General features: G+C 42.4%; 6 protein-coding genes across 6 annotated transcripts; all 6 read right to left on the bottom strand.

Moving 5' to 3' along the window:
- Positions 1-17,610: 17,610 nt before the first annotated feature.
- Positions 17,611-19,531, bottom strand: LOC306921834 (E3 ubiquitin-protein ligase TRIM39-like; the record flags this gene model as incomplete). Its single annotated transcript, XM_079499135.1, has 1 exon — positions 17,611-19,531. The coding sequence occupies one exon, from the start codon at positions 19,529-19,531 to the stop codon at positions 18,140-18,142; it is 1,392 nt and encodes a 463-aa protein (XP_079355261.1). The 3' UTR covers positions 17,611-18,139.
- A 4,113-nt stretch (positions 19,532-23,644) lies between these two features.
- Positions 23,645-26,662, bottom strand: LOC306921836 (nuclear factor 7, ovary-like). Its single transcript, XM_079499137.1, has one exon. It carries the CDS (start codon positions 26,220-26,222, stop codon positions 24,846-24,848), a length of 1,377 nt encoding a protein of 458 aa, XP_079355263.1. The 5' UTR covers positions 26,223-26,662; the 3' UTR covers positions 23,645-24,845.
- A 2,731-nt stretch (positions 26,663-29,393) lies between these two features.
- On the bottom strand, positions 29,394-38,590 carry LOC306922180 (E3 ubiquitin-protein ligase TRIM39-like). The gene is made up of 3 exons (XM_079499576.1): positions 36,774-38,590; positions 33,547-33,562; positions 29,394-32,230 (listed from the first exon to the last, which is right to left on the bottom strand). The coding sequence occupies exons 1-3, from the start codon at positions 38,145-38,147 to the stop codon at positions 30,846-30,848; spliced, it is 2,775 nt and encodes a 924-aa protein (XP_079355702.1). The 5' UTR covers positions 38,148-38,590; the 3' UTR covers positions 29,394-30,845.
- Positions 38,591-41,863: 3,273 nt separating this feature from the next.
- On the bottom strand, positions 41,864-50,468 carry LOC306922179 (uncharacterized protein). Its single transcript, XM_079499575.1, has 3 exons — positions 48,698-50,468; positions 43,806-43,846; positions 41,864-43,554 (listed from the first exon to the last, which is right to left on the bottom strand). The coding sequence occupies exons 1-3, from the start codon at positions 50,066-50,068 to the stop codon at positions 42,159-42,161; spliced, it is 2,808 nt and encodes a 935-aa protein (XP_079355701.1). The 5' UTR covers positions 50,069-50,468; the 3' UTR covers positions 41,864-42,158.
- Positions 50,469-53,780: 3,312 nt separating this feature from the next.
- LOC306921835 (E3 ubiquitin-protein ligase TRIM39-like) lies at positions 53,781-57,396 on the bottom strand. Its single transcript, XM_079499136.1, has one exon. The coding sequence runs from the start codon at positions 56,966-56,968 to the stop codon at positions 55,589-55,591; it is 1,380 nt and encodes a 459-aa protein (XP_079355262.1). The 5' UTR covers positions 56,969-57,396; the 3' UTR covers positions 53,781-55,588.
- Positions 57,397-60,474: 3,078 nt separating this feature from the next.
- LOC306922465 (nuclear factor 7, ovary-like) lies at positions 60,475-62,508 on the bottom strand. Its single transcript, XM_079500100.1, has one exon. It carries the CDS (start codon positions 62,250-62,252, stop codon positions 60,882-60,884), a length of 1,371 nt encoding a protein of 456 aa, XP_079356226.1. The 5' UTR covers positions 62,253-62,508; the 3' UTR covers positions 60,475-60,881.
- Between the last annotated feature and the right edge of the window lie 9,581 nt (positions 62,509-72,089).

Genomic DNA, 72,089 nt, shown 5'->3' with positions numbered 1-72,089 from the left:
ACGCTGCGACGCGTTGTGACACGCTGCGATGCGTTGTGACACGCTGCGATGCGTTGTGACACGCTGCGATGCGTTGTGACACGCTGCGATGCGTTGTGACGCGCTGCGATGCGTTGTGACACGCTGCGATGCATTGTGACACGCTGCGATGCGTTGTGACACGCTGCGATGCGTTGTGACACGCTGTGATGCGTTGTGACACGCTGTGATGCGTTGTGACACGCTGCGATGCGTTGTGACACGCTGCGATGCGTTGTGACACGCTGCGATGCGTTGTGACACACTGCGACGCGTTGTGACACGCTGCGATGCGTTGTGACACGCTGCGATGCGTTGTGACACGCTGCGATGCGTTGTGACACGCTGCGACGCGTTGTGACACGCTGCGATGCGTTGTGACGCGCTGCGATGCGTTGTGAGCTTGAAGATCGGCAATTTTCAGCATGCAACCGCCGGCCTGTCTCACAGCCATTCCCCGCCCCCTTTCCACGCCCCCTTTCCAGACCTAGTGGTGTTGACGTGACGTCACTCCATAGACATTACATGTTAAAATACCTACATTCAGAAGCCATAAACAACGCTTTTTCTGAAGGTAACTTTATTCCATTTGGTTTAGCGGTCTTAACATCTTGTTTTCTTCATAATAATATTGGTCTTTTACATTTTAACATTTGGAAACAGCCTTAAATGGTGCAGAGAAAGCAGGTAGGGATGTAGCTCTGGTCCATGAGTAAGGCTATTGTAAAATGACTTATACTGGATTTCTTGTCCACTATGTCCCTTCCTATAACATTTTAGTCTAGTTTTTATTTGTTGACGAAATTCTCAGTATATTTAGTCTTAGTTTTAGTCATCGTAGCTTCGTTTTTATTGAGTTTCCATTTAGTTTTCGTCAGTTGGAAAAAGGTAGCCGACGAACATTTTGTCGACGAAGTCAACACTGCTTTGCCACCACGCACTATACTTGCGCTGACCCATCCCAATGCTATTGCAATCAATCCCACTGTAATTACAAAACAGGGCCTATCTGTCCGACACTTTAATCTCACTCATCTAAGTGGATGACGTGATAATGGGCTTTATCAGTGGAAATGACTGTTGAGATCTGAGCAACAGAAAGGATATACAAGGGCATTTAGGGTCAGAACTGCAGCTTATCAGATGGAAAAGTGCTTGCTGGAGGGAAGGGCAGCGTTGTTGCTGAATGGTAAATGAGTACAGCTCCCTGTGTATCTGGGATAGTACAGCTCCCTGTGTATCTGGGATAGGGAAACTTCTTTGCCACGCACATAACTACAATAACTTCTAATCACTTCTTTACATGCAGATATATAAGGACACCATTGGTTTACTTCCAAAACACTGTCTTTTGTCCATCAGTCGACTCGGAGGCTTCATCAGGATTTTGGCCTGCAGGACTAGACTGAGCTGTGGACGTTGACCAGGACTAGACTGAGCTGTGGACATTGACCAGGACTAGACTGAGCTGTGGACATTGACCAGGACTAGACTGAGCTGTGGACATTGACCAGGACTAGACTGAGCTGTGGACATTGACCAGGACTAGACTGAGCTGTGGACATTGACCAGGACTAGACTGAGCTGTGGACATTGCTCTCTGCCCTTAATTATGTCTCTATGTATGTAACTATATTTTCTTTTTTTTTGTCCTGTGTTATGTCAAATGTGTGAATATGTGTTGCATACAAGGCCGCTGGGTCGCAAGACAAATTCAGTGCAAACTGACAATGAAGTACTATATCGTATCATATCATTGGTTTACTTCCAACAGTTATATTCGAAAGCCCAGTGTATTCATTTTATAGGAATGCATTACATTTATTTTCAACATTTTATGATTCACAATGTAGACCGGTGGCTTTCAACCACTCAGTGGTCCTTGAGGGAGTTCCAGGTGGTCCCCAGCTAAATGATGGAGAGTTGGTAACAAATTGGACCCTTATACTGTAGGTCTTTCACTCTTGAGAGTGTAAAATGTTGTACGTTCGCAAAAGTTAGATTATCGTTAAAGGGTAAGACCACTTTTGTAGAGGTTTGGGTTGTGTAGTTACCTTGCCATGATGTAACTCCAAATGTGGACAAGAAATCAAAAATAATTTCTCCAGTGATTAGAAATTGATAATTCAAAATATGCTCCTCATTGACTTACATTGTACGCTGAAACAGCTCTCAAAGTCACTCTTTTAGTATGTAAACAAACACAAACAAAGTTGTTTCAGACAATATAGAGCAACACCAAAACTCATGTGGTTTTATTTCTTCATAAAAATGGTAACTTCCTGTTGATTTTACTATATGAAGATCTGGATCCGGATCCATGGATCCAGTCCGGGTTTTCTTCTGAATAAAAATGGACAAATCAACAGGAAGTTAACATTTTTATGAAGAAATAAAACCACATGAGTTTTGGTGTTGCTCTATATTGTCTGAAACAACTTTGTTTGTGTTTGTTTACGTACTAAAAGAGTGACTTTGAGAGCTGTTTCAGCGTACAATGTAAGTCAATGAGGAGCATATTTTGAATTATCAATTTCTAATCACTGGAGAAATTATTTTTGATTTCTTGTCCACATTTGGAGTTACATCATGGCAAGGTAACTACACAACCCAAACCTCTACAAAAGTGGTCTTACCCTTTAAACATCTAGTACATTTCTTAATTTACAAGAAGTCTACACAATTAGTGTATACAAATATATATATACAAATGATATTTTGATCAACGTGTATTGCCTGTTGTCTCTCCTATGGTACCGTATCAACGTTTATTGCCTGTTGTCTCTCCTATGGTACCGTATCAACGTTTATTGCCTGTTGTCTCTCCTATGGTACCGTATCAACGTTTATTGCCTGTTGTCTCTCCTATGGTACCGTATCAATGCGGAATGGAATTGTAGACTCCGGTTCGGTCTCTATCCTTTTATTACCCTATGGGTAAAACGGGGGGAAATCCTGCCATGAATTACAGCAAATTAATTAATTAATCCTATTTATTTTGTGTGTGATGATTTTTGTCATTTTAAATGTTTGCGTATGTGCTTCTGCATGTGTGGGTGATCGCCTGTCCCCCACATATCTCATTGATATAGTATTTAATTTAAAACAAATGTGATTTGATTATCCCATTATTAAAAAAAACAAGCTATAAGAAAATAATTGATAGTTGCAACTGTAGCCCATTTTAAACTGTCAAGATTTAATGTTTGAGACACATTTCACATGGCACTCTTTTTCTGTCTCTTTTTTTATTAGCTCTAATTACTGTGTGTCGGCTTATAATTACAGAAGACCTAATCATTTAGGTAAATAACTATAGCACGGCAGAAAGACCAGGCTGTGATGAAGAGCAATAACCCTTTAAACCGAAGCATTTACAAGCTTTGTTTTAAATGAGTTTGATACTGTGTTATTTGAGGTCGGGGTTATTGGTAGATTGCCACGGCAACGTTTTTACAATCCATGCGGGATAATTGCAAGGCAAAGTGTTATTGGATCACCTTGGGAGTTTCGAGCACTAAATTCCAATTAGTTTATAAATGCGCAGTTGTTAACAAAGGGCTATATGAGGCCCCGTGGCCATGTTGGCGATGTTTACATAGTCCAGGAAAACTTTTCATGAACTTTTTTTTTTTTAACAAAAAAGACTATCACTATCCTGAAATTCAAGTGGCAGTCTTTCATCCTCTTGACTCCCTGACTGCCGACTCTCAAGAGCAGGGGTTCTCAACGTTTTTGGCCGGGGACCCCCTAAAATGCTTTGGCAACGTCTCTGATTTGGGCGGGAACCCCTTTTGGTGTTTTAAGCATTGTTATAATTTAGCTATTTAAAAATAGCAGATCTACAAGCTCGTAGCGCGCCACCGTAGGTCTGCTATTTTTGAAAAATCGTGAAAAAGATTTTTTTTTTTTTTAATAATTTGGGGACCCCCTAAAATAATTTGGCGACCCCCCGAGGGGTCGCGACCCACGGGTTGAGAACCCCTGCTCAAGAGAATAAGATTGGGTTGTTTGTCTTTCATCTGGCCCACCTATCCATCGCACATAGTGTCTCTTGGTCCATAGTGTCTCTTCACATAGTGTCTCCATAGTGTCTCACATAGTGTCTCTTGGTCCATAGTGTCTCTTGGTCCATAGTGTCTCTTGGTCCATAGTGTCTCTTGGTCCATAGTGTCTCTTGGTCCATAGTGTCTCTTGGTCCATAGTGTCTCTTGGTCCATAGTGTCTCTTGGTCCATAGTGTCTCTTGGTCCATAGTGTCTCTTGGTCCATAGTGTCTCTTGGTCCATAGTGTCTCACATAGTGTCTCTTGGTCCATAGTGTCTCTTGGTCCATAGTGTCTCTTGGTCCATAGTGTCTCTTGGTCCATAGTGTCTCACATAGTGTCTCTTGGTCCATAGTGTCTCTTGGTCCATAGTGTCTCACATAGTGTCTCTTGGTCCATAGTGTCTCTTGGTCCATAGTGTCTCTTGGTCCATAGTGTCTCTTGGTCCATAGTGTCTCACATAGTGTCTCTTGGTCCATAGTGTCTCTTGGTCCATAGTGTCTCTTGGTCCATAGTGTCTCTTGGTCCATAGTGTCTCTTGGTCCATAGTGTCTCCATAGTGTCTCCATAGTGTCTCACATAGTGTCTCTTGTCTCACATAGTGTCTCTTGGTCCATAGTGTCTCTTGGTCCATAGTGTCTCTTGGTCCATAGTGTCTCTTGGTCCATAGTGTCTCTTGGTCCATAGTGTCTCTTGGTCCATAGTGTCTCTTGGTCCATAGTGTCTCTTGGTCCATAGTGTCTCTTGGTCCATAGTGTCCATAGTGTCTCTTGGTCCATAGTGTCTCTTGGTCCATAGTGTCTCTTGGTCCATAGTGTCTCTTGGTCCATAGTGTCTCCATAGTGTCTCTTGGTCCATAGTGTCTCTTGGTCCATAGTGTCTCTTGGTCCATAGTGTCTCTTGGTCCATAGTGTCTCTTGGTCCATAGTGTCTCTTGGTCCATAGTGTCTCTTGGTCCATAGTGTCTCCATAGTGTCTCCATAGTGTCTCACATAGTGTCTCTTGGTCCATAGTGTCTCTTGGTCCATAGTGTCTCTTGGTCCATAGTGTCTCTTGGTCCATAGTGTCTCTTGGTCCATAGTGTCTCTTGGTCCATAGTGTCTCTTGGACCCCCTAAAATAATTTGGCGACCCCCCGAGGGGTCGCGACCCACGGGTTGAGAACCCCTGCTCAAGAGAATAAGATAGGGTTGTTTGTCTTTCATCTGGCCCACCTATCCATCGCACATAGTGTCTCTTGGTCCATAGTGTCTCTTCACATAGTGTCTCCATAGTGTCTCACATAGTGTCTCTTGGTCCATAGTGTCTCACATAGTGTCTCTTGGTCCATAGTGTCTCTTGGTCCATAGTGTCTCTTGGTCCATAGTGTCTCTTGGTCCATAGTGTCTCTTGGTCCATAGTGTCTCTTGGTCCATAGTGTCTCTTGGTCCATAGTGTCTCTTGGTCCATAGTGTCTCCATAGTGTCTCCATAGTGTCTCACATAGTGTCTCTTGGTCCATAGTGTCTCTTGGTCCATAGTGTCTCTTGGTCCATAGTGTCTCTTGGTCCATAGTGTCTCTTGGTCCATAGTGTCTCTTGGTCCATAGTGTCTCTTGGTCCATAGTGTCTCCATAGTGTCTCCATAGTGTCTCACATAGTGTCTCTTGGTCCATAGTGTCTCTTGGTCCATAGTGTCTCTTGGTCCATAGTGTCTCTTGGTCCATAGTGTCTCTTGGTCCATAGTGTCTCTTGGTCCATAGTGTCTCACATAGTGTCTCTTGGTCCATAGTGTCTCTTGGTCCATAGTGTCTCTTGGTCCATAGTGTCTCACATAGTGTCTCCATAGTGTCTCCATAGTGTCTCACATAGTGTCTCTTGGTCCATAGTGTCTCACATAGTGTCTCCATAGTGTCTCCATAGTGTCTCACATAGTGTCTCTTGGTCCATAGTGTCTCTTGGTCCATAGTGTCTCACATAGTGTCTCTTGGTCCATAGTGTCTCTTGGTCCATAGTGTCTCTTGGTCCATAGTGTCTCTTGGTCCATAGTGTCTCTTGGTCCATAGTGTCTCACATAGTGTCTCTTGGTCCATAGTGTCTCTTGGTCCATAGTGTCTCTTGGTCCATAGTGTCTCACATAGTGTCTCCATAGTGTCTCCATAGTGTCTCACATAGTGTCTCTTGGTCCATAGTGTCTCACATAGTGTCTCCATAGTGTCTCCATAGTGTCTCACATAGTGTCTCTTGGTCCATAGTGTCTCTTGGTCCATAGTGTCTCACATAGTGTCTCTTGGTCCATAGTGTCTCTTGGTCCATAGTGTCTCTTGGTCCATAGTGTCTCTTGGTCCATAGTGTCTCTTGGTCCATAGTGTCTCTTGGTCCATAGTGTCTCTTGGTCCATAGTGTCTCTTGGTCCATAGTGTCTCTTGGTCCATAGTGTCTCTTGGTCCATAGTGTCTCCATAGTGTCTCCATAGTGTCTCACATAGTGTCTCTTGGTCCATAGTGTCTCTTGGTCCATAGTGTCTCTTGGTCCATAGTGTCTCTTGGTCCATAGTGTCTCTTGGTCCATAGTGTCTCTTGGTCCATAGTGTCTCTTGGTCCATAGTGTCTCCATAGTGTCTCCATAGTGTCTCACATAGTGTCTCTTGGTCCATAGTGTCTCTTGGTCCATAGTGTCTCTTGGTCCATAGTGTCTCTTGGTCCATAGTGTCTCTTGGTCCATAGTGTCTCTTGGTCCATAGTGTCTCACATAGTGTCTCTTGGTCCATAGTGTCTCTTGGTCCATAGTGTCTCTTGGTCCATAGTGTCTCACATAGTGTCTCCATAGTGTCTCCATAGTGTCTCACATAGTGTCTCTTGGTCCATAGTGTCTCACATAGTGTCTCCATAGTGTCTCCATAGTGTCTCACATAGTGTCTCTTGGTCCATAGTGTCTCTTGGTCCATAGTGTCTCACATAGTGTCTCTTGGTCCATAGTGTCTCTTGGTCCATAGTGTCTCTTGGTCCATAGTGTCTCTTGGTCCATAGTGTCTCTTGGTCCATAGTGTCTCACATAGTGTCTCTTGGTCCATAGTGTCTCTTGGTCCATAGTGTCTCTTGGTCCATAGTGTCTCACATAGTGTCTCCATAGTGTCTCCATAGTGTCTCACATAGTGTCTCTTGGTCCATAGTGTCTCACATAGTGTCTCCATAGTGTCTCCATAGTGTCTCACATAGTGTCTCTTGGTCCATAGTGTCTCTTGGTCCATAGTGTCTCACATAGTGTCTCTTGGTCCATAGTGTCTCTTGGTCCATAGTGTCTCTTGGTCCATAGTGTCTCTTGGTCCATAGTGTCTCTTGGTCCATAGTGTCTCTTGGTCCATAGTGTCTCTTGGTCCATAGTGTCTCCATAGTGTCTCCATAGTGTCTCCATAGTGTCTCTTGGTCCATAGTGTCTCTTGGTCCATAGTGTCTCTTGGTCCATAGTGTCTCTTGGTCCATAGTGTCTCCATAGTGTCTCCATAGTGTCTCACATAGTGTCTCTTGGTCCATAGTGTCTCTTGGTCCATAGTGTCTCTTGGTCCATAGTGTCTCTTGGTCCATAGTGTCTCTTGGTCCATAGTGTCTCTTGGTCCATAGTGTCTCTTGGTCCATAGTGTCTCCATAGTGTCTCCATAGTGTCTCACATAGTGTCTCTTGGTCCATAGTGTCTCTTGGTCCATAGTGTCTCTTGGTCCATAGTGTCTCTTGGTCCATAGTGTCTCTTGGTCCATAGTGTCTCTTGGTCCATAGTGTCTCTTGGTCCATAGTGTCTCACATAGTGTCTCTTGGTCCATAGTGTCTCTTGGTCCATAGTGTCTCTTGGTCCATAGTGTCTCACATAGTGTCTCCATAGTGTCTCCATAGTGTCTCACATAGTGTCTCTTGGTCCATAGTGTCTCACATAGTGTCTCCATAGTGTCTCCATAGTGTCTCACATAGTGTCTCTTGGTCCATAGTGTCTCTTGGTCCATAGTGTCTCACATAGTGTCTCTTGGTCCATAGTGTCTCTTGGTCCATAGTGTCTCTTGGTCCATAGTGTCTCTTGGTCCATAGTGTCTCTTGGTCCATAGTGTCTCACATAGTGTCTCTTGGTCCATAGTGTCTCTTGGTCCATAGTGTCTCTTGGTCCATAGTGTCTCACATAGTGTCTCCATAGTGTCTCCATAGTGTCTCACATAGTGTCTCTTGGTCCATAGTGTCTCACATAGTGTCTCCATAGTGTCTCCATAGTGTCTCACATAGTGTCTCTTGGTCCATAGTGTCTCTTGGTCCATAGTGTCTCACATAGTGTCTCTTGGTCCATAGTGTCTCTTGGTCCATAGTGTCTCTTGGTCCATAGTGTCTCTTGGTCCATAGTGTCTCTTGGTCCATAGTGTCTCTTGGTCCATAGTGTCTCTTGGTCCATAGTGTCTCTTGGTCCATAGTGTCTCCATAGTGTCTCCATAGTGTCTCCATAGTGTCTCTTGGTCCATAGTGTCTCTTGGTCCATAGTGTCTCCATAGTGTCTCCATAGTGTCTCCATAGTGTCTCTTGGTCCATAGTGTCTCTTGGTCCATAGTGTCTCTTGGTCCATAGTGTCTCTTGGTCCATAGTGTCTCTTGGTCCATAGTGTCTCTTGGTCCATAGTGTCTCCATAGTGTCTCCATAGTGTCTCCATAGTGTCTCTTGGTCCATAGTGTCTCTTGGTCCATAGTGTCTCTTGGTCCATAGTGTCTCTTGGTCCATAGTGTCTCTTGGTCCATAGTGTCTCCATAGTGTCTCCATAGTGTCTCCATAGTGTCTCTTGGTCCATAGTGTCTCTTGGTCCATAGTGTCTCTTGGTCCATAGTGTCTCTTGGTCCATAGTGTCTCTTGGTCCATAGTGTCTCCATAGTGTCTCCATAGTGTCTCCATAGTGTCTCTTGGTCCATAGTGTCTCTTGGTCCATAGTGTCTCCATAGTGTCTCTTGGTCCATAGTGTCTCTTGGTCCATAGTGTCTCCATAGTGTCTCCATAGTGTCTCCATAGTGTCTCTTGGTCCATAGTGTCTCTTGGTCCATAGTGTCTCCATAGTGTCTCCATAGTGTCTCCATAGTGTCTCTTGGTCCATAGTGTCTCTTGGTCCATAGTGTCTCCATAGTGTCTCCATAGTGTCTCCATAGTGTCTCTTGGTCCATAGTGTCTCTTGGTCCATAGTGTCTCTTGGTCCATAGTGTCTCTTGGTCCATAGTGTCTCTTGGTCCATAGTGTCTCTTGGTCCATAGTGTCTCCATAGTGTCTCACATAGTGTCTCTTGGTCCATAGTGTCTCTTGGTCCATAGTGTCTCTTGGTCCATAGTGTCTCTTGGTCCATAGTGTCTCTTGGTCCATAGTGTCTCTTGGTCCATAGTGTCTCTTGGTCCATAGTGTCTCTTGGTCCATAGTGTCTCCATAGTGTCTCCATAGTGTCTCCATAGTGTCTCACATAGTGTCTCTTGGTCCATAGTGTCTCTTGGTCCATAGTGTCTCTTGGTCCATAGTGTCTCTTGGTCCATAGTGTCTCTTGGTCCATAGTGTCTCTTGGTCCATAGTGTCTCTTGGTCCATAGTGTCTCCATAGTGTCTCCATAGTGTCTCCATAGTGTCTCACATAGTGTCTCTTGGTCCATAGTGTCTCTTGGTCCATAGTGTCTCTTGGTCCATAGTGTCTCTTGGTCCATAGTGTCTCTTGGTCCATAGTGTCTCTTGGTCCATAGTGTCTCTTGGTCCATAGTGTCTCTTGGTCCATAGTGTCTCTTGGTCCATAGTGTCTCTTGGTCCATAGTGTCTCTTGGTCCATAGTGTCTCTTGGTCCATAGTGTCTCTTGGTCCATAGTGTCTCCATAGTGTCTCCATAGTGTCTCACATAGTGTCTCTTGGTCCATAGTGTCTCTTGGTCCATAGTGTCTCTTGGTCCATAGTGTCTCTTGGTCCATAGTGTCTCTTGGTCCATAGTGTCTCTTGGTCCATAGTGTCTCCATAGTGTCTCACATAGTGTCTCTTGGTCCATAGTGTCTCTTGGTCCATAGTGTCTCTTGGTCCATAGTGTCTCCATAGTGTCTCTTGGTCCATAGTGTCTCTTGGTCCATAGTGTCTCCATAGTGTCTCCATAGTGTCTCCATAGTGTCTCCATAGTGTCTCCATAGTGTCTCTTGGTCCATAGTGTCTCACATAGTGTCTCTTGGTCCATAGTGTCTCTTGGTCCATAGTGTCTCTTGGTCCATAGTGTCTCCATAGTGTCTCCATAGTGTCTCTTGGTCCATAGTGTCTCTTGGTCCATAGTGTCTCCATAGTGTCTCTTGGTCCATAGTGTCTCCATAGTGTCTCTTGGTCCATAGTGTCTCCATAGTGTCTCCATAGTGTCTCTTGGTCCATAGTGTCTCTTGGTCCACATAGTGTCTCTTGGTCCATAGTGTCTCCATAGTGTCTCCATAGTGTCTCTTGGTCCATAGTGTCTCTTAGCTCTGGTCCATAGTGTCTCCATAGTGTCTCCATAGTGTCTCTTGGTCCATAGTGTCTCTTGGTCCACATAGTGTCTCTTGGTCCATAGTGTCTCCATAGTGTCTCCATAGTGTCTCTTGGTCCATAGTGTCTCTTGGTCCACATAGTGTCTCTTGGTCCATAGTGTCTCCATAGTGTCTCCATAGTGTCTCTTGGTCCATAGTGTCTCTTAGCTCTGGTCCATAGCCATAATGCTAATTCTACCCTGCATTAAGGCTATGGAACCGATGGATGCCGGAAAGGGATTGTTTTTCCACCGGTAAATAAATACTTGTAGTTACTCCACTGGGCCCTCTACCGATATAAATACTTGTAGTTACTCCACTGGGCCCTCTACCGATATAAATACTTGTAGTTACTCCACTGGGCCCTCTACCGATATAAATACTTGTAGTTACTCCACTGGGCCCTCTACCGATATAAATACTTGTAGTTACTCCACTGGGCCCTCTACCGATATAAATACTTGTAGTTACTCCACTGGGCCCTCTACCTTTTAGTTACTCCACTGGGCCCTCTACCGATATAAATACTTGTAGTTACTCCACTGGGCCCTCTACCGATATAAATACTTGTAGTTACTCCACTGGGCCCTCTACCGATATAAATACTTGTAGTTACTCCACTGGGCCCTCTACCGATATAAATACTTGTAGTTACTCCACTGGGCCCTCTACCGATATAAATACTTGTAGTTACTCCACTGGGCCCTCTACCGATATAAATACTTGTAGTTACTCCACTGGGCCCTCTACCGATATCGCCAAGAGAAAACCCTCATAGGACAGATTTATTTTCCGTCCGGTGAAAAGAATCCCTTTCTGGCCAAAAAGTACATATTATAACGTGTGGTGGGGGGCTCAGAGTGCGTCCACTAAGGAAAGTAGGCTTTCTAATGTACCTTCGACAGGCAGCCTCTGTAGACATTTTTAAAGCACAGCTCAAGACCCACTTCTACACCCTTGCTTTTAATTGATTTGTTTTTTTCATTTCTTTTGTTATTCATGTCCTCACTGTATTGCATTACTGCTCTTGTTTTTTAATGTTTATGCCTTGCTTTTCCTTTCTTTTCTTTTTTTTTCTCTCTTCATTGCTCTGTAAAGCACTTTGAGCTGCATTTCATGTCATGAAAGGTGCTATACAAATAAAGTTTTATTATTATTATTATTATTATTATTATTATTATTATTATTATTATTATTAATATAATAATAATAATAATTATTATTATTATTATTAATGACACAACCCGTCTTTGTATTGGTGAGTAGGTAAAACGTTCTTTATATTCCCGCTACAGAAGAGAGGCTGGTCTGCATTTCATGTGAGAGCTAGACCCCATATCGGTCCCATAGCCTTAATGATGAGAGCTAGACCCCATATCGGTCCCATAGCCTTAATGATGAGAGCTAGACCCCATATCGGTCCCATAGCCTTAATGATGAGAGCTAGACCCCATATCGGTCCCATAGCCTTAATGATGAGAGCTAGACCCCATATCAGTCCCATAGCCTTAATGTGAGAGCTAGACCCCATATCAGTCCCATAGCCTTAATGATGAGAGCTAGACCCCATATCGGTCCCATAGCCTTAATGATGAGAGCTAGACCCCATATCAGTCCCATAGCCTTAATATGAGAGCTAGACCCCATATCGGTCCCATAGCCTTAATGATGAGAGCTAGACCCCATATCAGTCCCATAGCCTTAATGATGAGAGCTAGACCCCATATCAGTCCCATAGCCTTAATGATGAGAGCTAGACCCCATATCAGTCCCATAGCCTTAATGATGAGAGCTAGACCCCATATCAGTCCCATAGCCTTAATGTGAGAGCTAGACCCCATATCGGTCCCATAGCCTTAATGATGAGAGCTAGACCCCATATCAGTCCCATAGCCTTAATGTGAGAGCTAGACCCCATATCAGTCCCATAGCCTTAATGTGAGAGCTAGACCCCATATCGGTCCCATAGCCTTAATGATGAGAGCTAGACCCCATATCAGTCCCATAGCCTTAATGTGAGAGCTAGACCCCATATCGGTCCCATAGCCCTAATGTGAGAGCTAGACCCCATATCAGTCCCATAGCCTTAATGATGAGAGCTAGACCCCATATCAGTCCCATAGCCTTAATGTGAGAGCTAGACCCCATATCGGTCCCATAGCCCTAATGTGAGAGCTAGACCCCATATCAGTCCCATAGCCTTAATGTGAGAGCTAGACCCCATATCAGTCCCATAGCCTTAATGTGAGAGCTAGACCCCATATCGGTCCCATAGACTTAATGTGAGAGCTAGACCCCATATCGGTCCCATAGCCTTAAAGTGAGAGCTAGACCCCATATCGGTCCCATAGCCTTAATGTGAGAGCTAGACCCCATATCGGTCCCATAGCCTTAAAGTGAGAGCTAGACCCCATATCGGTCCCATAGCCTTAATGTGAGAGCTAGACCCCATATCGGTCCCATAGCCTTAAAGAGCTAGACCCCATATCGGTCCCATAGCCTTAAAGAGCTAGACCCCATATCGGTCCCATAGCCTTAAAGAGCTAGACCCCATATCGGTCCCATAGCCTTAATGATGAGAGCTAGACCCCATATCAGTCCCATAGCCTTAATGTGAGAGCTAGACCCCATATCAGTCCCATAGCCTTAATGTGAGAGCTAGACCCCATATCGGTCCCATAGCCTTAATGTGAGAGCTAGACCCCATATCAGTCCCATAGCCTTAATGCAGGGTAGAATTAGAATTAGGGCTATGGATTATAGGAGAATGGCTGGACACGTACTCCGACTGCCAAGAGAGAGCCCGGCAAGTGTGGCAATGGACTGGATACCAGAAGGTAGAAAGAGGAAGAGAGGGAGGCCAAAGAAGACATGGAGACAGACAGCCAAGGACGACCTAAGCCAGATGGGTGTCAGCTGGCACGGAGCAAGAAGGGTCGCCAGAGACCGGAGTAAATGGAGAGGACTCGTCGCCCAATGTTCCAATAGGAACGGGAGGAACTAAGTCTAAGTCTATGGACCAGAGCTAAGTGTCTCTTTGCATTCGTCTCAATGACATAATTAGTTTTTTTTTTGTTCAGTTTCTCATCTAGTTCTTTCCTGCTCTTCATGTGGACGGATGGTAAACAGATGGTAGCTACAGTACAAACACACACAGACGATGAGAGCTGATTCACTGTCAACGTGCCTGTCATGTGTGACTCATGTTGTGTTCGAAAAGCGGAGACCATGCACAGACATATAGGCCTACTGTACAGTGTCTGTCTGTCGGAGTGACTGTCTGTCTGTCTCTCTCTCTCTCTCTCTCTCTCTCTCTCTGGACGCACGCACGCACGCACGCACGCACGCACGCACGCACGCACGCACGCACGCACACACACACACACACACACACACACACACACCTCTATTGGATTTTGGTGGAGGCACTTTTTTTCTTTTTAAATGCCCTTCCCGTATTGTTTTCAGAAAGTTAATTCTCCCCTTGCCTGTTACCTCCTCTTAAATGAAAGCGTTTGCCAGAGGGAAGGAAAGCCATTCCTCAAAGGCACACGTACGTCTATAGCTGTAGAATCATTTGTTCTGGAAATGAACACTAATTTCCAATGCAGCAGATAAGACAAACATATTGGGGGGGGAGGGAACAGAGGAAAGACAGAGGGACAGGGGGGGGGAGGGAACAGAGGAAAGACAGAGGGACAGGGGGGGGTGTCATCATTCAGCAGCCATGGGCCGTAAGACAAACACATATTGGGGGGGAGGGAACAGAGGAAAGACAGAGGGACAGGGGGGGTGTCATCATTCAGCAGCCATGGGCCGTAAGACAAACACATATTGGGGGGGGGGGGGGAGGGAACAGAGGAAAGACAGAGGGACAGGGGGGGGTGTCATCATTCAGCAGCCATGGGCCGTAAGACAAACACATATTGGGGGGGGGGGAGGGAACAGAGGAAAGACAGAGGGACAGGGGGGTGTCATCATTCAGCAGCCATGGGCCGTAAGACAAACACATATTGGGGGGGGAGGGAACAGAGGAAAGACAGAGGGACAGGGGGGGTGTCATCATATTGGGGGGGGAGGGAACAGAGGAAAGACAGAGGGAAAGGGGGGGTGTCATCATATTGGGGGGGAGGGAACAGAGGAAAGACAGAGGGAAAGGGGGGGGTGTCATCATATTGGTGGGGAGAGAACAGAGGAAAGACAGAGGGACAGGGGGGGTGTCATCATATTGGGGGGGAGGGAACAGAGGAAAGACAGAGGGACAGGGGGGGTGTCATCATTCAGCAGCCATGGGCCGTAAGACAAACACATATTGGGGGGGGGGGGAGGGAACAGAGGAAAGACAGAGGGACAGGGGGGGGTGTCATCATATTGGGGGGGAGAGAACAGAGGAAAGACAGAGGGACAGGGGGGGAGGGAACAGAGGAAAGACAGAGGGACAGGGGGGGGGAGGGAACAGAGGAAAGACAGAGGGACAGGGGGGGTGTCATCATTCAGCAGCCATGGGCCGTAAGACAAACACATATTGGGGGGGAGGGAACAGAGGAAAGACAGAGGGACAGGGGGGGTGTCATCATTCAGCAGCCATGGGCCGTAAGACAAACACATATTGGGGGGGGAGGGAACAGAGGAAAGACAGAGGGACAGGGGGGGGTGTCATCATATTGGGGGGGAGAGAACAGAGGAAAGACAGAGGGAAAGGGGGGGGTGTCATCATATTGGGGGGGGAGGGAACAGAGGAAAGACAGAGGGAAAGGGGGGGTGTCATCATATTGGGGGGGAGGGAACAGAGGAAAGACAGAGGGAAAGGGGGGGGTGTCATCATATTGGGGGGGGAGGGAACAGAGGTTAAGACAGAGGGAAAGGGGGGTGTCATCAGCCATGGGCCGTATAAATCCTCCGCCACTTGTTCCCGTTCTGCTGACGGCGAGGCCGGGCCTTGTAAAGCAGCTCCAAGCACAGACATGCTTTATGTTCCCCATTACACTGACTAATTGAATATTTGTCTATTTCTAATGAGGTGGGCTGCCCCTAGAGTGTGTACTGCGTGTGTGTGCGTCTGTCTGTATGTGTGTGTGTGTGTGTGTGTGTGTATGTGAGTGTGTGTTGTTGTTTGTGATTGTTTGTGTGCTTGCCTGCGTGCATAATGTGTTTGTGCATACACAGTAAAGGTCCCTGCACACAGAGCGCGTTTTTCGGATTTGTAGCGGCTTTTCTCCAATCGGTTTTCCGAAAAACGCGCCCAGTGTGCAACCACCTTAACTCCCTCAGTGTCAATTGAGCTCTGAAAAGTGTACTTAAAATAGAACCACATCGATTTGGTTGCATTTGTATGATTTCGGAGTTACAAATGAATTCATTAGTTTAATTAAGTGGCGTGCCTTTTTTCTCATGGGATTGTATGACACGATCGAGGCAGAAGTGGCTCAGAGTAGCCGGTAGAGAAGCTGTATTCCCAGTTCGATCCCCCAGAGTTAGTGTCACAGTGTCCTTTATTTGGGCATGACGCTGAAGCCCAAATTGCTCCCCGAAGTGCAGGTTGGTGCCTTGCATGGTTTCCTCCACCATCGGTGTATGAATGTGTGTGTGGATGAGTGCATGTAATGCACAATCTATGTAGAGCTTTGTATATAAGCGCTATATATATATATATGCACCATTTACACAATTTCAGACATAACTAGATACTGTAACATAGACAGCCAGTTCCTATCAGAGATATCCGAGTGAATTGGAGTGATTTTCTACTGATATTGATGTATATGCACTTTGTCCTCGGTAGAGCAGAGACACCAACTGTATTATTAATTTACAGCCACGGTGACATAATAAACACATTTATGGCTGATCTGATAGGAGTCATATATGACGGGCAGGGCTCAAATCTGTCTGGCTGCTCAGAGAATGTGTCAATATATCATGCAGTCTTAAAGAGGCACTATGTAACCTATTTTTTACTGAATAAACTGTAATTTTGTCTAATCTGTATGTTAGAGTATGTTAATGCAATATAATTTATACAATCTGTGTATGGTAGAGTGTGTTAATACAATATAACTTGTACAATAGAAAGTTAGAAAAGGAAACAATACATATAGTGCAGCTTTAACTGGAAGAAACCTCGAGCAGAAATAGACTATAACACGGGTGTAATATTTAACATACTGATCTGTGCTCAGCGTCATATAAAATTTCATAACTTCTTAACGTCTTAAACAAGGGAGATGCAGCTGAACTCAAATACCACTGACATTGTGTGGTAGATCATGTTTATTTGATTTTCCAAATCATTCTTATACATAATGTCTTTCCTTCAGATCTATAATTTCAACAGAAATCAAAAGGTACATATGCCTCTCTACACACTAAAGAAAACAATAAGAAAAAAGTACAACAGTAAGAGTATCATATATCGTACATAAATACCCCATAACATTATTTCTATAACATTTTATACCGTTGATAGTTTCATCATCATCATCATCATTACCACAAGGCCACAAGTTCACAACGCGTCACAGCGCGTTGTGAGCTTGTAGATCTGCTATTTTCAGCATGCAACGTACAATGACTTATATTGGATCTCTTGTCCACTAGTCCCTTAACATGTTAGTCTAGTTTTAATTTGTTGACAAAATTGTCACTATATTTAGTCTTAGTGTTAGTCATCATAGCTTAGCTTTCATTTAGTTTCCAGTTAGTTTTCATCAGTGGTAAAAGGTAATCAACAGACATTTTTCGTCATAGTTTTACTCGACAAAATCAACACTGGTAGAATCTGCTTCGGGTCTTAAAGGGACATTCCACTCATTTGTCATTATTATACCTTAAAGCGTCACAAAGATGTACTTCATAATGTTAATGCATTTTTTTCAGAGCTCCAGTTCTAGGCAACACAGAATGGGGGGGACTTTGGGTTTTATTATTTCCACACAAAAACTCTAAGGTATATTAATGACATGGTAAAATGTTGAAAATGAGTGGTATTTCCACTCAACTGGCCCCCGTAAAATCTGAATCCCCCACCCACCCCTGTTTCCCCTCACTGTATATGTTTCTTTTCCCTTTTTACCTCCTATGATGATTTATTTTTGACTATATAGTTGTGTATATTCGTACGTCTCTAAATGTTTTGATGAATTGAAAATGGTGGGTCCTATTGTAAACAAGTGTAATGTAGTGTGTGTAGAGTGTCCTCCACTCACTGTTAACAGTTTTTGTATTGAGTTGTACTTGAAATGTACTGTAATTCTGCAAACTGTTGTAGTGTTGTAATTCTGCAATTCTACATTAAACTGTTAATAAATCAATCAATCAATCAATCAATCAATCCCCTTTAACGGGTTAATCTATAGATCTAAACCCTGATATTATAACAACAACCATTGCCATTAACATGGTCAGTAATATCATCAGGTTATTAATGTTAACATTATTACCATTATTGATTGATCAAGATGCTCTATCAATCTATGATTTATCATCATCATCATAAAAGTATCGTCTTTGTCTTCATCATCATCATCATCATCATCATCATCATCATCATCATGTCTATATGGTACATTGTCCAGAGTTAGACTGTTCTAGGTAAGATCTTCAGAGTACCATTAAGAAGACCAGTGTAAAAGATTGGAAAGAGTGTGTCAGTGAACCTGTGTGTGAAGGTGTGTATGTGTGTGTTAGTATCAGGATCACAGAATGACAGCTTTCCTTCATTCCAGTCCAGCTGGACTCTGATCCTCTGAGGCTTCTGCTTCACTGAGAGATCAGTGGTCTGAGACCCTGGTCTGGAGAATGCTGTGTATTTACCGTCCCATAATGACCTCATTCTCCAGGATGGACCCGCTGTGTCTCCCTTCCTCTGGTACGACTCTGCTAAAACACCTACAGCCCAGAATGTATTGTCTCCAACCTCAACATCCCAGCTGTGACTCCCTGAGTTAAAGCCTTCAGAACCACGGACATAGGCATAGTGGTCAAATCTCTCTGGATTGTCAGGGAGCTTCTGTTTCTCTCCACATCTCACGCTGGTCAGATCATCAGACAGGATGAGCTTTGGATGTGCAGTGTTGGGATCCAGAATGACAGGCGTGTAGGAGACAATGTCCTTCATCTTGTCCCAGACTCTGAAGGTCAGGTTGCCCAGGTGTTTGGCCACGTCTATCAGTGCTCCTGAGACCGGCTGTGGGTCCTGCAGTGTGAGCTGGACTCTCTCCATCGTGGTCTTGAAGTTCTGCAGGAATGAGATGTGTTCAGCTGTCAGCTCCTCCTCTATGGCTCTGATTGTGTGTGAAATGGTTGATATGTCTCTGTTCAGACCTGTGATCTTCTCCTTCATCATCTGACTCTTCTGCTGCTCTTCCTCCCTCAGTTCAGTGGTCCTGGCCTCCTCTTCATCCTGTAGAAACTGATGAAGCTTCTTAAACTGTTCCTTCATCTGCGTCTCTGTGTGTCTGGTCTGGAACGTAATGTGTTCTGCTGTTTGGTCATAGCTTGTTTTCACTTTATTGAAGACCTCCAGTTTGTCCTGTAAAGGCTTCAGTAATTTCTGGACTTCCGCCTTGTGATCCAGAGCAGCTTCATCGATGGGTCTGAAACTGTGTTTGGCGTGTTTTTCTGAATGAAGACAAACAAAACACACTGGCTGTTGACAATCCAGACAGAACAGTTTGAGTTTCTCAGCATGCAGAGGGCAGAGATCCTCGGAGCCTGATGAAGCTCTCTGATGTCTCTCCTGTGTGAAGGCCTCACACAGGTTCTTCAGAACCAGGTTACGAGGCGGACAATCCGTCGAAGATATTTCCTTACAAACTGGACATTGCTTTATTCTCTTCTCTTGCCACCAGTCCTGCAGGCAGGATTTACAGAAACTGTGGCTACAGGACAGCAAAACAGGATCTTTAAAGACGTTGAGACACACAGGACAGGAAATGTCATCTTCCGAAAGAGACACATTGGCAGCCATTTTGCCTCTTCAGTAAAGCTACACTCCGCTCAAGACAGGAAATCCAGCCAGTCAGTTGTGGTAACACTCTAGAATGTTCCCTGAAGTTTACTTTCGCAGTGAATCGTGCAGGCTCTTGTTAAAGTCCATTCATCTGACAGAGTCAGCAGCAGGTTGTTACAGTGGTCTGGGTCACTATTCCCTCCTGTAGCTGTGGATGGAAAGACAGTCTGTCCTCCTCACTGGAAGTTGTGCGTTTGATCCAAAGTGCAGTCTTACCGTCTCACATGAGTCAGGCAAGGGGTGGAGCTTTGACAAACCTGTTGCAAATTTCATGCACACACACGCACTGTGTGCCTGATTCAGTTATGCACCACACAAACTGAATTGGTTGAATGTAGTAAAGTCAGGACAGTCATCTATCTATTATAAAGTATAGACAAGACAAATAGACAACGTATAGGGAACAAGAGAGTGAACAGAATGGGAAAGTTTGATTTTTTTATTGTGTCAGTGTGGAATTTGGCCATTCAAATCTCATTAACCCTTGTACACATCAACAGAGACAGCTGCTTCCAGTCACCTGCCTGCTCTTCATGAGCAGTTAAGGGTTCTGTGTCGTATACACATCACAAAATGTGTATAATTGATTTCACATTTTGGATGCAAGCTCCTGCCCCTCTCTGTTGTTTTGTGTGTGGTGCATGAGATGACATTGGTTTGGTGTTCTCCTGTGGAACCATTTCGGAGGTTTGGTCCAGGAGGCAGACACCCTAAGTTTACTAATAATAATAATACCATACAGCCATACAACAATATACAAACAGTTAATACAAAACACAGTTAAAAGCACTAGCAAAACATATATAGTACAGCTTGCAGCACAAAACAGAGGACAGCCATAAGCCTGCCTAAACAGGTGGGTTTTGAGGTGGGTTTGAAATGTGGTGATTGAGTCCATGTTTCTGATATCAGGGGGGAAGGAGTTCCAGAGGTTTAAAAACGACTACAGGGGCTGCCTGTCTAAGGTAACGTGGGAGTTTATTCCAGGTCGTATAAGAGCCGGTTCTTAAAGACGTACGCAAGGGAAGCAGCTTTCAAGACCTGTGGAGGGGCATTCCATACCTTTTTGGTTTTTGACTCACGGATAGTTTGACACAAAAATGTGGAAATTCAAGCTGGGCTGAGAACTGAAGTTCCCCCCCGCGGGATGGAAGGATCAAGGAATGCCCTTCCACAGGTCTGGAGAGCTGACCAAGATGTCACGAAGTGACTTTGGTCACTTATTGTTTTTGTGTTTTTAAGGGACCAAGAAGTCACAAAGTGACTTTGGTCACTTATTGTTTTTGTGTTTTTAAGGGACCAAGAAGTCACAAAGTGACTTTTGTCACTTATTGTTTTTGTGTTTTTAAGGGACCAAGAAGTCACAAAGTGACTTTGGTCACTTATTGTTTTTGTGTTTTTTTTCTTCTTCTTCTTCTCCTTCCGCCAAAAATAGCAGTTCTGACTGAACCGTGCAGTCGGTTTTCGTGAAACGCAGGAATCTGGAAGAGGTCCATGCCAAACGGTGACTATGCGAAGCCCATGACCATTGGCCAAAGGGTGGCGCTATAGCACTCAATTGAAAATGCAAACTTTGAATGTGCATATCTCATGAACCATTTGACCGTTGGCAATGACACTTTGATACACATATGTGTCTCCTCATGCCGAACAACTTTCGTGTTCTGACTTTTGACCTCTGACCTTTAGATCACCTGCCATTTTGAATTATATGAGAAACAGTTAAAATGTCTCTCCTCCCAGGATCTTTGATCAAAATGGACAAAAACGTCTACACGTGAACTTTGGACCTATACGGACAATAAAAAGTAGTAATTTATTTTTAAGTGAAAATATTAAGTTTGTATGAGCCAATGAAAATTGCTGGTTTGTGAAAGTTCTTCTTCTGCCTCTAATACATACATGCAGTGTCATGTCACTTTACAGTATAGTAGAGGGTCATGCCAAATAGCACTAGAAGCAGTCTTACTCCAATTGGCCAAAGGGGGGCGCTATAGAATTTCTTTGAAAATTGAACCTTTGAACAGTCATAACTCATGCTTTGTTTGGCCAAAATTCATGGCACTTGTTTCCACATGTTCCTTACTTTGACAAGTAAGCTCCGCCTAAGATTTTCCACCATTTTGAGCAGCTTGAAAAATGCGTATACCTGATTTTCTGCCCTGATTTTTGAGCAACTTGCGTGAAACGTTGTACACACAATCTATGGACCATTAACTGAAATTCCAGTTGAAGAGAAGTCTGTACATGAACACATGAACAGCACACACACTGTAGAAATTGATAATGACATGCCCAAAACGAGGACACATACAAAAACACTGAATGATGTTACTGTTTACAACGAGAAAACTGACTGTGTCTGGATAGCTCAGTCAGTAGAGCTCTTGCCTTGGCAGCACAAGGTCATGGGTTCAAATCCGGGCACCGCCAACTCAGCCCATGATTCTTATTTGTGGATATTGTTCTTATTGCATATGGTCTTCTTTCTTGGTCCCGCCTTATCGCTGCTTGCAGCTATATTTTATTTAAAAAATCAGATTTACTTACCATAGGCCTATACTGCCTGTATGGTTTGTGATGGAAGACTATACTAGTTTTTATCTGTTGATGAAATTGTACATTTATTTAGTCTTATTTTTTTTTTTGCTTTTATTTCGTTTTGCCAGTGAAAAAAATGTAGTCGACGAACATTTATCATAGTTCAAATGGACACAATGACTCTCCTGTATAGTAGCAACACATAGCCTATAGCACGTTGCAAAAATAGCAACACGTGCTATTTTTGCTATGTTTGTCCAAAAGTGCCCTCTTGCAGGATTTCCGCCCCTGCCCCTCTAACACTCTCTGTCTCTGCACGTCCCTGCTCCTAAGGCCTCACTCACACTGTTGCAACATGCATACAACATTTGTCTTGTGTCTTGTCCGTGTTTAATGGCCGCCCCAATGCATTTCCAATGGAAGTCACATGGTTTGACAAAACATTTTTGTTTGATGGCTGTGTTGTGCCTCCCTCCCCCGCATCAAACAAACATGTTTTGTCAAACCATGTGACTTCCATTGGGAATGCATTGGGGCGGCCATTAAACACGGACAAGACACAAGACAAATGGTGTATGCATGTTGCAACAGTGTGAGTGAGGCCTAAGCTTCAACAACAGCAGCCACATCAGACACACTGTAGTGTAGATCCACTGTAGTGTAGATCCACTGTAGTGTAGATCCACTGTAGTGTAGATCCACTGTAGTGTAGATCCACATCATCATCTTCAATTGTGTTCCTTCCTTGTTACAACTTCACTGCCTTCAGCGGCAGATACAACTCAAGTCAACATACACACAGTACATTCACTTCAGCCTTCAATTCCAGGGCCAGAAACAGTCACTGAACATCAGCCACCCAGTTATTGACTCAACAAACTCGAAATTGTGCATGGGGTGATGTAAGGATGTTTCTAAAACGGATGCTGTGAAAATAGCCGCTCTAGAAGCTCACAACACTGCACGGATCGACTCATTTTGTGCGCTTGTAGATCTGCTATTTCCACTAGTTTGGGTCTCCGGGATAACGTCTAATCTCTCTGTGATAGTTGGCCGAACAGTCAAGGCTCCAAAAAGAGTCCAAAGACAGTCAAAGAGTCCAAGAATGCCCTTTTGGGGGTTTTATTCACCAAAACCGTGCACCTTTTCCTCGGCAAAGACGAAAAATAAGATTGGCCAAAATAACAGTTCAAACACACTTGAAGACAACACTAAGGAACAACAGCTACTGTAAACAGACGATAAGCTGTAACAGGCCATACTCTTACTTTCCAAAGGGCCCTGGCAGCTCTCACTCAGTTACCTGGGTAACTTATACAATAGAAAGGTAGAAAGGGAAAGTAACATATAGTGCAGCTTTAACTGGAAGAAACCTCGGGCAGAAATATAGACTCCATAAAACGTGTGTAATATTTAACATACTGACCTGTGCTCAGCGTCATATCAAATGTCATAACCTCTTAGCGTCTTAAACGTGGGAGTCAATATTGTTGCAACTGAACTCAAATACCACCGACATCGTGTGGTAGATCATGTTTATTTGATTTTTCCAAATCATTCTTATACATAATGTCTTTCCTTCAGATCTATAATTTCAACAGAAATCAAAAGGTACATATATGCCTCTCTACACACTAAAGAAAACAATAAGGAAAAAGTACAACAGTAAGAGTATCATATATCGTACATAAATACCCCATAACATTATTTCTATAACATTTTATACCGTTGATAGTTTCATCATCATCATCATCATTACCACAAGGCCACAAGTTCACAACGCGTCACAGCGCGTTGTGAGCTTGTAGATCTGCTATTTTCAGCATGCAACGTACAATGACTTATATTGGATCTCTTGTCCACTAGTCCCTTAACATGTTAGTCTAGTTTTAATTTGTTGACAAAATTGTCACTGTATTTAGTCTTAGTGTTAGTCATCATAGCTTAGTTTTCATTTAGTTTTCATCAGTCGTAAAGGGTAATCAACAGACATTTTTCGTCATAGTTTATCTCGACAAAATCAACACTGGTAGAATCTGCTTCAGGTCTTAAAGGGACATTCCACTCATTTGTCATTATTATACCTTAGAGCGTCGCAAAGATGTACTTCATAATGTTATTTATTTTTTCAGAGCTCCAGTTCTAGGCAACACAGAATGGGGGGACTTTGAGTTTTATTATTTCCACACAACAACAAGGTATATTAATGACATGGTAAAATGTTGAAAATTAGTGGTATTCCCACTCAACTGGCCCCCGTAAAATCTGAATCCCCCACCCACCCCTGTTGAAAATGGTGGGTCCTATTGTAAACAAGTGTAATGTAGTGTGTGTAGAGTGTTGTCCACTCACTGTTAACAGTTTTTGTATTGAGTTGTACTTGAAATGTACTGTAATTCTGCAAACTGTTGTACTGTTGTAATTCTGCAATTCTACATTACACTGTTAATAAATCAATCAATCCCCTTTAACGGGTTAATCTATAGAACTAAACCCCGACATTATAACAACAACCATTGCCATTAACATGGTCAGTAATATCATCAGGTTATTAATGTTAACATTATTACCATTATTGATTGATCAAGATGCTCTATCAGTCTATCATTATCATCATCATATAATTATCGTCTTTGTCTTCATCATCATCATCATCATCATCATCATCATCATCATCATCATCATCATCATCATCATCATCATCATCATGTCTATGGTACATTGTCCAGAGTTAGACTGTTCTAGGTAAGATCTTCAGAGTACCAAGAAGACCAAGGAATGGAAAGAGTGTGTCAGTGAACCTGTGTGTGAAGGTGTGTATGTGTGTGTTAGTATCAGGATCACAGAATGACAGCTTTCCTTCATTCCAGTCCAGCTGGACTCTGATCCTCTGAGGCTTCTGCTTCACTGAGAGATCAGTGGATGACCCTGGTCTGGAGAATGCTATGTATTTACCGTCATCTAACCTTATTCTCCAGGATGGACCCGCTGTGGTTCCCTTCCTCTGGTACGACTCTGCTAACACACCTACATCCCAGACTGTATTGTCTCCAACCTCAATATCCCAGCTGTGACTCCCAGAGTTAAAGCCTTCAGAACCCAGGACATAGTTATAGTGGTCAAATCTCTCTGGATTGTCAGGGAGCTTCTGTTTCTTTCCATGTCTCACGCTGGTCAGATCATCAGACAGGATGAGCTTTGGATGTGCAGTGTTGGGATTCAGAATGACAGGAGTGTAGGAGACAATGTCCTTCATCTTGTCCCAGACCATGAAGGTCAGGTTGCCCAGGTGTTTGGCCACGTCTATCAGTGCTCCTGAGACCGGCTGTGGGTCCTGCAGTGTGAGCTGGACTCTCTCCATCGTGGTCTTGAAGTTCTGCAGGAATGAGATGTGTTCAGCTGTCAGCTCCTCCTCTATGGCTCTGATTGTGTGTGAAATGGTTGATATGTCTCTGTTCAGACCTGTGATCTTCTCCTTCATCATCTGACTCTTCTGCTGCTCTTCATCCCTCAGTTCAGTGATCCTGGCCTCCTCTTCATCCTGTAGAAACTGATGAAGCTTCTTAAACTGTTCCTTCATCTGCGTCTCTGTGTGTCTGGTCTGGAACGTAATGTGTTCTGCTGTTTGGTCATAGCTTGTTTTCACTTTATTGAAGACCTCCAGTTTGTCCTGTAAAGGCTTCAGTAATTTCTGGACTTCCACCTTGTGATCCAGAGCAGCTTCATCGATGGGTCTGAAACTGTGTTTGGCGTGTTTTTCTGAATGAAGACAAACAAAACACACTGACTGTTGACAATCCAGACAGAACAGTTTGAGTTTCTCAGCATGCAGAGTGCAGAGATCCTCGGAGCCTGATGAAGCTCTCTGATGTCTCTCCTGTGTGAAGGCCTCACACAGGTTCTTCAGAACCAGGTTACGAGGCGGACGATCCGTCGAAGATATTTCCTTACAAACTGGACATTGCTTTATTCTCTTCTCTTGCCACCAGTTCTGCAGGCAGGATTTACAGAAATTGTGGCTACAGGACAGCAAAACAGGATCTTTAAAGACGTTGAGACACACAGGACAGGAAAAGTCCTCTTCCGAAAGAGACACATTGGCAGCCATTTTGCCTTTTCAGTAAAGCTACACACACTCTGCTCAAGACAGGAAATCCAGCCAGTCAGTTGTGGTAACACTCTGTCTTCTAGAATGTTCCCTGAAGTTTACTTTCGCAGTGAATCGTGCAGGCTCTTGTTAAAGTCCATTCATCTGACAGCGTCAGCAGCAGGTTGTTACAGTGGTCTGGGTCACTATTCCCTCCTGTAGCTGTGGATGGAAAGACAGTCTGTCCTCCTCACTGGAAGTTGTGTGTTTGATCCAAAGTGCAATCTTACCGTCTCACATGAGTCAGGCAAGGGGTGGAGCTTTGACAGACCTGTTGCAAAGTTCATGCACACACACGCACTGTGTGCCTGATTCAGTGTGCACCACACAAACTGAATTGGTTGAATGTATTAAAGTCAGGACAGTCATCTATCTATTATAAAGTATAGACAAGACAGATAGACGACGTATAGGGAACAAGAGAGTGAACAGAATGGGAAAAGTTTGATTTTTTTATTGTGTCAGTGTGGAATTTGACCATTCCAATCTCATTAACCCTTGTACACATCAACAGAGACAGCTGCTTCCAGTCACCTGCCTGCTCTTCATGAGCAGTTAACCATTTTGGGCGGGAACCCCTTTTGGTGTTTTAACTAAGCATTATATAATACTTTAGCCATTGAAAAATAGCAGATCTACAAGCTCATAGCGCACCACCGAGTGGCGCGCTACGAGCTTGTAGGTCTGCTATTTTTGAAAAATCGTGAAAATGCGGCACACATCTTTGAATATATATTCTTTCAGAAGACGTTTTATTTATTTCAACGTCTGGCCTAATGGGTTAAGGGTTCCGTGTCGTATACACATCACAAAATGTGTATAATTGATTTCACATTTTGGATGCAAGCTCCTGCCCCTCTCTGTTGTTTTGTGTGTGGTGCATGAGATGACATTGGTTTGGTGTTAATTTATTTTTAAAATCAGATTTACTTGCCATAGGCCTACTGCCTGTATGGTTTGTGATGGAAGTGTCACGTGTGCGGGGCAGGAGGGTAGGACCCAAGTGCAGACAGCAAGGCAGAGGCAGAAGATCTCAAATGCAACAGATGTATTTACAAATACTCAAGGAACAGAACACACCGAGACTTACAATAATAATCGGACAAGGAACTGACAGAACAGGGGAGTATATAAAGGCAGGGAAAAACAGGACACAGGTGAACACAACTGACAATCAACAATAGGATAGGCTAACAGGCAAACAGAACACAGGTGACTAGGGTTACACTAATACAGGGAGGTGAGACAAGGCAGGTGACAGCAAACAAGGCAGACAGGAAACACAGGAACAAGACTACAAAATAAGAGTACACACGTGTAGAGAAAACTCAAACTGGACCCAAGGAAAACACATACTTCAAAATCACAAGAACACAACAGAAAACATAACACAAAATTGTCAACATATGTCACGAACCGTGACAGTGCCTCGCCCTCAAGGGATGGCTTCCAGACATCCCTTAACATAGTCCAGAATATTGAGCAGGGCGGGCGGAGGGGGCCTGGAGGAGGGACCAAGAAAAGGGGGTCTGGCGGCATGGACCCCACGTGGGCATGGTGGTCGTACTGGGCTGACAACAGGCAGAGGGCCAGGGGGGTGGACTAGGGCTGAGCAGGTGATGTCAGGTGGGCGGCCTGGAGGCTTGTGCGTCTGTGTGTGTGTGTGTGTGTGTGTGTGTGTGTGTGTGTGTGTGTGTGTGTGTGTGTGTGTGTGTGTGTGTGAGTGAGAGTGTGTGTGGTTGTTTGTGATTGTTTGTGTGCGTGCCTGCGTGCATAATGTGTTTGTGCATACACAGTAAAGGTCCCTGCACACAGAGCGCATCTTTCGGATTTTTAGCGGTTTTCCGAAAAACGCGCCCAGTGTGCAACCACCTTAACTCCATCAGTGTCAATTGAGCTCTGAAAAGTGTACTTAAAATAGAACCAAATCGATTTGGTTGCATTTGTATGATTTCGGAGTTACAAATGAATTAATTAGTTTAATTAAGTGGCGTGCCACCTCATGGCCCATTTTTTTTCTTGGGATTGTATGACACGATCGAGGCAGGAGTGGCTCAGAGTAGCCGGTAGAGAAGCTGGACTCCCAGTTCGATCCCCCAGAGTTAGTGTCACAGTGTCCTTTATTTGGGCATGACGCTGAAGCCCAAATTGCTCCCCGAAGTGCAGGTTGGTGCCTTGCATGGTTTCCTCCACTGTATGAATGTGTGTGTGGATGAGTGAATGTAATGCACAATCTATGTAGAGCTTTGTATATAAGCGCTATATATATATATATATGCACCATTTACACCATTTCAGACATAACTAGATACTGTAACATAGACAGCCAGTTCCTATCAGAGATATCCGAGTGAATTGGAGTGATTTTCTACTGATATTGATGTATATGCACTTTGTCCTCGGTAGAGCAGAGACACCAACTGTATTATTAATTTACAGCCACGCCCACGGTGACATAATAAACACATTTATGGCTGATCTGATAGGAGTCATATAGGAGTCTGTAATTTTGTCTAATCTGTATGTTAGAGTATGTTAATGCAATATAACTTATACAATCTGTGTATGGTAGAGTGTGTTAATACAATATAACTTGTACAATAGAAAGTTAGAAAAGGAAACAATACATATAGTGCAGCTTTAACTGGAAGAAACCTCGGGCAGAAATAGACTATAACACGGGTGTAATATTTAACATACTGACGTGTGCTCAGCGTCATATAAAATTTCATAACTTCTTAACGTCTTAAACAAGGGAGATGCAACTGAACTCAAATAACACCGACATTGTGTGGTAGATCATGTTTATTTGATTTTCCAAATCATTCTTATACATAATGTCTTTCCTTCAGATCTATAATTTCAACAGAAATCAAAAGGTACATATGCCTCTCTACACACTAAAGAAAACAATAAGGAAAAAGTACAACAGTATAAGAGTATCATATATCGTACATAAATACCCCATAACATTATTTCTATATACATTTTATACTGTCGATAGTTTCATCATCATCATCATCATCATCATCATCATCATCATCATCATGTCTAACTATGTCATCCACAGTTGACCTTCCCTGGTATCATCCTAAGAGGGATGTTGGACTGACCAGTGCAAATGAATGGAAAGAGTGTGTGTGTGTGTGTGTGTGTGTGTGTGTGTGTGTGTGTGTGTGTGTGTGTGTGTGTGTGTGTATCAGGGTCACAGAATGACAGCTTTCCTCTGCTTGACTCTGATTAGGCATGCACCGAATGGGAAATTCTTTGCCGAAAACCTAATACCGAATATAGGAAACAATTGGCCGCAAACCGAATATACCCGAATATGATTAATATTATATATCATTAATGTTTTTTTACCAGTTTTTGTACCGTTGCTGTCATGGCCGTACCTTTGTTGTAGAGCTACGTGATAATGGCAAAAGACATGATTACATTTTGATCACGTCATCACAACAAAATGAAAGGTAACCCCGGTCCTTTGACTATTCAGTTTCGGCTCTAAAATCAACCGAACTGAATACCGCCGAATGTGCATTTTAGCCACTATTCAGCTGAATAGTTTCAGTGGCTGAATATTGGGTGCATCCATAACTCTGATCCTCTGGGGTTTCTGCCTCACTGAGAGGAGAGTGGTCTCCGAGGAGGACATATTCACCTTTATGAAACTGTATTAGCCATAGTGTTGAGCTCCACTGGAGACCCTCCTCTGGAAAGACTCTGCTAACACACCCACAGTTGCCAGTTTGTCGCCCCCTTACAACTTCCTCAAGCCCCCCTTCAGTGGAACTGGTTAAATCCGGGCCTGCTGTGCTGTGAGCTTGTACATCTGCTATTTTTGAACACTTTTCAAATAAATCTTGAAAGTGTGAGAATTACTGATATAGAAGGCATTTGTAGAATGAATCCAGTGTTGTTTTTGGCAACACATTTCTATTTTAGTTTTAGTCATAGTCTTCGGATTGAAACTTCATTTGGTTTTATTAGTCACATTTTAGTCAACTGGAATATTTTAGTGTTAGTCTAGTTTTAGTAAATGTCATGCGGTTTTAGTTGACTAAATCAATTTTTTTGTTTACACTTGCTGAAAATAGCAGATCTACAAGTTCACAACGCGTCACAGCGTGACGCGTTGTTAACTTGTAGATCTGCTATTTTCAGCATGCAACATAAAATGACTTATATTGGATCTCTTGTCCACTAGTCCCATAACATTTAGTTAGTTTTACAATGTCATTATTATACCTTAGAGTGTCACAAAGATCTACTTCAAAATGTTAATGATTTTTGTCAGACCTCCAGTTCATTTCATACAACTCTAAGGTATATTAATGACATAGTAAAATGTTGAAAATGAGTGGTATTCCCCTTTAACAGGTTATACATCTAAACCCCGACATTATAACAACAACCATTGCCATTAACATGGTCAGTAATATCATCAGGTTATTAATGTTAACATTATTACCATTATTGATTGATCAAGATGCTCTATCAATCTATCATCATCATATAATTATCGTCTTCATCATCATCCTCATCATCATCATCATCATCATCTCTATGGTACATTGTCCAGAGTTAGACTGTTCTAGGTAAGATCTTCAGAGTACCACCACGACCAGTGTAAAAGAATGGAAAGAGTGTGTCAGTGAATCTGTGTGTGAAGGTGTGTATGTGTGTGTTAGTATCAGGATCACAGAATGACAGCTTTCCTTCATTCCAGTCCAGCTGGACTCTGATCCTCTGAGGCTTCTGCTTCACTGAGAGATCAGTGGATGACCCTGGTCTGGAGAATGCTATGTATTTACCGTCATCTAACCTTATTCTCCAGGATGGACCCGCTGTGGTTCCCTTCCTCTGGTACGACTCTGCTAACACACCTACATCCCAGACTGTATTGTCTCCAACCTCAATATCCCAGCTGTGACTCCCAGAGTTAAAGCCTTCAGAACCATAGACACAGACACAGTCAAACCTCTCTGGATTGTCAGGGAGCTTCTGTTTCTCTCCACATCTCACGCTGGTCAGATCATCAGACAGAATGAGCTGTGGATGTGCAGTGTTGGGATCCAGAATGACAGGAGTGTAGGAGACAATGTCCTTCATCTTGTCCCAGACTCTGAAGGCCAGGTTGCCCAGGTGTTTGGCCATGTCTATCAGTGCTCCTGAGACCGGCTGTGGGTCCTGCAGTGTGAGCTGGACTCTCTCCATCGTGGTCTTGAAGTTCTGCAGGAATGAGATGTGTTCAGCTGTCAGCTCCTCCTCTATGGCTCTGATTGTGTGTGAAATGGTTGATATGTCTCTGTTCAGACCCGTGATCTTCTCCTTCATCATCTGACTCTTCTGCTGCTCTTCATCCCTCAGTTCAGTGATCCTGGCCTCCTCTTCATCATGTAGAAACTGATGAAGCATCTTAAACTGTTCCTTCATCTGCGTCTCTGTGTGTCTGGTCTGGAACGTAATGTGTTCTGCTGTTTGGTCATAGCTTGTTTTCACTTCCTTGAAGACCTCCAGTTTGTCCTGTAAAGGCTTCAGTAATTTCTGGACTTCCGCCTTGTGATCCAGAGCAGCTTCATCGATGGGTCTGAAACTGTGTTTGGCGTGTTTTTCTGAATGAAGACAAACAAAACACACTGGCTGTTGACAATCCAGACAGAACAGTTTGAGTTTCTCAGCATGCAGAGTGCAGAGATCCTCGGAGCCTGATGAAGCTCTCTGATGTCTCTCCTGTGTGAAGGCCTCACACAGGTTCTTCAGAACCAGGTTACGAGGCGGACGATCCGTCGAAGATATTTCCTTACAAACTGGACATTGCTTTATTCTCTTCTCTTGCCACCAGTCCTGCAGGCAGGATTTACAGAAACTGTGGCTACAGGACAGCAAAACAGGATCTTTAAAGACGTTGAGACACACAGGGCAGGACAAGTCCTTTTCCGAAAAAGACACATTGGCAGCCATTTTGCCTTTTCAGTAAAGCTACAAACACTCTGCTCCAGACAGGAAATCCAGCCAGTCAGTTGTGGTAACACTCTGTCTTCTAGAATGTTCCCTGAAGTTTACTTTCGCAGTGAATCGTGCAGGCTATTGTTAAAGTCCATTCATCTGACAGCGTCAGCAGCAGGTTGTTACAGTGGTCTGGGTCACTATTCCCTCCTGTAGCTGTGGATGGAAAGACACTGGAAGTTGTGCGTTTGATCCAAAGTGCAGTCTTACCGTCTCACATGAGTCAGGCAAGGGGTGGAGCTTTGACAGACCTGTTGCAAAGTTCATGCACACACACGCACCGTGTGCCTGATTCAGTTATGCACCACACAAACTGAATTGGTTGAATGTATTAAAGTCAGGACAGTCATCTATCTATTATAAAGTATAGACAAGACAAATAGACGACGTATAGGGAACAAGAGAGTGAACAGAATGGGAAAAGTTAGATTTTTTTATTGTGTCAGTGTGGAATTTGACCATTCAAATCTCATTAACCCTTGTCCAGATCAACAGAGACAGCTGCTTCCAGTCACCTGCCTGCTCTTCATGAGCAGTTAACCATTTTGGGCGGGAACCCCTTTTGGTGTTTTAACTAAGCATTATATAATACTTTAGCCATTGAAAAATAGCAGATCTACAAACTCATAGCGCACCACCGAGTGGCGAGCTACGAGTTTGTAGGTCTGCTATTTTTGAAAAATCGTGAAAATGCGGCACACATCTTTGAATATATATTCTTTCAGAAGACGTTTTATTTATTTCAACGTCTGGCCTAAATGGGTTAAGGGTTCCGTGTCGTATACAAATCACAAAATGTGTATAATTGATTTCACATTTTGGATGACATTGGTTTGGTGTTAATTTATTTTTAAAATCAGATTTACTTGCCATAGGCCTACTGCCTGTATGGTTTGTGATGGAAGTGTCACGTGTGCGGGGCAGGAGGGTAGGACCCAAGTGCAGACAGCAAGGCAGAGGCAGAAGATCTCAAATGCAACAGATTTATTTAACAAATACTCAAGGAACAGAACACACCGAGACTTACAATAATAATCGGACAAGGAACTGACAGAACAGGGGAGTATATAAAGGCAGGGAAAAACAGGACACAGGTGAACACAACTGACAATCAACAATAGGATAGGCTAACAGGCAAACAGAACACAGGTGACTAGGGTTACACTAATACAGGGAGGTGAGACAAGGCAGGTGACAGCAAACAAGGCAGACAGGAAACACAGGAACAAGACTACAAAATAAGAGTACACACGTGTAGAGAAAACTCAAACTGGACCCAAGGAAAACACATACTTCAAAATCACAAGAACACAACAGAAAACATAACACAAAATTGTCAACATATGTCACGAACCGTGACAGTGCCTCGCCCTCAAGGGATGGCTTCCAGACATCCCTTAACATAGTCCAGAATATTGAGCAGGGCGGGCGGAGGGGGCCTGGAGGAGGGACCAAGAAAAGGGGGTCTGGCGGCATGGACCCCACGTGGGCATGGTGGTCGTACTGGGCTGACAACAGGCAGAGGGCCAGGGGGGTGGACTAGGGCTGAGCAGGTGATGTCAGGTGGGCGGCCTGGAGGCTTGTGCGTCTGTGTGTGTGTGTGTGTGTGTGTGTGTGTGTGTGTGTGTGTGTGTGTGTGTGTGTGTGTGTGTGTGTGTGTGTGTGTGAGTGAGAGTGTGTGTGGTTGTTTGTGATTGTTTGTGTGCGTGCCTGCGTGCATAATGTGTTTGTGCATACACAGTAAAGGTCCCTGCACACAGAGCGCATCTTTCGGATTTTTAGCGGTTTTCCGAAAAACGCGCCCAGTGTGCAACCACCTTAACTCCATCAGTGTCAATTGAGCTCTGAAAAGTGTACTTAAAATAGAACCAAATCGATTTGGTTGCATTTGTATGATTTCGGAGTTACAAATGAATTAATTAGTTTAATTAAGTGGCGTGCCACCTCATGGCCCATTTTTTTTCTTGGGATTGTATGACACGATCGAGGCAGGAGTGGCTCAGAGTAGCCGGTAGAGAAGCTGGACTCCCAGTTCGATCCCCCAGAGTTAGTGTCACAGTGTCCTTTATTTGGGCATGACGCTGAAGCCCAAATTGCTCCCCGAAGTGCAGGTTGGTGCCTTGCATGGTTTCCTCCACTGTATGAATGTGTGTGTGGATGAGTGAATGTAATGCACAATCTATGTAGAGCTTTGTATATAAGCGCTATATATATATATATATGCACCATTTACACCATTTCAGACATAACTAGATACTGTAACATAGACAGCCAGTTCCTATCAGAGATATCCGAGTGAATTGGAGTGATTTTCTACTGATATTGATGTATATGCACTTTGTCCTCGGTAGAGCAGAGACACCAACTGTATTATTAATTTACAGCCACGCCCACGGTGACATAATAAACACATTTATGGCTGATCTGATAGGAGTCATATAGGAGTCTGTAATTTTGTCTAATCTGTATGTTAGAGTATGTTAATGCAATATAACTTATACAATCTGTGTATGGTAGAGTGTGTTAATACAATATAACTTGTACAATAGAAAGTTAGAAAAGGAAACAATACATATAGTGCAGCTTTAACTGGAAGAAACCTCGGGCAGAAATAGACTATAACACGGGTGTAATATTTAACATACTGACGTGTGCTCAGCGTCATATAAAATTTCATAACTTCTTAACGTCTTAAACAAGGGAGATGCAACTGAACTCAAATAACACCGACATTGTGTGGTAGATCATGTTTATTTGATTTTCCAAATCATTCTTATACATAATGTCTTTCCTTCAGATCTATAATTTCAACAGAAATCAAAAGGTACATATGCCTCTCTACACACTAAAGAAAACAATAAGGAAAAAGTACAACAGTATAAGAGTATCATATATCGTACATAAATACCCCATAACATTATTTCTATATACATTTTATACTGTCGATAGTTTCATCATCATCATCATCATCATCATCATCATCATCATGTCTAACTATGTCATCCACAGTTGACCTTCCCTGGTATCATCCTAAGAGGGATGTTGGACTGACCAGTGCAAATGAATGGAAAGAGTGTGTGTGTGTGTGTGTGTGTGTGTGTGTGTGTGTGTATCAGGGTCACAGAATGACAGCTTTCCTCTGCTTGACTCTGATTAGGCATGCACCGAATGGGAAATTCTTTGCCGAAAACCTAATACCGAATATAGGAAACAATTGGCCGCAAACCGAATATACCCGAATATGATTAATATTATATATCATTAATGTTTTTTTACCAGTTTTTGTACCGTTGCTGTCATGGCCGTACCTTTGTTGTAGAGCTACGTGATAATGGCAAAAGACATGATTACATTTTGATCACGTCATCACAACAAAATGAAAGGTAACCCCGGTCCTTTGACTATTCAGTTTCGGCTCTAAAATCAACCGAACTGAATACCGCCGAATGTGCATTTTAGCCACTATTCAGCTGAATAGTTTCAGTGGCTGAATATTGGGTGCATCCATAACTCTGATCCTCTGGGGTTTCTGCCTCACTGAGAGGAGAGTGGTCTCCGAGGAGGACATATTCACCTTTATGAAACTGTATTAGCCATAGTGTTGAGCTCCACTGGAGACCCTCCTCTGGAAAGACTCTGCTAACACACCCACAGTTGCCAGTTTGTCGCCCCCTTACAACTTCCTCAAGCCCCCCTTCAGTGGAACTGGTTAAATCCGGGCCTGCTGTGCTGTGAGCTTGTACATCTGCTATTTTTGAACACTTTTCAAATAAATCTTGAAAGTGTGAGAATTACTGATATAGAAGGCATTTGTAGAATGAATCCAGTGTTGTTTTTGGCAACACATTTCTATTTTAGTTTTAGTCATAGTCTTCGGATTGAAACTTCATTTGGTTTTATTAGTCACATTTTAGTCAACTGGAATATTTTAGTGTTAGTCTAGTTTTAGTAAATGTCATGCGGTTTTAGTTGACTAAATCAATTTTTTTGTTTACACTTGCTGAAAATAGCAGATCTACAAGTTCACAACGCGTCACAGCGTGACGCGTTGTTAACTTGTAGATCTGCTATTTTCAGCATGCAACATAAAATGACTTATATTGGATCTCTTGTCCACTAGTCCCATAACATTTAGTTAGTTTTACAATGTCATTATTATACCTTAGAGTGTCACAAAGATCTACTTCAAAATGTTAATGATTTTTGTCAGACCTCCAGTTCATTTCATACAACTCTAAGGTATATTAATGACATAGTAAAATGTTGAAAATGAGTGGTATTCCCCTTTAACAGGTTATACATCTAAACCCCGACATTATAACAACAACCATTGCCATTAACATGGTCAGTAATATCATCAGGTTATTAATGTTAACATTATTACCATTATTGATTGATCAAGATGCTCTATCAATCTATCATCATCATATAATTATCGTCTTCATCATCATCCTCATCATCATCATCATCATCATCTCTATGGTACATTGTCCAGAGTTAGACTGTTCTAGGTAAGATCTTCAGAGTACCACCACGACCAGTGTAAAAGAATGGAAAGAGTGTGTCAGTGAATCTGTGTGTGAAGGTGTGTATGTGTGTGTTAGTATCAGGATCACAGAATGACAGCTTTCCTTCATTCCAGTCCAGCTGGACTCTGATCCTCTGAGGCTTCTGCTTCACTGAGAGATCAGTGGATGACCCTGGTCTGGAGAATGCTATGTATTTACCGTCATCTAACCTTATTCTCCAGGATGGACCCGCTGTGGTTCCCTTCCTCTGGTACGACTCTGCTAACACACCTACATCCCAGACTGTATTGTCTCCAACCTCAATATCCCAGCTGTGACTCCCAGAGTTAAAGCCTTCAGAACCATAGACACAGACACAGTCAAACCTCTCTGGATTGTCAGGGAGCTTCTGTTTCTCTCCACATCTCACGCTGGTCAGATCATCAGACAGAATGAGCTGTGGATGTGCAGTGTTGGGATCCAGAATGACAGGAGTGTAGGAGACAATGTCCTTCATCTTGTCCCAGACTCTGAAGGCCAGGTTGCCCAGGTGTTTGGCCATGTCTATCAGTGCTCCTGAGACCGGCTGTGGGTCCTGCAGTGTGAGCTGGACTCTCTCCATCGTGGTCTTGAAGTTCTGCAGGAATGAGATGTGTTCAGCTGTCAGCTCCTCCTCTATGGCTCTGATTGTGTGTGAAATGGTTGATATGTCTCTGTTCAGACCCGTGATCTTCTCCTTCATCATCTGACTCTTCTGCTGCTCTTCATCCCTCAGTTCAGTGATCCTGGCCTCCTCTTCATCATGTAGAAACTGATGAAGCATCTTAAACTGTTCCTTCATCTGCGTCTCTGTGTGTCTGGTCTGGAACGTAATGTGTTCTGCTGTTTGGTCATAGCTTGTTTTCACTTCCTTGAAGACCTCCAGTTTGTCCTGTAAAGGCTTCAGTAATTTCTGGACTTCCGCCTTGTGATCCAGAGCAGCTTCATCGATGGGTCTGAAACTGTGTTTGGCGTGTTTTTCTGAATGAAGACAAACAAAACACACTGGCTGTTGACAATCCAGACAGAACAGTTTGAGTTTCTCAGCATGCAGAGTGCAGAGATCCTCGGAGCCTGATGAAGCTCTCTGATGTCTCTCCTGTGTGAAGGCCTCACACAGGTTCTTCAGAACCAGGTTACGAGGCGGACGATCCGTCGAAGATATTTCCTTACAAACTGGACATTGCTTTATTCTCTTCTCTTGCCACCAGTCCTGCAGGCAGGATTTACAGAAACTGTGGCTACAGGACAGCAAAACAGGATCTTTAAAGACGTTGAGACACACAGGGCAGGACAAGTCCTTTTCCGAAAAAGACACATTGGCAGCCATTTTGCCTTTTCAGTAAAGCTACAAACACTCTGCTCCAGACAGGAAATCCAGCCAGTCAGTTGTGGTAACACTCTGTCTTCTAGAATGTTCCCTGAAGTTTACTTTCGCAGTGAATCGTGCAGGCTATTGTTAAAGTCCATTCATCTGACAGCGTCAGCAGCAGGTTGTTACAGTGGTCTGGGTCACTATTCCCTCCTGTAGCTGTGGATGGAAAGACACTGGAAGTTGTGCGTTTGATCCAAAGTGCAGTCTTACCGTCTCACATGAGTCAGGCAAGGGGTGGAGCTTTGACAGACCTGTTGCAAAGTTCATGCACACACACGCACCGTGTGCCTGATTCAGTTATGCACCACACAAACTGAATTGGTTGAATGTATTAAAGTCAGGACAGTCATCTATCTATTATAAAGTATAGACAAGACAAATAGACGACGTATAGGGAACAAGAGAGTGAACAGAATGGGAAAAGTTAGATTTTTTTATTGTGTCAGTGTGGAATTTGACCATTCAAATCTCATTAACCCTTGTACACATCAACAGAGACAGCTGCTTCCAGTCACCTGCCTGCTCTTCATGAGCAGTTAACCATTTTGGGCGGGAACCCCTTTTGGTGTTTTAACTAAGCATTATATAATACTTTAGCCATTGAAAAATAGCAGATCTACAAACTCATAGCGCACCACCGAGTGGCGAGCTACGAGTTTGTAGGTCTGCTATTTTTGAAAAATCGTGAAAATGCGGCACACATCTTTGAATATATATTCTTTCAGAAGACGTTTTATTTATTTCAACGTCTGGCCTAAATGGGTTAAGGGTTCCGTGTCGTATACAAATCACAAAATGTGTATAATTGATTTCACATTTTGGATGACATTGGTTTGGTGTTAATTTATTTTTAAAATCAGATTTACTTGCCATAGGCCTACTGCCTGTATGGTTTGTGATGGAAGTGTCACGTGTGCGGGGCAGGAGGGTAGGACCCAAGTGCAGACAGCAAGGCAGAGGCAGAAGATCTCAAATGCAACAGATTTATTTAACAAATACTCAAGGAACAGAACACACCGAGACTTACAATAATAATCGGACAAGGAACTGACAGAACAGGGGAGTATATAAAGGCAGGGAAAAACAGGACACAGGTGAACACAACTGACAATCAACAATAGGATAGGCTAACAGGCAAACAGAACACAGGTGACTAGGGTTACACTAATACAGGGAGGTGAGACAAGGCAGGTGACAGCAAACAAGGCAGACAGGAAACACAGGAACAAGACTACAAAATAAGAGTACACACGTGTAGAGAAAACTCAAACTGGACCCAAGGAAAACACATACTTCAAAATCACAAGAACACAACAGAAAACATAACACAAAATTGTCAACATATGTCACGAACCGTGACAGTGCCTCGCCCTCAAGGGATGGCTTCCAGACATCCCTTAACATAGTCCAGAATATTGAGCAGGGCGGGCGGAGGGGGCCTGGAGGAGGGACCAAGAAAAGGGGGTCTGGCGGCATGGACCCCACGTGGGCATGGTGGTCGTACTGGGCTGACAACAGGCAGAGGGCCAGGGGGGTGGACTAGGGCTGAGCAGGTGATGTCAGGTGGGCGGCCTGGAGGCTTGTGCGTCTGTGTGTGTGTGTGTGTGTGTGTGTGTGTGTGTGTGTGAGTGTGAGTGTGTGTGGTTGTTTGTGATTGTTTGTGTGCATGCCTGCGTGCATAATGTGTTTGTGCATACACAGTAAAGGTCCCTGCACACAGAGCGCATCTTTCGGATTTTTAGTGGTTTTCCGGAAAAACGCGCCCAGTGTGCAACCACCTTAACTCCATCAATGTCAATTGAGCTCTGAAAAGTGTACTTAAAATAGAACCAAATCGATTTGGTTGCATTTGTATGATTTCGGAGTTACAAATGAATTAATTAGTTTAATTAAGTGGCGTGCCACCTCATGGCCCATTTTTTTTCTTGGGATTGTATGACACGATCGAGGCAGGAGTGGCTCAGAGTAGCCGGTAGAGAAGCTGTATTCCCAGTTCGATCCCCCAGAGTTAGTGTCACAGTGTCCTTTATTTGGGCATGACGCTGAAGCCCAAATTGCTCCCCGAAGTGCAGGTTGGTGCCTTGCATGGTTTCCTCCACTGTATGAATGTGTGTGTGGATGAGTGAATGTAATGCACAATCTATGTAGAGCTTTGTATATAAGCGCTATATATATATATATATATGCACCATTTACACCATTTCAGACATAACTAGATACTGTAACATAGACAGCCAGTTCCTATCAGAGATATCCGAGTGAATTGGAGTGATTTTCTACTGATATTGATGTATATGCACTTTGTCCTCGGTAGAGCAGAGACACCAACTGTATTATTAATTTACAGCCACGGTGACATAATAAACACATTTATGGCTGATCTGATAGGAGTCATATAGGAGTCTGTAATTTTGTCTAATCTGTATGTTAGAGTATGTTAATGCAATATAACTTATACAATCTGTGTATGGTAGAGTGTGTTAATACAATATAACTTGTACAATAGAAAGTTAGAAAAGGAAACAATACATATAGTGCAGCTTTAACTGGAAGAAACCTCGGGCAGAAATAGACTATAACACGGGTGTAATATTTAACATACTGACGTGTGCTCAGCGTCATATAAAATTTCATAACTTCTTAACGTCTTAAACAAGGGAGATGCAACTGAACTCAAATACCACCGACATTGTGTGGTAGATCATGTTTATTTGATTTTCCAAATCATTCTTATACATAACGTCTTTCCTTCAGATCTATAATTTCAACAGAAATCAAAAGGTACATATGCCTCTCTACACACTAAAGAAAACAATAAGGAAAAAGTACAACAGTAAGAGTATCATATATCGTACATAAATACCCCATAACATTATTTCTATAACATTTTATACCGTTGATAGTTTCATCATCATCATTACCACAAGGCCACAAGTTCACAACGCGTCGCAGCGCGTTGTGAGCTTGTAGATCTGCTATTTTCAGCATGCAACGTACAATGACTTATATTGGATCTCTTGTCCACTAGTCCCTTAACATGTTAGTCTAGTTTTAATTTGTTGACAAAATTGTCACTATATTTAGTCTTAGTGTTAGTCATCATAGCTTAGTTTTCATTTAGTTTCCAGTTAGTTTTCATCAGTGGTAAAAGGTAATCAACGGACATTTTTCGTCATAGTTTTACTCGACAAAATCAACACTGGTAGAATCTGCTTCGGGTCTTAAAGGGACATTCCACTCATTTGTCATTATTATACCTTAAAGCGTCACAAAGATGTACTTCATAATGTTAATGCATTTTTTTCAGAGCTCCAGTTCTAGGCAACACAGAATGGGGGGACTTTGGGTTTTATTATTTCCACACAAAAACTCTAAGGTATATTAATGACATGGTAAAATGTTGAAAATGAGTGGTATTCCCACTCAACTGGCCCCCGTAAAATCTGAATCCCCCACCCACCCCTGTTTCCCCTCACTGTATATGTTTCTTTTCCCTTTTTACCTCCTATGATGATTTATTTTTGACTATATAGTTGTGTATATTCGTACGTCTCTAAATGTTTTGATGAATTGAAAATGGTGTAATGTAGTGTGTGTAGAGTGTCGTCCACTCACTGTTAACAGTTGTACTTGAAATGTACTGTAATTCTGCAAACTGTTGTAGTGTTGTAATTCTGCAATTCTACATTAAACTGTTAATAAATCAATCAATCAATCAATCAATCCCCTTTAACGGGTTAATCTATAGATCTAAACCCTGATATTATAACAACAACCATTGCCATTAACATGGTCAGTAATATCATCAGGTTATTAATGTTAACATTATTACCATTATTGATTGATCAAGATGCTCTATCAATCTATGATTTATCATCATCATCATAAAAGTATCATCATCATCATCATCATCATCATCATCATCATCATCATCATCATCATGTCTATATGGTACATTGTCCAGAGTTAGACTGTTCTAGGTAAGATCTTCAGAGTACCATTAAGAAGACCAGTGTAAAAGATTGGAAAGAGTGTGTCAGTGAACCTGTGTGTGAAGGTGTGTATGTGTGTGTTAGTATCAGGATCACAGAATGACAGCTTTCCTTCATTCCAGTCCAGCTGGACTCTGATCCTCTGAGGCTTCTGCTTCACTGAGAGATCAGTGGATGACCCTGGTCTGGAGAATGCTTTGTATTTACCGTCACGTAATAACCTTATTCTCCAGGATGGACCTGCTGTGTTTCCCTTCCTCTGGTATGACTCTGCTAACACACCTACATCCCAGACTGTATTGTCTCCAACCTCAACATCCCAGCTGTGACTCCCTGAGTTAAAGCCTTCAGAACCATGGACATAGACATACTGGTCAAATCTCTCTGGATTGTCAGGGAGCTTCTGTTTCTCTCCACGTCTCACGCTGGTCAGATCATCAGACAGGATGAGATGTGGATGTGCAGTGTTGGGATCCAGAATGACAGGAGTGTAGGAGACAATGTCCTTCATCTTGTCCCAGACTCTGAAGGCCAGGTTGCCCAGGTGTTTGGCCACGTCTATCAGTGCTCCTGAGACCGGCTGTGGGTCCTGCAGTGTGAGCTGGACTCTCTCCATCGTGGTCTTGAAGTTCTGCAGGAATGAGATGTGTTCAGCTTTCAGCTCCTCCTCTATGGCTCTGATTGTGTGTGAAATGGTTGATATGTCTCTGTTCAGACCTGTGATCTTCTCCTTCATCATCTGACTCTTCTGCTGCTCTTCCTCCCTCAGTTCAGTGATCCTGGCCTCCTCTTCATCCTGTAGAAACTGATGAAGCATCTTAAACTGTTCCTTCATCTGCGTCTCTGTGTGTCTGGTCTGGAACGTAATGTGTTCTGCTGTTTGGTCATAGCTTGTTTTCACTTTATTGAAGACCTCCAGTTTGTCCTGTAAAGGCTTCAGTAATTTCTGGACTTCCGCCTTGTGATCCAGAGCAGCTTCATCGATGGGTCTGAAACTGTGTTTGGCGTGTTTTTCTGAATGAAGACAAACAAAACACACTGGCTGTTGACAATCCAGACAGAACAGTTTGAGTTTCTCAGCATGCAGAGGGCAGAGATCCTCGGAGCCTGATGAAGCTCTCTGATGTCTCTCCTGTGTGAAGGCCTCACACAGGTTCTTCAGAACCAGGTTACGAGGCGGACAATCCGTCGAAGATATTTCCTTACAAACTGGACATTGCTTTATTCTCTTCTCTTGCCACCAGTCCTGCAGGCAGGATTTACAGAAACTGTGGCTACAGGACAGCAAAACAGGATCTTTAAAGACGTTGAGACACACAGGACAGGAAATGTCATCTTCCGAAAGAGACACATTGGCAGCCATTTTGCCTCTTCAGTAAAGCTACACTCTGCTCAAGACAGGAAATCCAGCCAGTCAGTTGTGGTAACACTCTAGAATGTTCCCTGAAGTTTACTTTCGCAGTGAATCGTGCAGGCTCTTGTTAAAGTCCATTCATCTGACAGAGTCAGCAGCAGGTTGTTACAGTGGTCTGGGTCACTATTCCCTCCTGTAGCTGTGGATGGAAAGACAGTCTGTCCTCCTCACTGGAAGTTGTGCGTTTGATCCAAAGTGCAGTCTTACCGTCTCACATGAGTCAGGCAAGGGGTGGAGCTTTGACAAACCTGTTGCAAAGTTCATGCACACACACGCACTGTGTGCCTGATTCAGTTATGCACCACACAAACTGAATTGGTTGAATGTAGTAAAGTCAGGACAGTCATCTATCTATTATAAAGTATAGACCAGACAAATAGACAACGTATAGGGAACAAGAGAGTGAACAGAATGGGAAAAGTTTGATTTTTTTTATTGTGTCAGTGTGGAATTTGACCATTCAAATCTCATTAACCCTTGTCCACATCAACAGAGACAGCTGCTTCCAGTCACCTGCCTGCTCTTCATGAGCAGTTAAGTGTTCTGTGTCGTATACAAATCACAAAATGTGTATAATTTATTTCACATTTTGGATGCAAGCTCCTGCCCCTCTCTGTTGTTTTGTGTGTGGTGCATGAGATGACATTGGTTTGGTGTTCTCCTGTGGAACCATTTCGGAGGTTTGGTCCAGGAGGCAGACACCCTAAGTTTACTAATAATAATAATACCATACAGCCATACAACAATATACAAACAGTTAATACAAAACACAGTTAAAAGCACTAGCAAAACATATATAGTACAGCTTGCAGCACAAAACAGAGGACAGCCATAAGCCTGCCTAAACAGGTGGGTTTTGAGGTGGGTTTGAAATGTGGTGATTGAGTCCATGTTTCTGATATCAGGGGGGAAGGAGTTCCAGAGGTTTAAAAACGACTACAGGGGCTGCCTGTCTAAGGTAACGTGGGAGTTTATTCCAGGTCGTATAAGAGCCGGTTCTTAAAGACGTACGCAAGGGAAGCAGCTTTCAAGACCTGTGGAGGGGCATTCCATACCTTTTTGGTTTTTGACTCACGGATAGTTTGACACAAAAATGTGGAAATTCAAGCTGGGCTGAGAACTGAAGTTCCCCCCCGCGGGATGGAAGGATCAAGGAATGCCCTTCCACAGGTCTGGAGAGCTGACCAAGATGTCACGAAGTGACTTTGGTCACTTATTGTTTTTGTGTTTTTTTCTTCTTCTTCTTCTCCTTCCGCCAAAAATAGCAGTTCTGACTGAACCGTGCAGTCGGTTTTCGTGAAACGCAGGAATCTGGAAGAGGTCCATGCCATACGGTGACTATGCGAAGCCCATGACCATTGGCCAAAGGGTGGCGCTATAGCACTCAATTGAAAATGCAAACTTTGAATGTGCATATCTCATGAACCATTTGACCGTTGGCAATGACACTTTGATACACATATGTGTCTCCTCATGCCGAACAACTTTCGTGTTCTGACTTTTGACCTCTGACCTTTAGATCACCTGCCATTTTGAATTATATGAGAAACAGTTAAAATGTCTCTCCTCCCAGGATCTTTGATCAAAATGGACAAAAACGTCTACACGTGAACTTTGGACCTATACGGACAATAAAAAGTACTAATTTATTTTTAAGTGAAAATATTAAGTTTGTATGAGCCAATGAAAATTGCTGGTTTGTGAAAGTTCTTCTTCTGCCTCTAATACATACATGCAGTGTCATATTCTTATGTCACTTTACAGTATAGTAGAGGGTCATGCCAAATAGCACTAGAAGCAGTCTTACTCCAATTGGCCAAAGGGGGGCGCTATAGAATTTCTTTGAAAATGTAACCTTTGAACAGTCATAACTCATGCTTTGTTTGGCCAAAATTCATGGCACTTGTTTCCACATGTTCCTTACTTTGACAAGTAAGCTCCGCCTAAGATTTTCCACCATTTTGAGCAGCTTGAAAAATGCGTATACCTGATTTTCTGCCCTGATTTTTGAGCAACTTGCGTGAAACGTTGTACACACAATCTATGGACCATTAACTGAAATTCCAGTTGAAGAGAAGTTTGTACGTGAACACATGAACAGCACACACACTGTAGAAATTGATAATGACATGCCCAAAACGAGGACACATACAAAAACACTGAATGATGTTACTGTTTACAACGAGAAAACTGACTGTGTCTGGATAGCTCAGTCAGTAGAGCTCTTGCCATTGGAGCACAAGGTCATGGGTTCAAATCCGAGCACCGCCAACTCAGCCCATGATTCTTATTTGTGCATATTGTTCTTATTGCATATGGTCTTCTTTCTTGGTCCCGCCTTATCGCTGCTTGCAGCTATATTTTATTTTTAAAATCAGATGTACTTACCATAGGCCTATACTGCCTGTATGGTTTGTGATGGAAGACTATACTAGTTTTTATCTGTTGATGAAATTGTACATTTATTTAGTCTTATTTTTTTTTGTTGCTTTTATTTCGTTTTGCCAGTGAAAAAAATTTAGTCGACGAACATTTATCATAGTTCAAATGGACACAATGACTCTCCTGTATAGTAGCAACACATAGCCTATAGCACGTAGCAAAAATAGCAACACGTGCTATTTTTGCTATGCTTGTCCAAAAGTGCCCTCTTGCAGGATTTCCGCCCCTGCCCCTCTAACACTCTGCACGTCCCTGCTCCTAAGGCCTCACTCACACTGTTGCAACATGGATACAACATTTGTCTTGTCCGTGTTTAATGGCCGCCCCAATGCATTTCCAATGGAAGTCACATGGTTTGACAAAACATTTTAGTTTGATGGCTGTGTTGTGCCCCCCTCCCCCGCATCAAACAAACATGTTTTGTCAAACCATGTGACTTCCATTGGAAATGCATTGGGCCATTAAACACGGACAAGACACAAGACAAATGTTGTATGCATGTTGCAACAGTGTGAGTGAGGCCTAAGCTTCAACAACAGCAGCCACATCAGACACACTGGAGTGTAGATCCACTGTAGTGTAGATCCACTGTAGTGTAGATCCACTGTAGTGTAGATCCACTGTAGTGTAGATCCACTGTAGTGTAGATCCACTGTAGTGTAGATCCACATCATCATCTTCAATTGTGTTCCTTCCTTGTTACAACTTCACTGCCTTCAGCGGCAGATACAACAAAAGTCAACATACACACAGTACATTCACTTCAGCCTTCAATTCCAGGGCCAGAAACAGTCACTGAACATCAGCCACCCAGTTATTGACTCAACAAACTCTAAATTGTGCATGGGGTGATGTAAGGATGTTTCTAAAACGGATGCTGTGAAAATAGCCGCTCTAGAAGCTCACAACACTGCACGGATTGACTCATTTTGTGCGCTTGTAGATCTGCTATTTCCACTAGTTTGGGTCTCCGGGATAACGTCTAATCTCTCTGTGATAGTTGGCCGAACGGTCAAGGCTCCAAAAAGACAGTCAAAGAGTCCAAGAATGCCCTTTTGGGGGTTTTATTCACCAAAACCGTGCACCTTTTCCTCGGCAAAGACGAAAAATAAGATTGGCCAAAATAACAGTTCAAACACACTTGAAGACAACACTAAGGAACAACAGCTACTGTAAACAGACGATAAGCTGTAACAGGCCATACTCTTACTTTCCAAAGGGCCCTGGCAGCTCTCACTCAGTTACCTGGGTAACTTATACAATAGAAAGGTAGAAAAGGAAAGTAACATATAGTGCAGCTTTAACTGGAAGAAACCTCGGGCAGAAATATAGACTCCATAAAACGTGTGTAATATTTAACATACTGACCTGTGCTCAGCGTCATATACAATGTCATAACCTCTTAGCGTCTTAAACGTGGGAGTCAATATTGCTGCAACTGAACTCAAATACCACCGACATTGTGTGGTAGATCATGTTTATTTGATTTTTCCAAATCATTCTTATACATAATGTCTTTCCTTCAGATCTATAATTTCAACAGAAATCAAAAGGTACATATATGCCTCTCTACACACTAAAGAAAACAATAAGAGTATCATATATCGTACATAAATACCCCATAACATTATTTCTATAACATTTTATACAGTTGATAGTTTCATCATCATCATCATCATTACCACAAGGCCACAAGTTCACAACGCGTCGCAGCGCGTTGTGAGCTTGTAGATCTGCTATTTTCAGCATGCAACGTACAATGACTTATATTGGATCTCTTGTCCACTAGTCCCTTAACATGTTAGTCTAGTTTTAATTTGTTGACAAAATTGTCACTGTATTTAGTCTTAGTGTTAGTCATCATAGCTTAGTTTTCATTTAGTTTCCATTTAGTTTTCATCAGTCGTAAAGGGTAATCAACAGACATTTTTCGTCATAGTTTATCTCGACAAAATCAACACTGGTAGAATCTGCTTCAGGTCTTAAAGGGACATTCCACTCATTTGTCATTATTATACCTTAGAGCGTCGCAAAGATGTACTTCATAATGTTATTTATTTTTTCAGAGCTCCAGTTCTAGGCAACACAGAATGGGGGGACTTTGAGTTTTATTATTTCCACACAACAACAAGGTATATTAATGACATGGTAAAATGTTGAAAATTAGTGGTATTCCCACTCAACTGGCCCCCGTAAAATCTGAACCCCACCCACCCCTGTTGAAAATGGTGGGTCCTATTGTAAACAAGTGTAATGTAGTGTGTGTAGAGTGTTGTCCACTCACTGTTAACAGTTTTTGTATTGAGTTGTACTTGAAATGTACTGTAATTCTGCAAACTGTTGTACTGTTGTAATTCTGCAATTCTACATTACACTGTTAATAAATCAATCAATCCCCTTTAACGGGTTAATCTATAGATCTAAACCCCGACATTATAACAACAACCATTGCCATTAACATGGTCAGTAATATCATCAGGTTATTAATGTTAACATTATTACCATTATTGATTGATCAAGATGCTCTATCAGTCTATCATTATCATCATCATATAATTATCGTCTTTGTCTTCATCATCATCATCATCATCATCATCATCATCATCATCATCATCATCATCATCATCATGTCTATGGTACATTGTCCAGAGTTAGACTGTTCTAGGTAAGATCTTCAGAGTACCAAGAAGACCAAGGAATGGAAAGAGTGTGTCAGTGAACCTGTGTGTGAAGGTGTGTATGTGTGTGTTAGTATCAGGATCACAGAATGACAGCTTTCCTTCATTCCAGTCCAGCTGGACTCTGATCCTCTGAGGCTTCTGCTTCACTGAGAGATCAGTGGATGACCCTGGTCTGGAGAATGCTATGTATTTACCGTCATCTAACCTTATTCTCCAGGATGGACCCGCTGTGGTTCCCTTCCTCTGGTACGACTCTGCTAACACACCTACATCCCAGACTGTATTGTCTCCAACCTCAATATCCCAGCTGTGACTCCCAGAGTTAAAGCCTTCAGAACCCAGGACATAGTTATAGTGGTCAAATCTCTCTGGATTGTCAGGGAGCTTCTGTTCCTCTCCACATCTCACGCTGGTCAGATCATCAGACAGGATGAGCAATGGATGGACGGTGTTGGGGTCCAGAATGACAGGAGTGTAGGAGACAATGTCCTTCATCTTGTCCCAGACTCTGAAGGTCAGGTTGCCCAGGTGTTTGGCCACGTCTATCAGTGCTCCTGAGACCGGCTGTGGGTCCTGCAGTGTGAGCTGGACTCTCTCCATCGTGGTCTTGAAGTTCTGCAGGAATGAGATGTGTTCAGCTGTCAGCTCCTCCTCTATGGCTCTGATTGTGTGTGAAATGGTTGATATGTCTCTGTTCAGACCTGTGATCTTCTCCTTCATCATCTGACTCTTCTGCTGCTCTTCCTCCCTCAGTTCAGTGGTCCTGGCCTCCTCTTCATCCTGTAGAAACTGATGAAGCTTCTTAAACTGTTCCTTCATCTGCGTCTCTGTGTGTCTGGTCTGGAACGTAATGTGTTCTGCTGTTTGGTCATAGCTTGTTTTCACTTTATTGAAGACCTCCAGTTTGTCCTGTAAAGGCTTCAGTAATTTCTGGACTTCCGCCTTGTGATCCAGAGCAGCTTCATCGATGGGTCTGAAACTGTGTTTGGCGTGTTTTTCTGAATGAAGACAAACAAAACACACTGGCTGTTGACAATCCAAACAGAACAGTTTGAGTTTCTCAGCATGCAGAGGGCAGAGATCCTCGGAGCCTGATGAAGCTCTCTGATGTCTCTCCTGTGTGAAGGCCTCACACAGGTTCTTCAGAACCAGGTTATGAGGCGGACGATCCGTCGAAGATATTTCCTTACAAACTGGACATTGCTTTATTCTCTTCTCTTGCCACCAGTCCTGCAGGCAGGATTTACAGAAACTGTGGCTACAGGACAGCAAAACAGGATCTTTAAAGACGTTGAGACACACAGGGCAGGACAAGTCCTTTTCCGAAAAAGACACATTGGCAGCCATTTTGCCTTTTCAGTAAAGCTACAAACACTCTGCTCAAGACAGGAAATCCAGCCAGTCAGTTGTGGTAACACTCTGTCTTCTAGAATGTTCCCTGAAGTTTACTTTCGCAGTGAATCGTGCAGGCTCTTGTTAAAGTCCATTCATCTGACAGAGTCAGCAGCAGGTTGTTCCAGTGGTCTGGGTCACTATTCCCTCCTGTAGCTGTGGATGGAAAGACAGTCTGTCCTCCTCACTGGAAGTTGTGTGTTTGATCCAAAGTGCAATCTTACCGTCTCACATGGCAAGGGGTGGAGCTTTGACAGACCTGTTGCAAAGTTCATGCACACACACGCACCGTGTGCCTGATTCAGTGTGCAGTGCACCACACAAACTGAATTGGTTGAATGTATTAAAGTCAGGACAGTCATCTATCTATTATATAGTATAGACAATGTGTAATGTGTATAATTGATTTCACATTTTGGATGCAAGCTCCTGCCCCTCTCTGTTGTTTTGTGTGTGGTGCATGAGATGACATTGGTTTGGTGTTAATTTATTTCTAAAATCAGATTTACTTGCCATAGGCCTACTGCCTGTATGGTTTGTGATGGAAGTGTCACGTGTGCGGGGCAGGAGGGTAGGACCCAAGTGCAGACAGCAAGGCAGAGGCAGAAGATCTCAAATGCAACAGATTTATTTAACAAATACTCAAGGAACAGAACACACCGAGACTTACAATAATAATCGGACAAGGAACTGACAGAACAGGGGAGTATATAAAGGCAGGGAAAAACAGGACACAGGTGAACACAACTGACAATCAACAATAGGATAGGCTAACAGGCAAACAGAACACAGGTGACTAGGGTTACACTAATACAGGGAGGTGAGACAAGGCAGGTGACAGCAAACAAGGCAGACAGGAAACACAGGAACAAGACTACAAAATAAGAGTACACACGTGTAGAGAAAACTCAAACTGGACCCAAGGAAAACACATACTTCAAAATCACAAGAACACAACAGAAAACATAACACAAAATTGTCAACATATGTCACGAACCGTGACAGTGCCTCGCCCTCAAGGGATGGCTTCCAGACATCCCTTAACATAGTCCAGAATATTGAGCAGGGCGGGCGGAGGGGGCCTGGAGGAGGGACCAAGAAAAGGGGGTCTGGCGGCATGGACCCCACGTGGGCATGGTGGTCGTACTGGGCTGACAACAGGCAGAGGGCCAGGGGGGTGGACTAGGGCTGAGCAGGTGATGTCAGGTGGGCGGCCTGGAGGCTTGTGCGTCTGTGTGTGTGTGTGTGTGTGTGTGTGTGTGTGTGTGTGTGTGTGTGTGTGTGTGTGTGTGTGTGTGTGTGTGTGTGTGTGTGTGTGTGTGTGTGTGTGTGTGTGTGTGTGTGTAAGTGTGTGTGGTTGTTTGTGATTGTTTGTGTGCATGCCTGCGTGCCTGCGTGCATAATGTGTTTGTGCATACACAGTAAAGGTCCCTGCACACAGAGCGCATCTTTCGGATTTTTAGCGGTTTTCCGAAAAACGCGCCCAGTGTGCAACCACCTTAACTCCATCAGTGTCAATTCACTCTTCGCTAAGTCCCACCCAAGCCCGTTCTTGGCCAATACCACGTTAGCGACGGTTACTATGTTAGGATCCTGGTCACGCTTTCAATGCTGGTCAAAATGTTTCAGCAGTGTCAATAAATATATTTGCTGTACAGCATGTGTGGACCTCAGAAAGATGGTTTGTTTTCTTACCTTGTTATGAGCAAACTAGTCCATTCCATGAATCAGGTTATGACATCAGGAAAACTCGTTTTATTTTCGTCTTTTGATAGATTTATAAAGTAACTATTTTGGTGTGAAGCGGTTCTGGTGTTCCCAACTCTCGTTTGTAAACAAGTCGCCATGCTGTTTGAGATGCACCCAGCTGCAGTCCCAGACATTTCTCCTAAAGTGTCTCCCTCAAACACGTCCAAAATTGTGTATGGTGTTTGCGACAAGTGGACGAGATCAAATACATTTGTTTAATGTTTACATCCAACGGCCTGAGACCGAGGCTACTTCAGAAGTGGGTGTACAGATTTGGACCAATCAGATCGTTTTGTAGGCAAACCGGAACTTCTTACCACACAAACTTGTCAGGGTTGCCAGGTCTGCTTATTTCCCGCTACTTTTGGCTTAAGGCTAATAATTAGTGTATGTAATACATTACCAAAACATTAATTATCATAGACATATGCCTACATAGTATTTATAATGATAAATGCATACAATCTTTTTATTATGATTATATATGGTCATATTATTGTGTTTGTTTTGGCTTGTTTTTCTTGATTTGGCTTTAAGAGTTGGCTTGTTTTTGGAGGTGGGTTGGCTTATTTCTCTCACACAATGTGGCAACACTGAAGTCAAAACAAAAACAAGACAACCTTGACATTTTTTATTAAAAATATAACCGCATGAGTTTTCCTGATGTCATAAACGGTCAGAATCAGCTTAGTGTTCTAAAAGAGTGACTTTGAGAGCTGTTTCCCCGTTACAATGGAAGTCAATGAGAGCCTATTTTTATTTCTAATATGTACTATTAAACTGCACAACGGAGCGAAATAATTCATGGAATGGACTAGTTTGCTCACAACAAGGTAAGAAAACAAACCCTCTTTCTGAGGTCCACACATGCTGTACAGCAAATATATTTATTGACACTGCTTAAACATTTTGACCAGATTGAAAGCGTGACCAGGATCCTAACATAGTAACCGTCGCTAACGTGGCATTGGCCAAGAACGGGCTTGGGTGGGACTTAGCGAAGAGCTAATTGAGCTCTGAAAAGTGTACTTAAAATAGAACCAAATCGATTTGGTTGCATTTGTATGATTTCGGAGTTACAAATGAATTAATTAGTTTAATTAAGTGGCGTGCCACCTCATGGCCCATTTTTTTTCTTGGGATTGTATGACACGATCGAGGCAGGAGTGGCTCAGAGTAGCCGGTAGAGAAGCTGGACTCCCAGTTCGATCCCCCAGAGTTAGTGTCACAGTGTCCTTTATTTGGGCATGACGCTGAAGCCCAAATTGCTCCCCGAAGTGCAGGTTGGTGCCTTGCATGGTTTCCTCCACTGTATGAATGTGTGTGTGGATGAGTGAATGTAATGCACAATCTATGTAGAGCTTTGTATATAAGCGCTATATATATATATATATATATATATATGCACCATTTACACCATTTCAGACATAACTAGATACTGTAACATAGACAGCCAGTTCCTATCAGAGATATCCGAGTGAATTGGAGTGATTTTCTACTGATATTGATGTATATGCACTTTGTCCTCGGTAGAGCAGAGACACCAACTGTATTATTAATTTACAGCCACGGTGACATAATAAACACATTTATGGCTGATCTGATAGGAGTCATATAGGAGTCTGTAATTTTGTCTAATCTGTATGTTAGAGTATGTTAATGCAATATAACTTATACAATCTGTGTATGGTAGAGTGTGTTAATACAATATAACTTGTACAATAGAAAGTTAGAAAAGGAAACAATACATATAGTGCAGCTTTAACTGGAAGAAACCTCGGGCAGAAATAGACTATAACACGGGTGTAATATTTAACATACTGACGTGTGCTCAGCGTCATATAAAATTTCATAACTTCTTAACGTCTTAAACAAGGGAGATGCAACTGAACTCAAATACCACCGACATTGTGTGGTAGATCATGTTTATTTGATTTTTCCAAATCATTCTTATACATAATGTCTTTCCTTCAGATCTATAATTTCAACAGAAATCAAAAGGTACATATGCCTCTCTACACACTAAAGAAAACAATAAGGAAAAAGTACAACAGTATAAGAGTATCATATATCGTACATAAATACCCCATAACATTATTTCTATATACATTTTATACTGTCGATAGTTTCATCATCATCATCATCATCATCATCATGTCTAACTATGTCATCCACAGTTGACCTTCCCTGGTATCATCCTAAGAGGGATGTTGGACTGACCAGTGCAAATGAATGGAAAGAGTGTGTGTGTGTGTGTGTGTGTGTGTGTGTGTGTGTGTGTGTGTGTGTGTGTGTGTGTGTGTGTGTGTGTGTGTGTGTGTGTGTGTGTGTGTGTGTATCAGGGTCACAGAATGACAGCTTTCCTCTGCTTGACTCTGATTAGGCATGCACCGAATGGGAAATTCTTTGCCGAAAACCTAATACCGAATATAGGAAACAATTGGCCGCAAACCGAATATACCCGAATATGATTAATATTATATATCATTAATGTTTTTTTACCAGTTTTTGTACCGTTGCTGTCATGGCCGTACCTTTGTTGTAGAGCTACGTGATAATGGCAAAAGACATGATTACATTTTGATCACGTCATCACAACAAAATGAAAGGTAACCCCGGTCCTTTGACTATTCAGTTTCGGCTCTAAAATCAACCGAACTGAATACCGCCGAATATGCATTTTAGCCACTATTCAGCTGAATAGTTTCAGTGGCTGAATATTGGGTGCATCCATAACTCTGATCCTCTGGGGTTTCTGCCTCACTGAGAGGAGAGTGGTCTCCGAGGAGGACATATTCACCTTTATGAAACTGTATTAGCCATAGTGTTGAGCTCCACTGGAGACCCTCCTCTGGAAAGACTCTGCTAACACACCCACAGTTGCCAGTTTGTCGCCCCCTTACAACTTCCTCAAGCCCCCCTTCAGTGGAACTGGTTAAATCCGGGCCTGCTGTGCTGTGAGCTTGTACATCTGCTATTTTTGAACACTTTTCAAATAAATCTTGAAAGTGTGAGAATTACTGATATAGAAGGCATTTGTAGAATGAATCCAGTGTTGTTTTTGGCAACACATTTCTATTTTAGTTTTAGTCATAGTCTTCGGATTGAAACTTCATTTGGTTTTATTAGTCACATTTTAGTCAACTGGAATATTTTAGTGTTAGTCTAGTTTTAGTAAATGTCATGCGGTTTTAGTTGACTAAATCAATTTTTTTGTTTACACTTGCTGAAAATAGCAGATCTACAAGTTCACAACGCGTCACAGCGTGACGCGTTGTTAACTTGTAGATCTGCTATTTTCAGCATGCAACATAAAATGACTTATATTGGATCTCTTGTCCACTAGTCCCATAACATTTAGTTAGTTTTACAATGTCATTATTATACCTTAGAGTGTCACAAAGATCTACTTCAAAATGTTAATGATTTTTGTCAGACCTCCAGTTCATTTCATACAACTCTAAGGTATATTAATGACATAGTAAAATGTTGAAAATGAGTGGTATTCCCCTTTAACAGGTTATACATCTAAACCCCGACATTATAACAACAACCATTGCCATTAACATGGTCAGTAATATCATCAGGTTATTAATGTTAACATTATTACCATTATTGATTGATCAAGATGCTCTATCAATCTATCATCATCATATAATTATCGTCTTCATCATCATCCTCATCATCATCATCATCATCATCATCTCTATGGTACATTGTCCAGAGTTAGACTGTTCTAGGTAAGATCTTCAGAGTACCACCACGACCAGTGTAAAAGAATGGAAAGAGTGTGTCAGTGAATCTGTGTGTGAAGGTGTGTATGTGTGTGTTAGTATCAGGATCACAGAATGACAGCTTTCCTTCATTCCAGTCCAGCTGGACTCTGATCCTCTGAGGCTTCTGCTTCACTGAGAGATCAGTGGATGACCCTGGTCTGGAGAATGCTATGTATTTACCGTCATCTAACCTTATTCTCCAGGATGGACCCGCTGTGGTTCCCTTCCTCTGGTACGACTCTGCTAACACACCTACATCCCAGACTGTATTGTCTCCAACCTCAATATCCCAGCTGTGACTCCCAGAGTTAAAGCCTTCAGAACCATAGACACAGACACAGTCAAACCTCTCTGGATTGTCAGGGAGCTTCTGTTTCTCTCCACATCTCACGCTGGTCAGATCATCAGACAGAATGAGCTGTGGATGTGCAGTGTTGGGATCCATAATGACAGGAGTGTAGGAGACAATGTCCTTCATCTTGTCCCAGACTCTGAAGGCCAGGTTGCCCAGGTGTCTGGCTATGTCTATCAGTGCTCCTGAGACCGGCTGTGGGTCCTGCAGTGTGAGCTGGACTCTCTCCATCGTGGTCTTGAAGTTCTGCAGGAATGAGATGTGTTCAGCTGTCAGCTCCTCCTCTATGGCTCTGATTGTGTGTGAAATGGTTGATATGTCTCTGTTCAGACCCGTGATCTTCTCCTTCATCATCTGACTCTTCTGCTGCTCTTCATCCCTCAGTTCAGTGATCCTGGCCTCCTCTTCATCATGTAGAAACTGATGAAGCATCTTAAACTGTTCCTTCATCTGCGTCTCTGTGTGTCTGGTCTGGAACGTAATGTGTTCTGCTGTTTGGTCATAGCTTGTTTTCACTTCCTTGAAGACCTCCAGTTTGTCCTGTAAAGGCTTCAGTAATTTCTGGACTTCCGCCTTGTGATCCAGAGCAGCTTCATCGATGGGTCTGAAACTGTGTTTGGCGTGTTTTTCTGAATGAAGACAAACAAAACACACTGGCTGTTGACAATCCAGACAGAACAGTTTGAGTTTCTCAGCATGCAGAGTGCAGAGATCCTCGGAGCCTGATGAAGCTCTCTGATGTCTCTCCTGTGTGAAGGCCTCACACAGGTTCTTCAGAACCAGGTTACGAGGCGGACGATCCGTCGAAGATATTTCCTTACAAACTGGACATTGCTTTATTCTCTTCTCTTGCCACCAGTCCTGCAGGCAGGATTTACAGAAACTGTGGCTACAGGACAGCAAAACAGGATCTTTAAAGACGTTGAGACACACAGGGCAGGACAAGTCCTTTTCCGAAAAAGACACATTGGCAGCCATTTTGCCTTTTCAGTAAAGCTACAAACACTCTGCTCCAGACAGGAAATCCAGCCAGTCAGTTGTGGTAACACTCTGTCTTCTAGAATGTTCCCTGAAGTTTACTTTCGCAGTGAATCGTGCAGGCTATTGTTAAAGTCCATTCATCTGACAGCGTCAGCAGCAGGTTGTTACAGTGGTCTGGGTCACTATTCCCTCCTGTAGCTGTGGATGGAAAGACAGTCTGTCCTCCTCACTGGAAGTTGTGCGTTTGATCCAAAGTGCAGTCTTACCGTCTCACATGAGTCAGGCAAGGGGTGGAGCTTTGACAGACCTGTTGCAAAGTTCATGCACACACACGCACCGTGTGCCTGATTCAGTTATGCACCACACAAACTGAATTGGTTGAATGTATTAAAGTCAGGACAGTCATCTATCTATTATAAAGTATAGACAAGACAAATAGACGACGTATAGGGAACAAGAGAGTGAACAGAATGGGAAAAGTTAGATTTTTTTATTGTGTCAGTGTGGAATTTGACCATTCAAATCTCATTAACCCTTGTACTCATCAACAGAGACAGCTGCCTGCAGTCACCTGCCTGCTCTTCATGAGCAGTTAACCATTTTGGGCGGGAACCCCTTTTGGTGTTTTAACTAAGCATTATATAATACTTTAGCCATTGAAAAATAGCAGATCTACAAACTCATAGCGCACCACCGAGTGGCGAGCTACGAGTTTGTAGGTCTGCTATTTTTGAAAAATCGTGAAAATGCGGCACACATCTTTGAATATATATTCTTTCAGAAGACGTTTTATTTATTTCAACGTCTGGCCTAAATGGGTTAAGGGTTCCGTGTCGTATACACATCACAAAATGTGTATAATTGATTTCACATTTTGGATGACATTGGTTTGGTGTTAATTTATTTTTAAAATCAGATTTACTTGCCATAGGCCTACTGCCTGTATGGTTTGTGATGGAAGTGTCACGTGTGCGGGGCAGGAGGGTAGGACCCAAGTGCAGACAGCAAGGCAGAGGCAGAAGATCTCAAATGCAACAGATTTATTTAACAAATACTCAAGGAACAGAACACACCGAGACTTACAATAATAATCGGACAAGGAACTGACAGAACAGGGGAGTATATAAAGGCAGGGAAAAACAGGACACAGGTGAACACAACTGACAATCAACAATAGGATAGGCTATCAGGCAAACAGAACACAGGTGACTAGGGTTACACTAATACAGGGAGGTGAGACAAGGCAGGTGACAGCAAACAAGGCAGACAGGAAACACAGGAACAAGACTACAAAATAAGAGTACACACGTGTAGAGAAAACTCAAACTGGACCCAAGGAAAACACATACTTCAAAATCACAAGAACACAACAGAAAACATAACACAAAATTGTCAACATATGTCACGAACCGTGACAGTGCCTCGCCCTCAAGGGACGGCTTCCAGACATCCCTTAACATAGTCCAGAATATTGAGCAGGGCGGGCGGAGGGGGCCTGGAGGAGGCACCAAGAAAAGGGGGTCTGGCGGCATGGACCCCACGTGGGCATGGTGGTCGTACTGGGCTGACAACAGGCAGAGGGCCAGGGGGGTGGACTAGGGCTGAGCAGGTGATGTCAGGTGGGCGGCCTGGAGGCTTGTGCGTCTGTCTGTGTGTGTGTGTGTGTGTGTGTGTGAGTGTGAGTGTGTGTGGTTGTTTGTGATTGTTTGTGTGCATGCCTGCGTGCCTGCGTGCATAATGTGTTTGTGCATACACAGTAAAGGTCCCTGCACACAGAGCGCATCTTTTGGATTTTTAGCGGTTTTCCGAAAAAACGCGCCCAGTGTGCAACCACCTTAACTCCATCAGTGTCAATTGAGCTCTGAAAAGTGTACTTAAAATAGAACCAAATCGATTTGGTTGCATTTGTATGATTTCGGAGTTACAAATGAATTAATTAGTTTAATTAAGTGGCGTGCCACCTCATGGCCCATTTTTTTTCTTGGGATTGTATGACACGATCGAGGCAGGAGTGGCTCAGAGTAGCCGGTAGAGAAGCTGGACTCCCAGTTCGATCCCCCAGAGTTAGTGTCACAGTGTCCTTTATTTGGGCATGACGCTGAAGCCCAAATTGCTCCCCGAAGTGCAGGTTGGTGCCTTGCATGGTTTCCTCCACCATCGGTGTATGAATGTGTGTGTGGATGAGTGAATGCAATGCACAATCTATGTAGAGCTTTGTATATAAGCGCTATATATATATATGCACCATTTACACCATTTCAGACATAACTAGATACTGTAACATAGACAGCCAGTTCCTATCAGAGATATCCGAGTGAATTGGAGTGATTTTCTACTGATATTGATGTATATGCACTTTGTCCTCGGTAGAGCAGAGACACCAACTGTATTATTAATTTACAGCCACGGTGACATAATAAACACATTTATGGCTGATCTGAGAGGAGTCATATAGGAGTCTGTAATTTTGTCTAATCTGTATGTTAGAGTATGTTAATGCAATATAACTTATACAATCTGTGTATGGTAGAGTGTGTTAATACAATATAACTTGTACAATAGAAAGTTAGAAAAGGAAACAATACATATAGTGCAGCTTTAACTGGAAGAAACCTCGGGCAGAAATAGACTATAACACGGGTGTAATATTTAACATACTGACCTGTGCTCAGCGTCATATAAAATGTCATAACTTCTTAACGTCTTAAACAAGGGAGATGCAACTGAACTCAAATACCACCGACATTGTGTGGTAGATCATGTTTATTTGATTTTTCCAAATCATTCTTATACATAATGTCTTTCCTTCAGATCTATAATTTCAACAGAAATCAAAAGGTACATATGCCTCTCTACACACTAAAGAAAACAATAAGAAAAAAGTACAACAGTAAGAGTATCATATATCGTACATAAATACCCCATAACATTATTTCTATAACATTTTATACCGTTGATAGTTTCATCATCATCATCATTACCACAAGCTTGTAGATCTGCTATTTTCAGCATGCAACGTACAATGACTTATATTGGATCTCTTGTCCACTAGTCCCTTAACATGTTAGTCTAGTTTTAATTTGTTGACAAAATTGTCACTGTATTTAGTCTTAGTGTTAGTCATCATAGCTTAGTTTTCATTTAGTTTCCATTTAGTTTTCATCAGTCGTAAAGGGTAATCAACAGACATTTTTCGTCATAGTTTATCTCGACAAAATCAACACTGGTAGAATCTGCTTCAGGTCTTAAAGGGACATTCCACTCATTTGTCATTATTATACCTTAGAGCGTCGCAAAGATGTACTTCATAATGTTATTTATTTTTTCAGAGCTCCAGTTCTAGGCAACACAGAATGGGGGGACTTTGAGTTTTATTATTTCCACACAACAACAAGGTATATTAATGACATGGTAAAATGTTGAAAATTTGTGGTATTCCCACTCAACTGGCCCCCGTAAAATCTGAATCCCCCACCCACCCCTGTTGAAAATGGTGGGTCCTATTGTAAACAAGTGTAATGTAGTGTGTGTAGAGTGTTGTCCACTCACTGTTAACAGTTTTTGTATTGAGTTGTACTTGAAATGTACTGTAATTCTGCAAACTGTTGTACTGTTGTAATTCTGCAATTCTACATTACACTGTTAATAAATCAATCAATCCCCTTTAACGGGTTAATCTATAGATCTAAACCCCGACATTATAACAACAACCATTGCCATTAACATGGTCAGTAATATCATCAGGTTATTAATGTTAACATTATTACCATTATTGATTGATCAAGATGCTCTATCAGTCTATCATTATCATCATCATATAATTATCGTCTTTGTCTTCATCATCATCATCATCATCATCATCATCATCATCATCATCATCATCATCATGTCTATGGTACATTGTCCAGAGTTAGACTGTTCTAGGTAAGATCTTCAGAGTACCAAGAAGACCAAGGAATGGAAAGAGTGTGTCAGTGAACCTGTGTGTGAAGGTGTGTATGTGTGTGTTAGTATCAGGATCACAGAATGACAGCTTTCCTTCATTCCAGTCCAGCTGGACTCTGATCCTCTGAGGCTTCTGCTTCACTGAGAGATCAGTGGATGACCCTGGTCTGGAGAATGCTATGTATTTACCGTCATCTAACCTTATTCTCCAGGATGGACCCGCTGTGGTTCCCTTCCTCTGGTACGACTCTGCTAACACACCTACATCCCAGACTGTATTGTCTCCAACCTCAATATCCCAGCTGTGACTCCCAGAGTTAAAGCCTTCAGAACCCAGGACATAGTTATAGTGGTCAAATCTCTCTGGATTGTCAGGGAGCTTCTGTTTCTTTCCATGTCTCACGCTGGTCAGATCATCAGACAGGATGAGCTTTGGATGTGCAGTGTTGGGATCCAGAATGACAGGAGTGTAGGAGACAATGTCCTTCATCTTGTCCCAGACCATGAAGGTCAGGTTGCCCAGGTGTTTGGCCACGTCTATCAGTGCTCCTGAGACCGGCTGTGGGTCCTGCAGTGTGAGCTGGACTCTCTCCATCGTGGTCTTGAAGTTCTGCAGGAATGAGATGTGTTCAGCTGTCAGCTCCTCCTCTATGGCTCTGATTGTGTGTGAAATGGTTGATATGTCTCTGTTCAGACCTGTGATCTTCTCCTTCATCATCTGACTCTTCTGCTGCTCTTCATCCCTCAGTTCAGTGATCCTGGCCTCCTCTTCATCCTGTAGAAACTGATGAAGCATCTTAAACTGTTCCTTCATCTGCGTCTCTGTGTGTCTGGTCTGGAACGTAATGTGTTCTGCTGTTTGGTCATAGCTTGTTTTCACTTCATTGAAGACCTCCAGTTTGTCCAGTAAAGGCTTCAGTAATTTCTGGACTTCCTCCTTGTGATCCAGAGCAGCTTCATCGACGGGTCTGAAACTGTGTTTGGCGTGTTTTTCTGAATGAAGACAAACAAAACACACTGGCTGTTGACAATCCAGACAGAACAGTTTGAGTTTCTCAGCATGCAGAGTGCAGAGATGCAGCATGCAGAGTGCAGAGATCCTCTCCTGTGTGAAGGCCTCGCACAGCTTCTTCAGAACCAGGTTACGAGGCGGACGATCCGTCGAAGATATTTCCTTACAAACTGGACATTGCTTTATTCTCTTCTCTTGCCACCAGTCCTGCAGGCAGGATTTACAGAAACTGTGGCTACAGGACAGCAAAACAGGATCTTTAAAGACGTTGAGACACACAGGACAGGAAATGTCATCTTCCGAAAGAGACACATTGGCAGCCATTTTGCCTTTTCAGTAAAGCTACAAACACTCTGCTCCAGACAGGAAATCCAGCCAGTCAGTTGTGGTAACACTCTGTCTTCTAGAATGTTCCCTGAAGTTTACTTTCGCAGTGAATCGTGCAGGCTCTTGTTAAAGTCCATTCATCTGACAGCGTCAGCAGCAGGTTGTTACAGTGGTCTGGGTCACTATTCCCTCCTGTAGCTGTGGATGGAAAGACAGTCTGTCCTCCTCACTGGAAGTTGTGCGTTTGATCTAAAGTGCAATCTTATATACCGTCTCAGATGAGTCAGGCAAGGGGTGGAGCTTTGACAGACCTGTTCCAAAGTTCATGCACACACACACACACCGTGTGGCTGATTCAGTTATGCACCACACACACTGAATTGGTTGAATGTATTAAAGTCCGGACAGTCATCTATCTATTATAAAGTATAGACCAGACAAATAGACGACGTATAGGGAACAAGAGAGTGAACAGAATGGGAAAAGTTAGATTTTTTTATTATGTCAGTGTGGAATTTTACCAATGCTCCGTCGGACCATAGTATGCCTCCCGTTAAGGGTTCCGTGTCGTATACACATCACAAAATGTGTATAATGTATTTCACATTTTGGATGCAAGCTCCTGCCCCTCTCTGTTGTTTTTTGTGTGGTGCATGAGATGTCATTGGTTTGGTGTTCATTTATTTACTTGCCATAGGCCTACTGCCTGTATGGTTTGTGATGGAAGACTATACTAGTTTTTATCTGTTGATGAAATTGTACATTTATTTAGTCTTAGTTTTAGTCATCATACGTAGCTTAGTTTGTATTTAGCTTTTATTTCGTTTGGCCAGTGAAAAAAAATGTAGTCGACGGACATTTATCATAGTTTTAGTCAATGAAGTCAAATGGACACACTGACTCTCCTGCAACACATATAGCACGCAGCAAAAATAGCAACACGTGCTATTTTTGCCCAAAAGTGCCCTCTTGCGGGATTTCCGCCCCTGCCCCTCTAACACTCTCTGTCTCTGCAGTCTGCACTCACACTGTTGCAACATGCATACAACATTTGTCTTGTGTCTTGTCCGTGTTTAATGGCCGCCCCAATGCATTTCCAATGGAAGTCACATGGTTTGACAAAACATTTTTGTTTGATGGCTGTGTTGTGCCTCCCTCCCCCGCATCAAACAAACATGTTTTGTCAAACCATGTGACTTCCATTGGAAATGCATTGGGCCATTAAACACGGACAAGACACAAGACAAATGGTGTATGCATGTTGCAACAGTGTGAGTGAGGCCTAAGCTTCAACAACATCAGCCACATCAGCCACACTGGAGTGTAGATCCACTGTAGTGTAGATCCACATCATCATCTTCAATTGTGTTCCTTCCTTGTTACAACTTAACTGCCTTCAGCGGCAGATACAACTCAAGTCAACATACACACAGTACATTCACTTCAGCCTTCAATTCCAGGGCCAGAAACAGTCACTGAACATCGGCCACCCTGCAGTTATTGACTCAACAAACTCTAAATTGTGCAGGGTGATTTAAGGATGTTTCCAAAATGGATGCTGTGATAATAGCCGTTCTAGAAGCTCACAACACTGTGCGGATCGACTCATTTTGTGCGCTTGTAGATCTGCTATTTCCACTAGTTTGGGTCTCCGGGAAAACGTCAAATTTCTCTGTGATAGTTGGCCGAACGGTCAAGGCTCCAAAAAGACAGTCAAAGAGTCTAAGAATGCCCTTTTGGGGGTTTTATTCACCTTTCCAACACCAGCAGTCCAGTGCACACTATAAAACCGTGCACCTTTTCCTCGGCAAAGACGTAAAATAATGTTGGCCAATAAATAATTGGCCAATATAACAGTTCAAACAGAAACACACTAGAAGACAACACTAAGGAACAACAGCTACAGTAAACAGACGATAAGCTGTAACAGGCCATACTCTTACTTTCCAAAGACCCTTATTGTCCGGGAGCCGTGGGGCTGAACGTGGTTTCGTCAGTTTATTTCTCAACTGATTCTTGTAGCTTGGGGTCACCTCTCACGAATTCAAGAGGGTGCCTAGTGATATCCCTTGGGCAAATTTAGTTATTAACCCCTTAATGCCTGAAATACTAACAAATCCCTGAAAATAAAGTTTTATGGTATTTCATGCGAATTACTTGGTCTAAATGCATCAAATTTGCTTTCTACATGCGTTTGTGGATGTGGATAGGCACAATGTAGTAGATTTATGATGAATGCATTATTAATTAATGCATATTAACCCCTTCATGCCTCAAACCCCCAAATCCCATAAAATATATCGTTTAAATGCATCAAATTAGCTTTCTAGAGTGTTTATCCGCATGAATGTGGATATGTACAATATATTTGATTTCAGAATAGGGCATTTTTAGATATTAACCCCATCATGCTTAACACAGCAAAAGCCCATAAAATAGGCCTACAATAATTCATGCAAAAGCAACAAATTTGCATTACAAAATAAATGCTTATTTGGAAGTGGTCATGTCCACCACACCTCCTTTCCTATGAATTAAGTCGATCACTTATTACTTTATTACACTTATTACTTTATTACACTTATTACTTGTATTACTTTATTACACTTATTACTGCAGGTCTTTAGGTAGATTGGTAGGGCTCAGTGGCCTGATAGATCTGTCTTTTTCCATCCAAACTACTCTCGGTCTCATGCTGGTGTAATTTTGCCACAAAGATGTTTAAAAGTGGGGGATCTATACATTCTCAATTAATATGTTGGTGGTAGTGCAGCTGGTTTGAAGTACATGCATGACCTTTCCCATTATTTTCTCCCAGACTAGTAGTCTAGTTTCCTCCATAGTTTCCTTAACGGAACAGGACCTGAAGGTCCAGATGGCACTTGCTGGAATGCCTATAGCACAAGATGAGGAGTGTGGAAATCAGACCTCAAAAGGCGGCTGTTTGTAGCTACAGTGATTGGAGGAGATATATTATGATAGGACATGGTATTTCTAGCTGACCCCCGTCTCCCTGGCATCTCTGCTGACTGACCTGATCATGACCATGATGTAATCACAGACTTCACAGTAGACCTATATCTCGAAGATTAGGTAGATATCACTGTCAAACAGGTATGTGGTTGACATCAGCTGGATGGTCCAAAGGTCTGATACATCAATGACAGTGACATCTGCATCAGCAGCATTCCTCCCGAAGTGACGTCTTCAATGTGGACGTGGCTTTCTGAATTAGATCAATCACTTATTTTCAATGTATTTAAATAATCGATTTTCACTCATCTTCTAACACCGTGCTCATGCTTCTAATCTTTTTTTTCTTTTTATATATCTTTCTTGGACTTTGTCTTTCTACAACAAAGTGCTGCCTCTTTTCCAATATGCATGTTCATATTTATACCTTGCTTATTAGATGATGCTGTTTATTATTACTGTTCATCTGTGTTGAGGACCCCCTCTAAAATGAGATGATGCATCTCAAGGGGCTTATCCTTTCAATAAAGGTATATACATTTGCATTCCATCCTCTGTGAACATGGCAGTTAAGACTGGTGCCAGCTCATAGGCAAGGGCGTCCTCCACATGAACATCACAGTCACTAGACAGGAGTACGATGACCATTGAATAGATATAATTTAGGTCATACACTTTGGAGTGTATCATTTGAATTGGATTTGGCTGTTGTTGCCACCATCTTCAACCTGAAAAGAAATATGCTACAGTTTCACTAATACAGATGGTAGAAAGCAGATTTGATACATTTGACTTGATTATTGTGCATACAATCTCATTCTCAAAAGATATATTTTATGGCATGTTGGGGTTTCCAGGCATGAAGGGGTTAATAATATGCATTAATAAATAATGCATTAATCATACATTTTATACATTTATACAATGTGGATTGCATATCCACATTCATAAACACTGTAGAAATCAAAGTTGATGCATTTAGACCAAGTATTTTGCATGAAATACCATAAAACTCTATTTTGGGTGGATTCCTTTGTGTTTCGGGCATTAAGGGGCTAATAACAAAAAATGCCCAAGGGATATCACTGGGCACCCTCTGGAATTATTAAGAGGTGACCCCAAGCTACAAGAATCAGTTGACAAAAAAACTTTATCTGACGAAACCACGTTCAGCCAAAAATCACCCTTCGGTTCCCGGACTATTAGCAGCTCTCACTCAGTTACCTGGGTGTCTGTCAACCAAGGTCTAACTGTATAGAGCGTCGCAGTCCCGCCTCCTACCCTGGACCAGGAAATGAAACCCAATGCATTTTCCTCATAGACATTTCTTAAAGTATTTATTCAAAGACGGTTACACCGCGGACAAAGCCAACTCGAGTCGTGACTCATGACAACACAAACAATATTTTGGACCAAACAAATAATTAGAAAGAAGAAAAAAACGGCAGGTTACAACACTTTCTTTGTTGTTTTTCTTCTTTGTAATTATTTGTTTGGTCCAAAATATTGTTTGTGTTGTCATGAGTTGTCACGACTCGAGTTGGCTTTGTCCGCGGCGTAACCGTCTTTAAATAAATACTTTAAGAAATGTCTATGAGGAAAAATGCATTGGGTTTCATTTCCTGGTCCAGGGTAGGAGGCGGGACTGCGACGCTCTATAGTAGAGTATGTTAATGCAATATAACATACAATCTGCATACTACAGTAAAGTGCCCCTCGGGGCACAGGTCTCCACCAGGGCAGGTCAGGTTGTGGCCTCCTGGTGGTGCTATAATAGGCCGTTCTGGAAAATATGGGGCAGAGGTTCATCGTTGGCATCCAGGGAGTGTGTGTGCAAAATGTGGCATCGACCGGGTTAACGGTGCCGGAGATTAGCTGGTAACAACAGACGGACGGATGGACAGACGGAGTGCAAAACATACTCTCTCCCCATGCCTTCGGCCTGGTGGAGACAATTAGAATAATCCAAAGTAAATGTTTTGATACCCTAATGCCAGGGCTCCACCGGACGCGTTGCGTCTCCGTCGCGTGCGTAAAAAAACGCACCGGTTCAATTTTAATGCACGCGTCACGCAACGCAACGCAACGCAACGCAACGCAACGCAACGCAACGCAACGCGGGCAGTGGAGCCACCCTTCATTGATTAAAAAGGGAACATTCCCTGACGGTGACGGAGACGCGACGCTGACGCGCCCGGTGGAGCCCCGGTGTGAGGCTTTTCCCCTCAGGTCATGCAGGCTTTCTCTAAGTACAGTATAGTTTGCCAGCTTAAATTAATTCAATACAAAACAAAACGATACTTATTTTCTGTTTCATATGAGGTCACGCATTTGGCAGATTCAATCTTCTTCATCCAACCCAACATACAGTATAAGGACCTGTTTCAATATAAAGTGGCAGCATACTGTATACAGTAATACAGTATACAGTAATACAGTATACAGTACAATATACCTCCTCCTGTCTGAACACATAAAGTGGTCTTCTTTTCTCAGGTTACATTTACAGACGAATACATAAACCCTGGATTGACTGTGTATGTGTTTGTGTACAGTATAATGCATGTGAACCTGTGCGTGTTTGTGCGTGCGTGCGTGCGTGCGTGCGTGCGTGCGTGTGTGTGTGCGTGCGTGCGTCTCTTCATCTCCTCAGGCAGCTGTTTTCTCTCAGATGAAAGGTGAAAGTTATCGTTTGAAGCACGAGAGAGACGTGGGATGGAAACCATGTATGGTATATAATATAGAGAGACGTGGGATGGAAACCATGTATGGTATATAATATAGAGAGACGTGGGATGGAAACCATGTATGGTATATAATATAGAGAGACATGGGATAGAAACCATGTATGGTATATAATATAGAGAGACGTGGGATGGAAACCATGTATGGTATATAATATAGTGAGACGTAGGATGGAAACCATGTATGGTATATAATATAGAGAGGATAGAAACCATGTATGGTATATAATATAGAGAGGATAGAAACCATGTATGGTATATAATATAGAGAGACGTAGGATGGAAACCATGTATGGTATATAATATAGAGAGACGTAAGATGAAAACCATGTATGGTATATAATATAGAGAGACGTGGGATGGAAACCATGTATGGTATATAATATAGAGAGACGTAGGATGGAAACCATGTATGGTATATAATATAGAGAGACATGGGATGGAAACCATGTATGGTATATAATATAGAGAGACATGGGATGGAAACCATGTATGGTATATAATATAGAGAGACGTAGGATGGAAACCATGTATGGTATATAATATAGAGAGACGTAGGATGGAAACCATGTATGGTATATAATATAGAGAGACGTAGGATGGAAACCATGTATGGTATATAATATAGAGAGACATGGGATGGAAACCATGTATGGTATATAATATAGAGAGACATGGGATGGAAACCATGTATGGTATATAATATAGAGAGACGTAGGATGGAAACCATGTATGGTATATAATATAGAGAGACATGGGATGGAAACCATGTATGGTATATAATATAGAGAGACATGGGATGGAAACCATGTATGGTATATAATATAGAGAGACGTAGGATGGAAACCATGTATGGTATATAATATAGAGAGACGTAGGATGGAAACCATGTATGGTATATAATATAGAGAGACGTGGGATGGAAACCATGTATGGTATATAATATAGAGAGACGTGGGATGGAAACCATGTATGGTATATAATATAGAGAGACGTGGGATGGAAACCATGTATGGTATATAATATAGAGAGACGTAGGATGGAAACCATGTATGGTATATAATATAGAGAGACGAGGGATGGAAACCATGTATGGTATATAATATAGAGAGACGAGGGATGGAAACCATGTATGGTATATAATATAGAGAGACGTGGGATGGAAACCATGTATGGTATATAATATAGAGAGACGTAGGATGGAAACCATGTATGGTATATAATATAATATAGAGACGTAGGATGGAAACCATGTATGGTATATAATATAGAGAGACGAGGGATGGAAACCATGTATGGTATATAATATAGAGAGACGTGGGATGGAAACCATGTATGGTATATAATATAGAGAGACGTAGGATGGAAACCATGTATGGTATATAATATAGAGAGACATGGGATGGAAACCATGTATGGTATATAATATAGAGAGACGTGGGATGGAAACCATGTATGGTATATAATATAGAGAGACGTGGGATGGAAACCATGTATGGTATATAATATAGAGAGACGTGGGATGGAAACCATGTATGGTATATAATATAGAGAGACGTGGGATGGAAACCATGTATGGTATATAATATAGAGAGACATGGGATAGAAACCATGTATGGTATATAATATAGAGACGTAGGATGGAAACCATGTATGGTATATAATATAGAGACGTAGGATGGAAACCATGTATGGTATATAATATAGAGAGACATGGGATGGAAACCATGTATGGTATATAATATAGAGAGACGTGGGATGGAAACCATGTATGGTATATAATATAGAGAGACATGGGATGGAAACCATGTATGGTATATAATATAGAGAGACGTGGGATGGAAACCATGTATGGTATATAATATAGAGAGACATGGGATGGAAACCATGTATGGTATATAATATAGAGAGACGTGGGATGGAAACCATGTATGGTATATAATATAATATAGAGACATGGGATAGAAACCATGTATGGTATATAATATAGAGAGACGTGGGATGGAAACCATGTATGGTATATAATATAGAGAGACGTAGGATAGAAACCATGTATGGTATATAATATAGAGAGACATGGGATGGAAACCATGTATGGTATATAATATAGAGAGACATGGGATGGAAACCATGTATGGTATATAATATAGAGAGACGTGGGATGGAAACCATGTATGGTATATAATATAGAGAGACATGGGATGGAAACCATGTATGGTATATAATATAGAGAGACGTGGGATGGAAACCATGTATGGTATATAATATAGAGAGACGTGGGATGGAAACCATGTATGGTATATAATATAGAGAGACGTAGGATGGAAACCATGTATGGTATATAATATAGAGAGACGTGGGATGGAAACCATGTATGGTATATAATATAGAGAGACATGGGATAGAAACCATGTATGGTATATAATATAATATAGAGACATGGGATAGAAACCATGTATGGTATATAATATAGAGAGACGTGGGATGGAAACCATGTATGGTATATAATATAATATAGAGACATGGGATAGAAACCATGTATGGTATATAATATAGAGAGACGTGGGATGGAAACCATGTATGGTATATAATATAGAGAGACGTAGGATAGAAACCATGTATGGTATATAATATAGAGAGACATGGGATGGAAACCATGTATGGTATATAATATAGAGAGACGTAGGATGGAAACCATGTATGGTATATAATATAGAGAGACATGGGATAGAAACCATGCATGGTATATAATATAGAGAGACGTGGGATGGAAACCATGTATGGTATATAATATAGAGAGACGTAGGATAGAAACCATGTATGGTATATAATATAGAGAGACGTGGGATGGAAACCATGTATGGTATATAATATAGAGAGACGTAGGATGGAAACCATGTATGGTATATAATATAGAGAGACATGGGATAGAAACCATGCATGGTATATAATATAGAGAGACATGGGATGGAAACCATGTATGGTATATAATATAGAGAGACGTAGGATGGAAACCATGTATGGTATATAATATAGAGAGACATGGGATGGAAACCATGTATGGTATATAATATAGAGAGACGTGGGATGGAAACCATGTATGGTATATAATATAGAGAGACGTGGGATGGAAACCATGTATGGTATATAATATAGAGAGACGGGATGGAAACCATGTATGGTATATAATATAGAGAGACATGGGATGGAAACCATGTATGGTATATAATATAGAGAGACATGGGATGGAAACCATGTATGGTATATAATATAGAGAGACGTAGGATGGAAACCATGTATGGTATATAATATAGAGAGACGTAGGATGGAAACCATGTATGGTATATAATATAGAGAGACGTAGGATGGAAACCATGTATGGTATATAATATAGAGAGACATGGGATAGAAACCATGCATGGTATATAATATAGAGAGACATGGGATGGAAACCATGTATGGTATATAATATCGTCGCTGTCAGGGCTGAAAGCTCCTATCTCCATATTCTACATCTTTATGTTCTTTTGTTAATGTTAAATGAATGCCCTATAATTGATCATTACCACAGCGTCACACAAAAGCATCGACAGCAGACGATATTCAAGCTTGAAACGTAGTGCGTTTTGAGCTTTTAGATCGGCTATTTTTTTAATCCATTCAAGACAGGAACAACTTTTTGGTGCTTTAAGCATTATGTTATAATTTAGCTATTGAAAAATAGCACATCTACAAGCTCATAGTGCGGCACAGCGCACTATGAGCTTGTAGATCTGCTATTTTCAAAAAATCGTGAAAGTGTGACGCAAATCTTTGAATATATATTATTTCAGAGCAAACGATTTTAACTCAAATCTTTGCTTCTGGGTGGTCCCTGGAACTACATTTTCCTATTTTCAGATGGGGGTCGGCGGCCAAATACAGATCATTCTGGGGGTCCTTGACGTGAAAAAGTTTGAGCACCACTGACATAGAAAGTTAGGTTTTTCAGAAAACTGTTTTTTTTAACCGTCCTGAGGTCAAAATGGGTGAATCCTGAAAGGTAAACAGTTGTGGACATAACGAGGTTTCCACCCGACAGACACGATATCCACAAGTGTTACTTTTCAGGAAAAAG

Source organism: Electrona antarctica, assembly GCF_951216825.1.
Source record: "Electrona antarctica genome assembly, chromosome: 4".
Lineage (NCBI taxonomy): Eukaryota > Metazoa > Chordata > Actinopteri > Myctophiformes > Myctophidae > Electrona > Electrona antarctica.
Note: the sequence above shows the minus strand (reverse complement) of the source record. Positions and strands in the feature narration are given on the sequence as shown.

Coding starts and splice junctions, on each gene's coding strand:
- LOC306921836 (XM_079499137.1), bottom strand. CDS start 26,222: ATGGCTGCCAATGTGTCTCTTTCGGAAGAGGACTTTTCCTGTCCTGTG.
- LOC306922180 (XM_079499576.1), bottom strand. CDS start 38,147: ATGGCTGCCAATGTGTCTTTTTCGGAAAAGGACTTGTCCTGCCCTGTG.
- LOC306922179 (XM_079499575.1), bottom strand. CDS start 50,068: ATGGCTGCCAATGTGTCTTTTTCGGAAAAGGACTTGTCCTGCCCTGTG. Junction 43,847..48,697: donor TGAAGATCTTACCTAGAACA/GTCTAACTCTGG, acceptor ACTTTGCAACAG/GTTTGTCAAAGCTCCACCCC. Junction 43,555..43,805: donor TGCCTGACTCATGTGAGACG/GTAAGACTGCAC, acceptor GCTTTACTGAAG/AGGCAAAATGGCTGCCAATG.
- LOC306921835 (XM_079499136.1), bottom strand. CDS start 56,968: ATGGCTGCCAATGTGTCTTTTTCGGAAAAGGACTTGTCCTGCCCTGTG.
- LOC306922465 (XM_079500100.1), bottom strand. CDS start 62,252: ATGGCTGCCAATGTGTCTCTTTCGGAAGATGACATTTCCTGTCCTGTG.